The sequence below is a fragment of the Typopeltis vanoorti genome, unplaced genomic scaffold (assembly GCF_054136105.1).
Source record: "Typopeltis vanoorti isolate ZY-2024b unplaced genomic scaffold, IOZ_Tvanoo_1.0 HiC_scaffold_842, whole genome shotgun sequence".
NCBI classification, from domain to species: domain Eukaryota; kingdom Metazoa; phylum Arthropoda; class Arachnida; order Uropygi; family Thelyphonidae; genus Typopeltis; species Typopeltis vanoorti.
Genome location: NW_028328237.1, coordinates 6,953 through 79,041, shown reverse-complemented (window position 1 = coordinate 79,041; position 72,089 = coordinate 6,953). Strand labels below are relative to the sequence as shown.

General features: G+C 36.0%; 2 protein-coding genes across 2 annotated transcripts; both read left to right on the top strand.

Moving 5' to 3' along the window:
• The first annotated feature begins 16,016 nt into the window (after nt 1-16,016).
• LOC150092066 (proclotting enzyme-like) lies at nt 16,017-59,036 on the top strand. The gene is made up of 13 exons (XM_090415337.1): nt 16,017-16,058; nt 16,417-16,508; nt 19,711-19,961; nt 26,788-26,921; nt 32,032-32,233; nt 33,681-33,719; nt 33,937-34,016; nt 37,957-38,048; nt 43,015-43,280; nt 50,716-50,852; nt 55,715-55,922; nt 58,216-58,295; nt 58,926-59,036. The coding sequence occupies exons 1-13, from the start codon at nt 16,032-16,034 to the stop codon at nt 59,019-59,021; spliced, it is 1,704 nt and encodes a 567-aa protein (XP_090271463.1). The 5' UTR covers nt 16,017-16,031; the 3' UTR covers nt 59,022-59,036.
• Nucleotides 59,037-61,039: 2,003 nt separating this feature from the next.
• LOC150092065 (phenoloxidase-activating factor 3-like) lies at nt 61,040-70,626 on the top strand. The gene is made up of 4 exons (XM_090415338.1): nt 61,040-61,062; nt 61,204-61,475; nt 68,039-68,172; nt 70,337-70,626. The coding sequence occupies exons 1-4, from the start codon at nt 61,040-61,042 to the stop codon at nt 70,514-70,516; spliced, it is 609 nt and encodes a 202-aa protein (XP_090271464.1). The 3' UTR covers nt 70,517-70,626.
• Nucleotides 70,627-72,089: the final 1,463 nt, after the last annotated feature.

The window sequence follows — 72,089 nt, the reverse complement described above, 5'->3', positions numbered from 1 at the left end:
CTTATTCGGTTTTAAAACTATGTGGGATTTAATATCCCCTTAATTTAAGTAATGTTTTAATTGCCGAAATGAAGCTTATTAGCTCTTTATACTTAAGTTATGTTCATACTAGTATTTTTATCATTACTACCATAAAATATACACAGATCTAAAAATGTATCGAAACTTACGAAGAACACTTGGGGACCTTATCTGGCCATATGCAGTCGAGAGAAATATAAACAAACGTAAAGAAACAGTGTTAAATCCGAACTACATAAAAATGAACTGTTATTAATTAGATAAATAGTTAAATTAATTAATTAGCATAAAAATAAAAATTTTATAATGATTCATTCATTAGTGTGTAGGCTAGGCTAACACGAAATAATCGTACTGATTGCTCTAGGCTTGGTCAAGCAATCATATTGGTGCTGCTTCGTTATGAAAGCATGAATCGTTATACCTCTAAATAAATATTAATGATTTCTTTTTCACGTTATCTTTCATTTTTAATGTCTAGTGTTAGTAATGCGTATAACCTGTACAGTGTTCTCTGTCATATAAGACAATATTGATGAGCCCTTGGACTCCCTGGAGGTGTCACGTAATAATAATAATAATAATAATAATAATAATAATAATAATAATAATAATAATAATAATAATAATATTGATTAGGTGCTGACAGAAATATGATTTATCTTGTAAACACAGAAGGTAAATTTGCGATATCGATAAATGCAATACAGTACAGTATTCTAAATGTGTTTAACTTCCTTACGATTGTGTTTAATAACGTTTTCTTTTCTCTAGCTTACTTTATGATAAGAATGTAGTATATATACAGGGTGGCCATATATTAACCTCCTCTCTTTGCAGGAATCTGTAGCTAAAACTAATATACACGGGAATGAGACCACCTTTTATATTGATAGTTTCGAAGGCATGGGGGAGATGATTTCCGCGAAAAAAGATTTAGTTGTAAAAGTCTCAGATAGGGGAAATTTGGGCGCTGGCGGGGCCCGAAGCAATCAAATATTTGCAGTAAACGCAGGTAAAAAGGATTATGCAAATTTTACTGTGCGTTCGTGACAGCAACGCCACCAATTCCACTTAAAAAGGGATTGGGAACGTTCATGCAGTTATTCGAATGACTGACGAATTGTGCTCAATATGAGTCCTACCTTGCCCAAGTATGCTTTATTTGTTAAGTTGTTTTACCTTAAACAGTGCAATGCCGTAGAGGCCATTCGGGAATTTAGAGGGTTTCATAACCTGCGTAATAATCCTATGTCAAATGTAGCACTGAGAGCTACGAATAAGAAGTTTGAAGAAACTGGATCACTAGGAGTTAGACCTGGAAGAGGAGGGAAAGCAGTTCAAGAAGGGACAGTAACAGACGCTGCTACTGCGGTGTTCGACGACACAGAGCATGGAAGAACTCGTCCCATAGCTTGCAAATTGTGATTCTGATGAATAAAACATTATTTCCTGTGAGATCATTCACTACATTAATTTCTTTGTCTCTCGCAAGTTGTTGTTATAGTTTAATTATTATTATTATTATTATTATTGTAACGCGCCACATATCCAGCCGGAATGAGTGACGTGGCTGTCGCTTACACGGTCGAAATGTTATTATTCAATTTTATTGCCTTTAATGTAATTATCCGCTTGTTTTCGTCCACCAGCCCCAAAATTTCCCCTATCAGGGACTTTTGGTACTAAATCTTTTTTTTTTTTTTTTTCGAGAAAATCATCTCCCTATGCCTTCAAAAGACTCAATATAAATTTTGATCTCATTCCGATTATTGGTTTTAGCTACGGATGCAACCAAAGAGGGAAAGTTATTTTATGGCCACCTGGTACATACGATCATTTGCCAAGTTCCTTTAATCTTTAATTTGATCCCTTCGGGAGGATGAGATCACATGCTATTTTCTATGATAATGGAACTGACCTGCAAGAAGTTAACGAGGCAAGGGATTTGGGAGTTATTGTGGAGAGAGAACTTAAGTTTAAAGGGCATATTGCAAAGGTTTCCAAAACATCACATCAAAGTACATGGTTGTTGGAGAACACTCTGACAAGCAGGGATAAGGGAAGTTCTTGTTCCACTTTATAAGTCAATAATAAGACTTCATTCGGACTACCGCGCACAGATCTGGTCACCTGGGTTTCTTAGTGATGAAGAAATGGTGGTGAGGATTCAGAGGCGAGTTACAAATTTCTTGCAGATATGTGTTCCGTACAAGGATAGATTAAAGAGTTATGAGTTATTATTCCATTTCATCTGGCTTTAATGTAATAATCCACTTGTTTTAAGGGGAGCCTAATTTTATAAGGGGGGGGGTAGAATTTTGCAAGTTTGTCAATCCCTGGACATGAGTGATACTCTTAAAGATTTTCTCTTGTTGCATCCCTCAGCATTCATTCTGCTTTCAGATACACTCCCTCACAATCTGTACTACGCAGTTATTTGACCAGTTACAACACGCCTCGAACTTGTCAAATAACTGCGTAGTATTTGACAAGTTCAAGTTGTCAAATACTACTGATGTCCAGTGGCTGGAATACTAATTGTTTCCAGCCACAGGACAAGTTGTCCTGTGGCTGGAAACAATTGATTGATGCAGAGGCACACAAATGATCGATTTCCAGCCACAGGACACTTGTTGAATTGGTATTTTCTGTTTAATACCCCATTCTGAGTATAGTACTCAGGATAATATTGTACGTCGCTGTACTATTCGGGAAGCAGTTCCTGAGATGTTCTTATTGATCTCTCTGTTTACCATTGTCACTACTATTCGAAGTTACTTAGGTAAAAATGTGCCCACTTGATCGCAGATGCTGTATTAGAGAGGAGAAAATCTAGGTACATTAATAGTCCTTGGCCTCCACGTGTTCTAATAGCAATGAAACCATTTATGCAAATTTTAAAATCAAAATTAACTTCATTATTCTTATTATTAAATAGATAATATAATTCAGATATGGAATGAGGGTATGAAAGACTTTTTCATACTTAATTTTTATTCCGTCATAGTAAATTCTATTATGTCGTTATTTCTTATAAAAGTAGAGAATTCTTAATTTTCTTTACTTTAATCATAATTACCATCTAATATTTTTATTCCCGTTCAATATACTATAAATCATACATCTGATGGCAGATATTTAATGATATTTTTCTCACTTTGAACTCACTATTTTTCTCCTAGATAAAGTTGGCTGATCCTTTCAAACAGCTGAGTTCGAGAATACTCTTGACGTTCGAAATGTTTGCTTTAGAACTAGATGAATTGTGCGCAAAAGATAGGTTTCAAATAAATGGCCGTGAAGGAAAGGTGGAAACGTAAGTCAAGAAACTTTGCTTATGAAAAAGTAAACATTTCTGCAAACTATGACTGTGTTATTAAACTATTTAAAGTTCAGAATAAGGAATGTTGGAAGCAACAAATCAAATGCTCGCAGTACGATTTGGAGCTATGGACACAATAAAAGATATTAATCATAAATTTTTATAATTTCTCACAATATAATACTATAATTAACAACAAATACACTATCTAAATGGATATTAAAAAGCATTACCCTGTCTGCTAACATGCTATAAGTAGCAACTTTTCTTAGGCGTGAGACATAAAACAAACAAATAAACACAGCCGTTACTCGGTGTCATTCCATTTAATGTAATGCATTCTAAGTGTTTTACATTTGCACAATAGATTTTTTTTAAACTGTGTTATAATTGAAATATTATTATAGTGTATAACAGTGAAATCTCGTAGACTACCTTTGTAGTAATTTATACCAATGGAAAAAATTTATTTCCGGTCATTCATTGAAAGTATCATCATATATCCAAAAAATCTGCATATTTGAATTTTTTCTGTTTTTTTGTTAATTAGGTTTTGCGGAGTGCAAGATGGTAGAACCTTTCTATCCGAAGAGTCAACTCTGAACCTACGTTTCATCTCTAATTCAAAACATGGGGAACGTGGATTTAGAATTCGAGTTGAAATTCTTTATAGCCAATGTTATGAGATTGTCGAAGCATCCACACGATTAGGATTTATTACTAGCCCACACTATCCTGCATCCTATCGTCAAAACGATGTCTGTGTTTGGAGGATTGTGGTGAGTTATGCATTTCCTTATCTTTAACGAAATTAAACAATGTGACGTCACTCAGGCACATTGAATAATAGCATGCAAATACGCATAATATACTATGTAACTATAATATGAAGTTATGTTCAACTTTAATGTTAAAACAGAGTGAAATTTATTACCATGCGTGTTCACTGATATTTCATCGCAGACATCTGATAAATCATTTGGCCAAATATCAGAGATCAGTTGTACATTATCCAGATAGAAGCACGTCTGCTCAGTCCCTTGCAAAAGAACAGAGATTCAAAAGGTACTAATTTAGTAAAAAATGTTAGGAGAGCATTTGGCTATTTTTAAACCTAATCTCTCTTTCTCTGTCTCTCTTTATAATTTGAAACATGATCGCAAATTGAACTATTTGATTTCTAATACTTTTGAAAGTTATAGCTAAAGATGCTTTTCCTGCAATGTAACATTTCCCGAATATTTGTTAACCAACATCTAGTTTTTATAATGCATAATGAAATTTGCTGTTTTAGAATATAGACTGCGTGTGTGTGCCAACAAATTTGGCATAAAATAATTTTATTTTTAATCAATAATTAACATCATTACAATATTAATCCATATGTGAGTATTAGCTGTAAAACCAAATTCAAATTTGATTCTGCAAATAAGACTAAATAAGTCACGATATTTTAAAAATTGCAATTAAAGTAATTATTGTTGGTTAGAAATTATAGAGAGAGAGAGAGAGAGAGAACTGAGGATGTTCTGTAATATTCGAGAGCAATGCAATACCGTTTAAAATCGCGGCTAAGAAATTTTTGGATTTGCTTGTGGCTTGATTTACAACTAGAGAAGTTACAACGAATATATTTCTAAAAATTACTACTGGATCGAAAGTGAGCAAAAGATTTTTTTTTCTTTTTTCTTTTTGTTTATGTCTTTCCTTTGAATCTTTTTGTTTATGTCTTTCCTTTGAATATTTTATCATTATGCATATTTTGTATTTTCTCTGATTATGCATCAATAGAAATACATTTCTCGCTAGTGAGGAAAGAACAGAGGGAGGAGTGTCCCTTATTTCTCACAGTGCGTTATGTTGAATTTGATCAAGATAAGTAAATTTAAAGTGAATTGTATTGTTTCTTAATAGACGATGGGATATTATCATTAGGAAAAGAAGAAGCTTTATTTATAGAGAGAGAGAGAAAGGGTAACTACAAAAATCATTCAATATAAAGTTTCATGTATGTGGTTCGGTTATGGCAGTTCTGTAGGCACCACAGTTTGAATTATTTTCTACACTCTTTTCTTTATTAATCAGCACATAAAAGGTAATTTTGTTTTCCCATACACGATCATTGAAGAATGACCGCCTTTGCCCATCTAGCCAATCAGTAGGTTTTGAAATTTTAATCAAAAACCAGCCCTTGTGGTGACCTCCCTCAATGCTCTGTCCAAATCTCATTATTGCTGTCGCTTCTTAACATCACTGCTGCACAACACAACTCAATTTTACAATTACTCCAGTAATATTAGCAGTTAGCAACAGCAGATACTGAATCATTGAAATAAGAACTTATATCTTTTACTATTTCTTCTATAGGCTCCTCAAGGAAAGCGGTTAAAGCTAGAATTTGATAAATATTTTCGAATAGCAGCAGAGAATATCACTGAATGCATTGGGGATTTTCTAATGATCACTGGAGACAGGGAATTTAAACAAGATGAAGTAAGGTAATATAATATATATTATTATTATTATTATTACTTAGCATTACTTGAAAATAGATTGCAAAACCTAAAAGAAATTCACCCAATATGAGAAATTTATTAACTTTAATAATAAATCGGTAGAAGATGTATTACAGACCGTTAGAGAAATGAAAAACTCCGTTAAAGAGCTAACGGAAAGACAACATAATTTAATTAAAGAGACAACGGAACTACGACAAGAAGTAAACTCTTTCAAGCAACAGTACGAACTCTTAAACCAACAGCAGTACAAAAATGATCTCTTCATAGATGGTCTCCCGAAATTGCTACGGAACATCTAAGAGACACTGTAATACAACTAAACCAAAAAATTGGTGCTCCCATTGAATCAAAAGATATCCAGTCAGTACATTGATTACCACAAAAATGGAAAAGAGAAAATAATTCCTGTCCTCCTCACGTCGTGGTGCGACTCACCAACAGCCCGAAAAAACTACGCTTATAAAAGCAAGCAGGATTAAAATAACAGTAGTTAAGGATCTGAAAGGAGACCACGACAATATCCCAATATACTTGTCCGAATACCTAACGCCATATTAACAGAAAATATTATACCAAGCAAAGAAGGTAAAAACAGAAAACAATTACCAGTTTATATGGATAAGAGACAGCAAAATATTCCTTAGAAAGACACAAGACTCAAAACCAATCGAAATAAAATCCGTAAAAGACCTCATCAGGCTGCCACATTGAAAGTAATATTGATAACTCGTAAAGAAGGAACAGCACACTGACCAACATGAATGCAGACCATCAAACAGACGTAATCACCCAGGAACATGATAATTGCCACATTCTGAAATCAATATCAGAATGGAAACAAATGACAATCCCCAAAAAAGGACTATCTGTTCTCCACATCAACATCAGAAGCTTTCAAAAATACTGGCTAACCCTGCAAGCTTATCTGAAGGAAGATATAGACAACATAAACATTTTAATACTGACTAAAGTATCTACGACGAACGAAGAGGCATCCACCTACCAAATGCCACACTTCCAACAACACGAACACTGCAGACAAACAAAACGTGGCGGTGGTATAATAATATTTACCGAACATAAACTAGAAGTAACAGAAATAAACTATAAATTAGAATACGCAGAAAACATATGCATCCAAATTAAAAACATGAAATATGAAAACCCCCTTGATATTAAACGCAGTATGCAGACCACCCAACTTAAGCACCACAAAATTCCTAGAAGAACTGAACAGATGGCTTTCAGCCACGGACGTAGGCGCCTCAGAATACTTGATAATAATAGGAGACATTAATATAAACATTAGGAAAATAAATAACAACACAGAACAATACCTAGACCTATTTTCGGCATATAACATAACCCCATCCATACAGTCGTATACACAAGAAGAGATAGTTTGAAACAGAACAACCTCATCCTGCATTGATCATATAAATATAAGGGCCCCTCCAAACAGCCACACAGCAGCCGTCATAACATGCAAACTGGCAGACCATTATTTCACAGCATTGCAGTTACACACTGAACCAGAACCCATAATGCTCACTGAGACTACAATACAGTATTATAGCATTCTAAACGAAACAATAGTAAACGATGAAATCAGAAAAAACAGACTGGATGCAGATAGCATCTTTAGCCTCTACTGAAGCTGTACATAATAATCTTAAACTTGCATTTTACAATATATATAAAAAGCATTAACAAAAATAAAAATACGGCCCCAAACGAAACAAAATCCATGGATAACAGACAACATATTAACAGACATACAAAGAAAAGATGCCTTATGGAAACAACTGAAGAAGTGGCCGAACAATATCGCTTTAAAAGCTGAATACAAAAGAAAACGGAATCTCCTAACAACACAGATTACAACGGCAAAAAGAAACTATTATAGCAACAAATTAACAACAGCTCAGAATGACATAAATGAAATCTGGCACCTGATTAATGAAATGCTGGACAATATACACAGAACCACTGCTCAGAAACTCATAAACTCAGAAACAGTACAACGCAGCTTTGTCTGCGACCCCGAATCCCTCAAACAGTTGGCAAACAATTTTAATCAATACTTCGTGAACTCTGTTCAAAAACTACAAGAAACAACATTTCCTCCCAGAAACGAACATTCTCCATTAGTTCCACGAGCAACCCAGTCGATGTGGTTCCCCACAGTAACAAAAGAAGAACTATCACTGGCAATTCAACAAATTAACCCTAAAAAAGGACCGGGGATAGACGGAATCAGACCAAAAGACATCAAGAAATACTCAACCAACCTACTTCCAGTTATACAAAAACTGTCAAATAAAATCTTCGAAACGGGACACATACCTGAAACACTGAAGACTGCATTAATCACACTCATACATAAAACAGGGAAAAAGAAACATTATAAATAATTACAGACCCATCGCCACGTTGTCTGTAATCAACCAAATCATGGAGCGCATCGTGCATCAGAAACTCTCTACATACGTTGAAAAATTTCAAATCCTACCCAAAACACAATATGGTTTTCAAAAAAACTAAGGGAACAGCAACACTCCTGGAAGATTTCACAGATTTAATAAACGCTGCATTGGATAAAAACAGAATAACATTAGTGGTATTCATTGACCTAACAAAAGCATTTCACACACTAACACAAAAAACCTTGTTAACGAAACTAAACCATTTCGGAATTGGAGGTCGTCTACTCCAGTGGTTAAAAGCATACACGAAAAACAGAAAGCACACCACTCGCATAGGATCTTACAGCAAAGAGGTACATGTAACTTGTAGTGTACCACAAGGAGCTGTCCTATCTCCCATTCTATTTAACATATACTTACACGACATAAGCTAGCTTCCCCTAAAACGTAAAATCTTCCAATGCGCAGACGACACGGCCATAGTATCCATTCAAAACAACAACGCAAATATCGCTTACACAAATATGCAACACGACATCAATCAAATCACTAACTGGTTAAACGAAAACGGCATACATATAAACCCTGGAAAAACAAAGGTAATGATATTCAAAAACCCCAAACCCTGCCCATAGAAACTAAATATCTCACTATCCGACATTCGTCCTCCTATACACAAAGCGCAGAACCTAAAATCACAACCATCACACAGGGTGAAAACAACACGCTATCTCGAACTTCACTTAAATGCTGATCAAAGTAGGAATAGCCATACAAACTACATACATACCAAGCTTAGGATATTAGCAAGCAAACTATACAGATTAAAAGACATTGGCCCAAACCACATAAAAATACTAATCTATAAAGCATTATGTGAAAACATTTTAAGATATGCAATCACATCATACGCATTCTGTGCAGACTACAGACTTAACAGGCTACAATGGTTGCAAGATAAAATGTAAAACTGATATTCTGGGAACAACTCACACTTAAGCAGGAAGCACGGACAAAACACAAAATATTTAAGGTGAAACAGTTATGCCACTACACGGTCATATTAAGGCATTACTACAGCCCAACATATAGAGTAACCAGAACAACATATCAAATAACAAGACCACAGTCAACAAACTGCATAACATATAAGTACAACAATCACAATTACAAAGCCACCCGAAACTTCTACGTACCTGACATGATAAACAAACTGCCGTTCGACAACAGAAACAGGAACATACAGAGAGCTGAGACAGGCGCTATATAAATATTATAGCGAGAATGAAAATTAGAGCAATTTCTGTTTCTCTCCCTTCCCGCGCACGCACGCACGCACACACACACACACACAAACCTATGACACCCCCCCCCCCCTCTCAAAAACCATCACTACAAGATCACAAAGAAACAAACACACCATGTCTAAATCCAACCCTATTTCCAAAAAAAAAAAAGAAAAAAAAAGTGAAACTGAAATAGCAGTTGAAGTCTTCCAAGAAGTACCAAGAAACAGTAAAATCAACACCTGGTTTGCAACCAGTATAGGAACATATCCATGAAACCACCACCCTCTATCATCTATTATCTTCCTCAGATAACCTCTGCTAAGCTTCGAGGAAGAAAATTATTAACTTGCAAGTATTTGTTATTCACAATTGCAAAGTGTTATAAATATTATATATATATATATATTTATAACAAGACAAAAAACAAACAAAAATATTATTATTATATATGATATAATAATTTATATACGTTTATATATTTATACTTAATCTGAATTATATATTTGTAAATACTCTATATATGTATAAATGAATGACAATAAACTTATTCTATTCTAAAAAAATTATTATGACGAGCGACTCCAAGGTGTCCTTACACTCATTGAGTGAGACCCTAAACATCATTTCCATCACAACTATTCGACAATCACACAGTATCTATCATACTTTGTCTCGAACTCATTCACTCTCATAGCACCGATAACAGACTCTGGAAGTTTTTTCCACTCATTCACCACTCAAAAAGTAAAAAACCCAGCTCTAACACCCTTACAAACCACACTCTTAACCAGATTCCATGGATGTGCCCTAGTCCTCCCACCACCAGTCCTGTTCTCAAAAATATCCTCTGAATTAATCCTATAGAAACCCTTCAGCAATTTGAATGTCTCAATCATATCACCCCTTTTCTGTGTCTCAACCAATTTCTGTAACCCACAAATCTTTAACCTCTTTTCATAAGGTTTTAAATAGTCCTGCTATCATCTTGGTCACTCGCCTCTGGATCCTCTCAACCTTCTTCCTCAAGAAGAAACGTAGGTGACCAAATCTGGGCACAGTAGTTGAGATTGGGGTCTTATCAAGGCTCGATACAGAGGAACAATAACTTGCTTCTCTCTGCTCGTTAAAGTATTCTTCAGCATCCAAGTGATTTGATGAGTTGATTTAGCCACTTTTGCCATGTGCCCCTAAACTTTAACTCCCTATCCACCAACACTCCCAAGTCCCTGGCCTCATCAATCTCCTGGAGTACAGTTCCACCAATGTGATATACTGCTGCTAGTCGTTTCACCCCAAAATGCATAACCTTACATTTTGCCACATTAAATTGACAACCATTCTCCTTAGCCCAGACCTCCAATCTATTCAAATCATCCTGCAAAATTTTGATATCCTCTGTATTCACTCTTACCCTACCCAACTTTGCATCATCAGTGAAGAAATGAACTGTTCCTCTTAGATCCTTTCCTATATCGTTAATGAACAAATTGAACAGTAGTGGTTCAAGAACAGAACCCTGTGCCACACCACTTGTCACAGGCCGTCTTTTGGACTCTACTCCTGAATAAACTACTCTCTGATATCTATCCATCAACCACCCTCATATCCATCTCAGCAACCCTATATCCATTCCCTTAAGTTGCAGTTTTGTATTAGAATTCCAAGTGGTATCCTGTCAAAGGCCTTAGTCAGGTGCAGCAGTATCACTCTAAACTCATTAACCTTATCCAGTTCAGCGGTCACTGTGTTATAAAACCTGAGAAATTTACTGAGGCATGACCTATCTTCACAAAACCATGCTGTCCCCAATATAGTATCTCATTTTAATCAATCCATTCCTGTATTTCTCCCTTGACTAAATCTCCAATACCTTGACAACAACTCCTGATGTGCTGATCGGCCGGCAATTTGCAACAGTAGTCTTGATTCCTCCTTTAGGCAGTGGAACTATTTTCCCCTCTTTCCACCCCCTCAGGACTAACCCAGACCAGAGATTCAAATTAAACAAAATTGTCAAGGACACTGACAATTCTTTATCTGCTTCACGTAAGACCCGTGCTGTGGTATACCATCCAATCCGACAGATGTATTCATATTAAGATCTCTAATAGACTATTCACCTCCACTTCATTCACCACAATTTCCGTATAAACTAATGGTTCCTTTATTCCTTCAATGTCACTATAAATATATATTGGAGATTGAATCCCCACTCATTCCTCAAAACCTATATTTGGTATAATGGCCTCTCCTATTTCACGTAAGGGTATTAAAGGCGTTAGTTGATTTATTTAATTTTTTTTTAAATAGGCTTGTGTAGCTCAGTGGTAGTGGCTCTTGGTCACTCGAAGTCAGGCTAATAGTTCAAGTCTACTCGTGTCTTCGAATGGAGGAACTATTTCTAAGCCTTTCTTCGACCGATTCCCGAGTTAGTCGATATCTGGCACGGCCAAGCAAGTTTTTTCTCCCGGAAACTGGTGTTTTTTATCCCGTAAACTCAAGAAAATTTACCATAGTATCCACATTATTTCAGACAGTAACATATCTTGTTAGGGTTAGGCACCAAGCGATGGCAGCACTTGTTTTTCAGCCTCTTCATCGGTGGCTGTTATTAATTAGTGATAGACACGGGCCAGCTGTCTCTGATTGGCTACCGGTGGAGATTGAACTGTGCACTCCGTCTCCACAAGCTAAATGGCGTAAAATGGCTTCGCCTTCTCCCCATAAGGGAATAAAAGGCGTTAGTTGCTTTATATATATATATAAGGGGCTCCGCCACCTCTGGAGCCTACGTGTTACGGGCTGGTAAGCCTGAGACAAAAAACGTGACTTAAAAACGCTTTAAATTTCGCTTATCTTTATCTATCTATATCTTTATATATCTATCTTTCTATCTTTATATATATAAATATATATAATATAATATAAAAAGGAATATTTTCGAATTTCAGGTATTGTGGAATGACACCTCCGCCCTCTATAATATCTGTTGGCAATGAACTTCTGCTAATGTTTCGATCAGATTCTGTAACTAATGGCACTGGTTTTAAAGCGACATTTAACATTATCGATGAAGGTAAGTTTACTGTGTTATTTTTTGAAGTTGCAAACCGATATGCGAATGAAAGTTTAATAATTCCACTTAATTATATCCCTTGTGATCAAAATTTATTATTTTAAAGTTAGCTTGCATAAAGAATTTCCAATTATTCCTTAAAATTACTGATAAATTAGTAATTTATATGAACATCACATTTCTTATCGATTAGGAATAAGGATAGACAGAGCGATTAGTTACATAGTGATGAAATAATTTAAATTTCGATAATGCATTTAAACGTAACTGAAGATGCGCATCACATTCTAACTGAACCCACTTTATTTGTATTCTTTATGCTGAACGCAAACTTCCATTAAGGAATTCCTACAGCTTCACTTAATACTTCGCTATCCTTTAAGGTTTTCACAGTCAACCGAAGTTATGTCTGAAATGTTCAAAAGCTTATTTGTGATCTTCAGGAATTGAATCTCTGATGGTTATCAAAGATCCAATTACTAAGATTACATCTTCTTAAATTTAAAAATTTTGCAACAGTTAAAATCAGTTACCATAAAAAATACTACTAAAGTTTGAGAAAGAATCAATTCCTGATTTCAGTTTGCACATAGATATAGCCAGTGGCGCACCCAGAGAGGAGAACAAGGAGCCCTCCGGCCCCCCAATAAAAGAAAAAACATTAGAAAAATTTCAAAATATCTTCTCCTAAATAACATTATTTTTATTTTTAATTTATATTGTGTCGTGTCTTTTATTTCTATACTATTTATGAATTAGCAGTCACATAAGATGAGAATACTCTATTGCTCTGGGGAATCACGACCACTGTTGAACACGAGGCAAACCAAGTATTGCTCTGTCGGATCGAGCGCTACATCGTTTACCCGAGCCGGATCAAAGAAGATCATGGGTATCATGTATTGGCGATCACTGCACTCAGTCATAGGTCTTATGCAATGCATAGTGTGTATTCTCAAATCGTATACTTAATTCAGGCCCCCACCCAAGAATAAATCCTGGCTGCCCCCCTGGACATAGCACACATACACTTGGTTATTTCTTAGCATAATAATTCAGTATAATATTTTACTTCGTTTTCTTTTAATTGCAGAAGTGACTGCCCCACCGAACCCTTACTGCGGTAAGTACACGAATATATTTTTAAACTTGCAATTATTTTTTTCCTTCATGCGCCATAATTATTTTAGCAATTAAAGAGCTACAAATTTTTTTATTTATATTAAGAGACTAAATAAGTATCTTAATGTAAATTAAGAGTTCTTAAATAAACAATTTATTTGTGTTAACGTCAACACATGAATATGTAAAATATTTTAGCCATATTTTATCTGTTGTCTGCTGAAAATATTTCAAATTTTATGTATATATTAGACTGTGGAATAGAAAATGTAGATGAAGACAGAATTCTCGGAGGCAAAGAAGTCATTCCAGACCACAGATATCCCTGGATGGTAAGGAAAGATTATTTATATTACTATTATTATTAATAATTTTATTATTACAGAAATTTTTCTAATTACTCTGTTACTATGCTTATGATATGAGTAGTTGATAAGAAATTCTTCTAAACCATTTCCAGTTCTTAACAGACCTAAATTAAAATCAGTTTATTACGAGACACCGCCACTAATTTCTCGTTTTATTGTGGGTAGACAATATTCGCATAACCCACCGACTATACTTTTTAATTCTCCTATCCGCATTCTCCTATTCTCCAAAATATCATGGGGGGGGGATTGGAGACAACATCACCAATCTTTACCCATGATAATTTGTCTGCAAATTATTCTATGCCGATTTTCTTGTATGTGGGATGTAAAATCCGAGTTTTGGGGACTAAAAATCATGCTTCCTCAGTATGAGATCTGCTAACTCTCCCTGAATTGAATCTGTCGGTATAAAATTTCCTCTCATCACAATCAGAACCCAAATCAGGACTTTTTCAACGGAACGGCACACTGTTCCATCGTTTTTGCAGTTGCACCTTTTCTGTGGAGGGGCTTTAACAAATTTCAAAGCTAAACAGCATGTGTATATTTAAGCAAACTATACCACTGTGATCATTTCTGTCGCTAACTTTTCGAAAATAAACCTATTTTTTTCCAAGTAAGTTTCTTCATAACTAAAGGCATTTAACAAGTCGCGTTTCCATTGTGCTAGGCTTTGGAAGAAGGACGGTTTCAAGATTGATTCTAGTTATGAGAACAGAATTTTTTTTCCAGTTTTCTTCTAGGAAATTCGAGTTTTAAACTCCGCAAATTTTATATATATATATATATATATAAATGGAGGGGTGGAGGGAGATTGGTGACTACATCACCAATCTTTCCCCATTATATTTTTCTGCAAATTATACTTTGTCCGATTTGCTTGAATGTGGGAGGAAAAATCCTCGTTTTTGGGACTAAAAATCATATATATAACTATTTAACTATTTCAGACAATAATGTGTAGTGTTTGGGTTAGTGACTGCGCACTTTGCACTTCCTGGATATCTTTGGATCTTGATATTCTGGGAACAGCTATCAGTGCCTGCAAAGGGTGAAGATTAACTGACCATCGATTGTCAAAAAAATTGGTTCTGCAATGGCCTCAATTACTCCATATATGAAAGAGCAGAGAAACCTTACAACAGAAGATTTTTTTTGAAAAAATTCATAATCCTTATTAGCTTTAAAATGTTTTGGATAATATTATTTTTATGTTACATGAAAAATATTTTTCGCTTTTAAATGTTGAAATATAAATCATTAAAAACGATATTCATGTTATTCCTTTACAAAGGCTATACAAAATCATAATGCTTTTGTTCTTTTCGAAGTATTTTTACGCAAACAACGTGTCTCAAAACAACACGAGAAACATCGACACTTTAAGAAAAGATTTCATGTGTGAGAATGAGAAGCAACCGCAGGTGAAGGTGTGTGTAGGGGGGTGTTCATTCTGTGTACGGAGGTTATCGACTATATGAATTAAATCACAGCTCATTTTTTCATTCTTTCCGCTTTCTCCTCTGTGGTTATAGAGTTCGGTACGGAAAGTGTGATGATACGCTTGCCTTAAGGAGGGAGAGAGAGATAGAGAGAGAGAAATAAATAAAGAAAGAAACACTTTGAGACGTAGGAAAACATGTCTTGTCCTTGTATGATTGCCTTCTTTAAATACCGAAGGTGAGCTAGCCTGTCTGTTTCCAGAAATGGGAAGGCGCTTTTCTCTGAAGGATAGTCTTTTTTTTTCTCTCTCGCAGACCAACCAGGGGCAAAAGAAGAATTCACACAGTTAACAAACACAATACAATGGCTTCGCAACTGTTTCTTCGGCTGTAGTTCCAAACAAAATTTTTTAAAGCATTATGAAAAAAAAAAAAAGAGAATGGGATCTACTAAAGTAAATCCCACTGTACATTTTTGTTGATAATATATACGAAAAGGTAATAACTCGTTGACTTTTGATGTTCAGATAATTTTTCCGTAACTGTAACAAATATTGGGCCAAATAAAAGCAAGTTTTCACATTTCCTGGAGAAAAAATCAGTCTATGAAAATTTTCGGTAGGCTCACTCCAGTGTCTCCTGGTAAAATCCTACCTCCTACTGATAGACTGATTACCTGTATAACGTTTATGAAGTTATTATAGTAACATTACAAGAATTTGTTTATCGATAACAAAAGCAGCATAAATAACAGTTTACTCACATGTGTAATATTTTGTTATTGTTTTAAGAGCTGTTTTCACGTGTATTATTCGAATTCTTTAGGCAGGTGTGCTGATTTGTGAAAACAAATGGCATTGTGGAGCAGCTCTTATTAGCAGACAATCTGTCCTTACTGCAAGACACTGCGTGGAAGGGTAAGAAAATGTTCTGTTTTCCGAGAAAATACACTGCATTTCATTTAATTATCTACTATTTCATATTGGATAATTATATTTATATAATTATCTAAAATATATATATATATAACTGTGAACCGCATTTAGTAAACAAAAATTATTGTAATGTGTGTCTGATAATAAATTCCAAAATCACAATATTTATTTCCTTGTAATAGCAAGTTACGTCGAACTAAAATAAATGTGGACTTCATTGTACTTGAGATTAAAACTGAAAGAAGGCAACTGTTATATTTCAGTGCATCTAAGGTCATCTTAATTTAATTCTGGAATATTATTCCCCACACCTTCCTTTATTTCTCAGTTATAATGGATATTATGAACAAGATATCCTATCTTTCGTGATTTCTGTTAATATAGTATATTCAAATGCAAGCACATTAACTAAAGCCAGAAATGAAAACTAATTACATAACAAATCATTTGTACATTTTTTTTTTATGTTGAGCCCATACACGAGAGGTTGGTTGATTCAGCTATAATACCGTATATGGGTAGCGGGTTTGAAAAGGAGAAACTTGTTTACCTTTGATTTAAAAGCCTGCATATTCTATTCCTTGGAAAATACATCAGGGGAAAGACTGTTCCACAGTACAGCAGTAGTAGGGAAGGAGGAAGAAAAGAAACTTTTAGTGTGTGTTTCTAGTTGGCGGTAGCTGTAAGTGTGCATGTTTAGTTCGGAATGGGGCAATTTTTTATGCTATTTCAGAAGAACAATTGCCATGGAAATATTTACTGAATAAACAAATTGCAGAAACCAAACATCTCTGTGAACGTGGAGGAGAGTCGGTTGGTAATAGATGAGTTCTTATTCAATCTAATTAACCTCCTCTGTAGTGAGGCAATCATTTTGAAGGAGCTTTTAGGAGCCAACTCCAAATTTGAGTGCATTATTCGATTGTTGTACAGATTTGTGGTTTGTATAAGGTTAACAGCTGTCAGAGGTAAAGTAACGTGTGGAATGAAACAGAAATCGTAGTTTTTTTAGAAGCTGAAATGCAATGGTTGTTATGTGTTTATGCCAAGAGAGGATTGATGTTGAGAAGAAAAATCTCATCTTGTCTGGAAATTTGAGTGGTATAAAAATATTACTTGAGGAAAATGGTCCTTTCTTGTGAGAAATAAGACTGAACTGGGTTTCACTACTATTGAAATTGACGAGGTTATTGGAAACCAATGGATGATCGCTTGGAGATCAGAATCTTCTATAGGTTGAAGAGTTGTTTAGAGTTGGGTTTGTCAAGTGAAAGGGAGGCGTGCAATGTGCTGTCATCTGCAAAACAGTGTAATGGACTGGAGATCAACTGAAGTAGGTCATTGATATACAGAAGGAAGACGATATTAGTTGAGAGAACGGGACCTTGTGGATCTCCAGCATTAGTTGGATGGTGAAAGGATAAGGACCCATCTACATAGTGTGCGTCCAGAAAGAAAGCTGGAAATTTACCTGCTGAAGTCCTGAGAGAGTCCAAATAATGGGAGTTTGCTTACCTAATGGTTTGTGCCAGACCCAGTCAAAATCTTTGGAGATATCAAGAGCAACCACTTCAGGTTCACCATATTTCTCCATGGCATTTGTCCAGAGATGGTCGAAATATGACAGTAGATCTCCTGTTGATAAGCTGCGAGGGGATCCATACCGTTCGTCGTTTAATAGCTAGGTGCCTTCATTGTAGTGTAGGAGTTGGGGATTGATGCATTTCTCCATTACTTTAGATAGGATTGAGATGAGTAAGATTGGGTGGTGTGGAGGTTAGATATCAGGGAAGTTTTCGCTCTTCTTGGAAATGAGGTGATTGTAGGCCAATTTACAAGGTGTGGGAGAGATACCATTGAACTAAGATAGCATGTACAGGAGGAGTCGGTTCTGGTACCCAAACTTTCAGGACAATTGGAGGAATGCTATTGTGGCCAGGAAAACATTTATGTGTCAAATTTAGACAATTGGTTTCTGATTTCTTTCTGGCAAAAGGATATAGGGAGTATTTTATGTTGTGCAGCTGGAATGGTTGGGAGGCATTTAACATTACACATATTTTAGAGATTACATATATTTACTTTACATTACAGATATTTCGCATTATGAGTCATATCGTATCTTCAGTAACTAGAAAAACAAGTATTTAAGAGTAATTCACTGCACAGGAGTTCAGCGATCCTCTGCTATCATGTTCACGGTTAGTTGATGAATTCCAGAATGATAAAAACATACACTAAAACCTTTGGAGAACAATCAGACATCGTCCTCATTCGCAATAGTGGGATAAAAAAGAAATTTCTAACCTGGCTGTTTGAGTGGTTAGCGTAACTGCTTTCTTACAGCCAAAAGGCTGTGGGTTCGAATCCCGCCGTCGGCATGGATGTTTGTGATTGTCTGTGGAAATACTAGTATTGGGAATCGGCTGAAGATGGCGCTGGTGTTGTGGTAGATTGATGTTGTGGTCAGTTGGTTGACTGAGTGGCAGTGACAGAGTTGTAGAGCAGGTACCCTCCCTGAGTGAGTCCTTGTACTCCCTGGAGGTGTCTAATAATAATATGAAATTGAGACCGAGCGTTAGTTCTGACGTGAAGCACTTTTCGTGTGAAAGATATCATGAGTGTGACAAACCTAGCGCACTCAAGATATCATTTGGATATATATATAAAACAAAAGTTGTTCCAATAATAATAGATGCTTTAGGCGCCATCCCTAAAACATTGAAAAAACATCTAGAAGCACTCGAGTTAGATGGATCAAAGATTGGGCAGCTGCAAAAGGCCGCTTTGTTTGGCACAGCTTTCATTTTCAGAACGTATTTCCACAACTCATAGGCCCTTGGGTAGGGCCCGAATTAGTGGAATATAATCAGCCTTTTCTTAAGACTGAGGAAGTAAATCAAGCATTGATGAATATTGTATATATATATATATATATATATATATATATATATATATATATATATATCCGAATGTTAAAAATGAATTATTTGAGATTTATTAATATGATCTCTAAATGTGATATCCCGTTTTATATTTTCTTGGCTTATCCTGGTAACACAATAGCTGTTAAGTATCAAATCGGAATAAAAAAAATAAATAAAATCTTACAAATTGTGAGATGATAAATTAACGTTTTCTGAATGGTTTCTTTTCTAGATTAATATTCTTTTAATAATTTCAGATTACAGCCATCTGCTTTGCGAGTTGTGCTTGGTGTGCATAATATATCAGATTTCAGGTATATCGAACCGGTGTCCAAAATAATCACCAACGAGACCACAGAAATTGACAACAGCAGCGACATTGCCATTCTTAAGTTGACTAATCCAGTTGAGTTCACTCGTATTGTGAAAGCGGTCTGTGTGTTCCAACCAAACATTAAAACAGATGGACTAAAAGGTCTCTTATTAGTTTGGAATCGATCACCATCTGGTAAATATACATTTTCTATGTACGAAACTGAGTAAATAAATAAATAAATAATGAAATACATTAATTTTTTATAGTATGGAATTAATTGTAGCCCAATCACAGCGTGTGTTCAATCGTTTTACATCATTTGATCATAGTTAGTATAAAGAGGAGGAAAATAATTTTCATATTGAATTAGAGGAAGATTTTATTAACAGAAATGTACTGCAGTTTTATGATTTCCTTACGGATCTTCCTTGCAGTTCAATTAAGCAACTAGTCAATGTTAATCTCATTGACATATCGATCTAATCATTCGATATGTATACATATCGAATGATTAACCATTCGATATGTACAGCAGATTATACTTGAAAAGAATTGATGTTCAAGTTTTCATCCTTATTTTCCCAATCGTTATATAACAAAGGACCGAATAAATATCTTCAAGACTCGGTTGCTTATGTGGTACTAAGAGATTTCATTAAGTTGTTCTAGTAATAACCCATAATGCACTACAAAATTTCTTCTCTGGAGTGTGTAATACCATGATTTATCAAAGAGTTACTACTCAGGCCACTTTCTACATTTATAGAATCTCGTCATATCACATGACCTGGAGATACTGAGAGATAATGGTAGAATTGGAGGATCTGAGAATAAGATATACGAAAACTGAATGGCTGGCGTTACGCTGCAAATTTTATGTAGATATAATTATGTTAAATTCTTAGATGGATGGACTAAATCCTTGACTCTTAATCCTTTTATCTGCATTAGCGGTTGAGAGGGGAAGGTATTTTGGGTGGGAATGCGCAGCTTCTTCCTTGTGAGTCTTTAACGGGGAATTTAGTTTGAATTATTTATAACGTCTTAATATTGGTCTTGGTAGTGGCCCTTGCCTTTAATGTATAGCATCATACATCTCTACAAGGAGATGTGCTTTGCATTATGGGTAGATACTGGGATAGTGATCAAAGCTTATTCCACATTTACCACGAGTTGCTTCGAACTTGCACTACTTGCGGGGTCGCCCTGACTTGCGCAACGTTCAGGCGCAAACTTTATTTACTTGTCTGTTTGCTTACTTGGGAAATAGGATTAAAACCAAAATTAATATAAAATTACTTGGTATCTTTAATTCTTAATATTCCAGTCATTAGTGTGTCGCTAGCTTAGTGAGGCTTATGTTCAGAGAGGTCTTTCAACTGTTTTGTAAATTAGAATCATGTCGCTTAAGAGAAGTTCAGTTGGGCAATAGTCCAGTTGCGTTTTGCGGTGCTGAAATCTGTTGCATCCTGAACTACTAACCTTTATTTAGTTGTTCTCCTAGATATTTTCCTGGATACATGTTTTTCGAACATGTACAACTGATATCAGGTTTGCTCGTCTTCTAGTGAAGAGTCCTGGAGAGATTTCTTCTGGACTGAAGGAGACTTGTCGCCGGGGAATCAATTTTCGAGTTTGTCGTATGCTATGATGATTGTAGCATGGACATAAAAGCGGTGATACTAGGAAATATAATAGCCAGGGCCATAGTTTTGTGGCAACGGCGAGTTGGGTTTTCTCCCAGATGAGCTCGTTTATTTCTTAGAAATGTCAATTAGTTGGTGTACGATTGATAGCGGTAACTGAATTTAGTTCTGCTGGTACTTGTGTTTATAAAGAACTTGTTCCATTCTCTTCTTCAATTGTAGTTATGAACAGGACTGATCCGAGATTTGTTGAAGAGCTGCAGGAAGCTGATTCCAGTTGATAGCCATAGTATTGTCTACTTTAAATTATGTGCAGTGCCTTGGTAGAGTATAATGGAGTTATGGTGAAAATTGAGGTCTTTGACTATTTGTAATGGTATGTGATAAATTTTTCAGTTTTGCTACATCTAGAGCATCTGCACAGTAGCGTGACTGATAACTACTATTCCTCATGATGGCGAATGTGTTGAGGATTTTCCCGTTATTGTTGGAGAAACCAATCTTCAAGTTTTTGTGCAAGGCACGATCAGAGGCAATTATTATAGTTGTGTTTATTGAAAACGGATTTGAGTTAGAGGGAAAATGTATTAAGATTTTCAGGATGCCTGAATTTGCATTTTATGAATTTCTATCCCGGCGGTTTTGAAGATTTTGGGGAGAGGAACGGCAATTGTATTTTGGTTTATATCTTTTCTGATAAATATGACAGTGGCTCCGCATCGCGAATTCAGTCTGTCCTTAAGGAAATGGATGTAGTGACTGATTCTGAGTTTGTTGGCTGAGCGGAGATGAATTTCTTTGATGAGGATGATGTCTACCTGATTTTGTGTGGTGTATTCCTTTAGTTCTAATATTTTATTGTTCAATCCGCTGGCATTCAAGCTGATAATCTGTATTGATGTGGGTCTTGTGCTGTGGCTAGTCATAGGGAAATTCCGAGAGCATTATCCGAGTGAGCATCAGAATAATAAACCAACTTCTCCCCCATCAGCTTGATGGCAGAGCACTTGTGTCCCGTGGTGGATTATTTTGTTGAGTAATTCTTATTGCACGTAGATAGAGATCTCTGGCTAAGTGTGAAATATGAACAGCCTCTAGTTAGTGGGCGTGGTATTCCACAAGTAGCACATTTCGCTGTTGGGTTTTTGGGTTTTTTGCAAGAGACGGTCGCCTGCTTGACTCAGCATTTCATGCATTGATAATCCACTTTGCAACAACGCTGAACGTGACCCAATCGTTTGCATCTTGTGGCGAAGGTTATATGTTTCAGGATTTCTGTTTTTATAACCACGTGTCACAGGCTGTTTGTAGATCATATATACGTCGTTGCACCTTACTGATTTCAAATAATATTAGGGGATATAGAATTTTGTTTGCTCTATTCATACTGCTAACTTTATCTGGGTTCAAGTCTTTGTTTTGAAGACAGGTTGAAATTTCTTCTGTGGAAATAGACTCTATATCTCCACGAAGTACAGCTAACAGATTCCTCTACCTTGCCAAGCAGACACACTATTTAGAGCAAATGTATTATAATTTAGTAAGTTGCTATTGTCAAGAAATTTTGTAAGCTCCCGATAGTCAAATAACTGTTTTGGGTAGAATATGCATTCTTTTATTCGACAGATGGATCTGAAAACATCTTCCAGTTATCAGCTGATGAAAATGATTAGTAACTGTTGTAGTCTGAGGTATCTTCTTTGGCATCAAAAGGTGGTGGTTGTAGAGGGGAGGGATTTTCCATAAAGTTTGACCTGAATGCAGTTGGTGTCTAAGAATTTTCCGAGTCGCGCGAATTGATTAAACACTTGGACGAAATCCATCTCGTTTGTTTGATTTTGTACTGGTATTACATAATAATACTACTTTAAGCAAATAAACTGACTTACTTCTGAATTATTCTCACTATAAACTGAAAACGAAATGCACACAAATATGAAATCAGGATTCATGATGACGTAACACTAAAATATGAATATGTCTAAAGTTTGAGTATCAGATAGCAATATTTATTCGAATTTCAAATTTTGTGCTTTCTTATGTAAATAAATAAATTCTTTTAGAATATTAAAGAATTATTTCATAATCAAGAAAATTTTCACTATTGCCATGTAAATTATACTTGACATCATGTTTTATCGTAGTTTTAACAAAAATGAGAAAACAAAAGCAGTGATTCATGGGTGTAGCAACTTTTTTTTGCTTTCAAAAAAAGCAAATCACAGTGTATTACATCGTACAAACTCATGTTCGATCTCACTCTGATTTAAATAAGGATGCGTATACTGTATAGGCCGCCTTTAAAATGTTGCCGGTTAGGATTTATCGTATTTCTCTTTTATGAGTAATCACTGTGATGCGTTGAAATTCTTGCTATGATACAGCATCAATGAAAATATGAATACACGTTTTGCAGTTACGACAGTATTATATTATGAATCAATAAAATCTTTTTTTACTGCCCTCTATCTCTCTCTCTCTCTCTCTCACTCTCTCTCTCTGTTGAAAAATTAACCTGAAACGTGAAAGAAAATATTTTTTATTACATAAACTATCTACAAAGAAATGTGTAGTTAATCTAAAAAATACCGCATTTTCCGTGTATAAGACTCCCCAGTGTGTTCGACTAACGATAATTTTTCGAATCCAAAATTAAGAAATCAATATTTTAATCATAAAACAGAACCCAGTTGACATTTTTTTAATATTCAGATCATATTTAGTAATTTGGCAATATTTCTAAGATACATACTAAGAAATTATGAATCAATCTCAGTTCCGGACATATCACTTTTTTTCATCACTATCAGTTCCTGCCATTTTCTGCTCTAATCTGGTTTGTGTTGTCATGGCCAACCCTTTCCTCCTCATGAAGCTTAAGCACCATATTCCATCCTGTGAAATCAATAATGTTCAATTCTCTTGCAAACCTTTTTACCTCATATTCAATATGCTTGTGGAGTATTGACACACATATCGCCCTTTGGCACTGCTCTATAATCCAAGTCTTAAGCCTCTGCTCCAACTTTGGCCATTTTGCTGGTCTCCTCTTAAGGCTCTCTTCTTTTTTTGCATCTTGAGTAGTTGTTCTTCGTGTTTGTTCCACTGTTTAATCATAAACTCAGTAGGAGGAGGTCCAAACTGTCTCTCTGAAGCTTTATTTTCATATTCTTTTGTGTAATTGATGACTTTTAACTTTAATTTTGAAGAATATGACAATAGTTTTTTTCGGTCTTTTTATGAGCTAGTGCTCAAAATACATTTTTAATGCACTAACTTTTGGATCGACACATGGAGACTGTTCGGGGAGTATTAATTCTGTGCAATAACACCAAAACGCTAACACGGCCAACGAGTTGCACACATATGAATGCTTTCAGAGTTCTGATTGGTTTTTTCAGAATAAGCCATTAATGACATCATTCCACATAGTTAATGAAGGCTAGTCATTGGCAGAAGCCTGTTCGCGGAGACAAGGTAACGGCAGTTTCGCCACGGCAAACTCAGCTCTCTCAACCGGTTACCCCCTTGTGCATAAGAAGACCCCAATTTTTGTTCTAAAAATTTTAGAAAAAATTATCGTCTTATGCACGGAAAAACACGGCACATCTCATTAATCCATCTGATTCCTAATTCCGAAGCCGTAGAAAGAAATGCAATTCCCTGAGAACTACCTCCTCATCAGCCTAGTTTATTGCATAGACAGAGTCGCAGAACGCTCAGTCCTCTCGCAGCTTCAAGAAGCAGCAGAAAATGCAGAAATTATTCCAGATAACACTTCCAATTCAGGAAAGGCCATTCTATAACACATCAGATTTACCGAATTGTTGAAACACTTCAACAAAGGATTCGAAGCGACGTCACCAAAGAATTCGACAAGATCTGGCAATACCGTCTAATTTACAAACTTTTCCAAGCGAAATTTCCTACACATCTCATTCTACTCATCAAATCCATTCTCAACAAATGCAAATTCTGAGTAAAAATGAATGAAATCAGATTTTGAGTAAGAAGAATCACAGTAGGATTTATTAATATTATTTGTGACCTCCAGGGAGTCCAAAGACTCATCGAGGGAGGGCTTTTCACCAGAAGACGAGGAAACACCATAGAGCTCTACAGATGTTCGGAAAATCTACACCATGGTAAACCGCTGCCAAATATTTAAGAGATAAACTATATAAATCCTGCACTTCAGGATGCACACAGATTTCTTCATCACCAAAGCTACCCAACTCCATTCTTTCTTAAACAAAAATAGTCACCTAAACATGAACAACAATATTCTACTTTTACAAAACATTGGTAAGACCTCCCCTACCCTACGCCTCACCAGCCTGGGGGAATACCACTGTAAACAATATCAAGAAGCTATAAATAATCCAAAATAAATACCTCAAGGATGCCGCTGAACACTCCCTGGTTCGTCACGAATAGCCGGTTGCATCGCCATGCGAAGATATCAGACATAGCATCCTTCCAAAAAGCAACTGCTTCTGAAAAGTTTATCATGACTACCGACAATCACTGGAACCAACTAATCCATTAGACTGCCGACTACACTCCTGGATACTACATTAAATACAGAAGAATCGAAATCCATTCTAGCAGCGACATCATCAGCAACCGTTAAAAGCTCACAAGGAAATGGGCCGAGCGCCCTCTATCCGTCACTCTTAACATCTAGTTATGTTGATACATCACAACTATATTTTTTATGTAAAAAATACAAAGCAAGATTGCTGTCAGAATTAATAACAAAAAAGATTTTTTGGTGTTAATGTTAATAATAACTACGAATAAAGATATCAGAGATAGTTAATATATTATCTACAAAGAAAGATATCAGTTAATATGCTCCCGTTATTTACAAAATTAAGTTGGGTATAACTTATTCTAATTTTCATTTTAAGTGTGTTTCTAATTACCAATTACCCTAGAGTGATATATTTAATCTGTGTGGCCAGTGGTTTATCTACTTGTTCGGTGTCGGCTTGATAATTATTCCAAAAATAATAGAAATAGATATATATATATATATTTTTGCAGAAATAGTTGTAAATGGGTTATTTAGGAAGGCAATTTACTAAGTGGTCCGACAAAATTTTGTATGGGTAGACATGTTACAAAGTTAAGAACTGAACTCCAAATTCTTGTGGAGATTGCTAGTCAACCAACATTAGCATTAGCAGTTGAAAACCTCTGGGTTATCAGTTAAAAAGTGGTGGACGCTAGAGTTTCTCACACCGATAATGGAAATTAACATTCCACAGTCTACATTTATTTAGTCCACCTCGTTTAACCGTATGTTTAAAATAAACAACAAAATTATATGTGTCTGTTTTCCTGAAAAATCGTACCTTTTATTTTAGATCTTAATAGCCCGATTCTCCAAGAAGTCGATTTACCAGTACTTCCGAACGCCGAGTGTGAGAAAAGATATGGCACGTATATGACTGAAAGTAGAATGTGTGCAGGAGGAGATTGGCGTAAAGGTGATTGTCAGGTAAGGGGAAAAAATTAAATATTTAATTAGCTGAAAGAATTTTTAAGAAAAACATAGATGCAGAAGTATTTAATTTAGTGGGGAATTTTGTGAAACGAAATGATAAACTTTTAGAAATTTGGCACGAGGTGATTCATCTCATCAAATTATAGAATGATTCAAAATACAACTAGCTAAAACGTGAATGATGTGGGAGGTTCATTTGCCACAGTAAGGGACAGGAGAAAAATTTACTGTATCATTTTTTTTAGTCATGCAGCATTCTAAAACAAAATGATTCTTCACAAAAAGTATTTATTTTTAATTTTATTTCGCGCATCGCACGATCTAAATGTATAGATGATTGCTAATGTAGTAACACTACTATTTCTTCCACAGTACCTTCTAACAATAAAGGTACTGTGCAAGAAATATTATCAAAGGAATATATATGGAACTACAGATGGCACATGAAGTGCAATGAAGAGGAGGATTATTTTGCACACGAGCGAAGAGCACACACACACACACACACACACACACACACACACACACCCTTGAAAACATTACCAAGTTAGAGTACGGAAGATAACTCCTTGCCTGTTCTTTCATTTCGCATTCTAGTTCATCGCATGATTATTCTATATGGAGTTCGTTGTTTCTTTGGAATTACAGCCGAATTAGTTTAGGCTTCTGGGACAGTGCATTATGGCTTTTTTAACTGCTCGCGTTCTTCTAGCTGGTATGGTTGTTTTGATAGTTTAAAATTTCGACATTGTTGGCTAGATTTTCCGGCAGGAAATCCCCTGCCACCTCTACATGATTATTATATCAGGTTTAGAACAATTTTGATGATGCCAGTCATTTCGATATCAAATGTGATATCGAAATGACTGGCAATGGCAGTGGAATGTTGCCGAGTTGAAAGCCCAAGTTTAAATACCCCTTAAGATATTTTCAATGTATGTCAGCCAGTTGTCCAGAGCATTCGTCTAGGATCTAGTCGTCATGATTCCATACATTTCCATTAGCGAATCTAATCAAGACCACTATTAGTAGTCCTATATGGGGAGTGGAAAGAAGGAAAAGTCAATCCTTTGCATAAACGTGACTCTAAAACTACGGTAGTTCATTACAGACGAATCACCATCTCGCGAGTGATGGTAAGAGTATTTGAAAAGTTGGTTAGAAACAGAATTCAAGAATGGGTGGATCAATATGATACTCCATAGGGGCCAACATGGTTTTGTCAAAGGCCGATCCTGTCTTAGCAATTTATTAACTTTTTATAATAGAATGACATCTGAGTTGGGCAAATGCCTGCACAGGGTACTTCTGAATATTGCTATGGCTTTTCACTGGAAACCCCATGGAATACTGTTGCGCAAATTGGAGTACATATGGACGAATACTAAACTGGTGATATTAGTACGAGAATGGCTCAGGGGAGATAACAGAAAGTGGTGTATGGAGTAGCAGAGTCCAGGATGGGGCAGGTATTTAGTGATGTGCTTCAGGCTCTGTTCTTGGGCCATTATTGTTTAATTTTTACACAAATGATATAGGAAATGGCTTAGAGGGACATATTCAGTTGTTAGCTGATTATGCAAAGTTGGGTAGCGCAATAAAACATCAACCTGATGTTAACAGTTTGCAGGATGATATAAATAAGCTCGCAAAATGGGCAAAAGATAATGGATGTCAAGTCATTGTGGAAAAGTGAAACGTTATGCACAGTGCCGTAACGAGGGAGTGGAGAAAGAGGCTCCGCCAGGGGAGCAATTAAGTTTGCGGCTCAAAACAAAAAATGTAAAAATTTAAAATAAATAAATAGATATAAAAGTCAGCTATTTTATATTGTATTTTTAAATTTCGGCAAGACCCCGCTTTAGACCGACAAATTCTACAACACACTGCAACTCATGTTGATGGAATTGATAGCAAGTATTTAACAAATTTCATTTAGAAAAATTTGACTTGTTATATTTAAATTTTTCAAAATTTTTGTCATTTGTCAATTTTGGTTAGGGAGTGCAAGTTAGACACTTCCCACAGGCGTTTTATAACCTCGTTTCTGTACTGGTTATGCATTTTAGGATTAAATGATTACTAGCTGTGTACTACACTGATGGAACGGTACTCCATGAGATTGAGTAGGTTACGTATTTGGGTTGTTGGTGGATAGGGAGATGTAGATCAGAGGACACATTACTAAGGTGTCCAAAATTGCACATTGGATTACTTGGTTATTGAGGAACACACAAACATCCAGAGATAAAGAGGTTATTATTCCCCTTTATAAGGCATTGATACTTCCACATTTGGATTACTGTGCAAAAGTCTGGTCACCTGGATTCCTTGGAGACAATGAAGTGATGGAGATTATTCACGGGAGAGTTCCTAAGTTGGATAGTGATGTAAAAAATGCTCCCTACATTCATAGATTGAGAACTTGTGGACTGAAGAGGTTGATTGAAAGGCAGAGAAGAGAGGATATGATAGAAACATTTAAATTACTGAAAGATGTTTATAAGATTGCTGTAAGGAAAATATTTCAACTGTGTCATAGTGATGGAAGAACAAGAGGTCATCCCTCGAAATTAAGGAAAAGTGTGTTTAACAAGGATGTGAGAACGAGGTGTTTCTCTTGGAGGGTGGTGAGTAAGTGAAATGCATTCCCTGACTCGGTTGTGAGTTCTTCATCTGTAAATGAATTCAAGAAGAGATATGATAGATATTGTTTTGAGAGTTCGGGACTCCCGCGATGAGTCCACTGACTCCATGAAAATACCCATCATAATAATATATACCAAGCTGGGCAGGCTGAGTGGGCACACCTACTCTTCAATCAACAGGTTTGGACACCTCAGAGAACAGAAATGGATACATTTCTCTTCTCTTCTTAGGAAAAGAAGAGAAATGAAATACATCGAAGTTGATGACAGGAAAATCATCTCTGGCATTCATTTTCTCTAAATGCATATCTGTTACCTAACCATCGTAATTCATAATTGTAGTGGGTTATCACTCTACACTATTTACCGATATCTGTCCGAACACTTTAGTGATTTACAACTGATACCTGCAGGCTAACGCAAATATCGGGTATCTCCACCATTGGCCTCAGCTACCTTTGAAGGAGGCTTTTCACCAATGTGTGGCAGGAATCAGGTGGAATATTTCTCCATTCCTCCATTAAAACAGCACTGAGTTCAACGACACATCGAGAACTTGCTGCTCTGGACCTCAATCACCGCTCAAATTTGTTCCATAGGTATTCGATTGGGTTGAGGTCAGGACTGTGCGCATGCAAGGCAATCGTTTAACATCCATCTCTTCATACCATTCCATAACAGCTGCAGCTTTATGGAATGGGACATTGTCGTCCTGACAATAACATGTGCCCATTCCATAAAACCTACACAGTGTAGGCAGCACTTATTATCCAGAATGTCAAGGCACTGAGTTGCTTTCATGAAACTATGGACAACGATCAGTAGTCCCACTTCAATCCAGCTGAATACACTCCACACCAATAAACCTCATAAGCAAACTCTACTGTGGGTACAATACATTGTGGTAAAGAGTGCCCATCAGCTGCGTCTGCACCCACATCCTGCCATCAGACTGGAAACTGGCGAATCTTGATTAATCGATCCAGAGCAGGGAGTTCCACTGAATGACATATTTGTGAACTGGTCAACTGTCCCGGTCACACGGTCTTTGCAGTAGGCCAGACGAGAAGCCTTGTTTTTTTGTTTAGATGTCCGGCTTATGTGCTGCTGCTCGTCCGTGGAAACTAAATCGAAGTTCTTTTGTACAGTATCAGTGCTTTCGTGGTTTTACTCGCGCTCTGGAACTCATCACGGATGATCTGCGTCAACTGTAGCCAGTTTTTGCTTGCAACCCCCGTTTTAACGCTATTCTGTCCTAATCAGTCATTTTCCGCGGCTGCCCAGGATATTTTCCTGCAGTAGTGATGAACGTCTCGATTTGTTGATCATATTGCCTTCCGTTGATTTTGGATGCTCCAGTTGAGCAGCAATGGCGCGTATGGACATGCCACCAATGTGACATCCCACGATGACACCTGTCTCTCTTGAAATCACTTAGTTCACGTCCCGTTTCCCATCAACCTGCATTTAACTGCTACGATGAAATTTTGCTTCCTGCTATCTTCACATCTGTTTATGTTTTATTAACAAATCTGGAATGTTCCATAACTTCAAATAACAGGGGTGGCCGTACAATTATTGGTAGATATGTACATTTTTTCTACATCACTAAATATGCAGCAACGAACATTGTAGTTCGCAAAAAAAAAACCTTCCTTTCTTATTCTCCTGCTTCCTTCTCTCAACGCTCCTGATGGTGCTGCAGTTCTTTTTTTGAGAAATAATGTTTTGTATTTTTACCAGAAAAAGAGCAATCCAAGTGATATATTTCTTCTCTTCCTCTATCCTGGAGCATTTATGATAGTGGAATACTGTATGTTGATTATTCGTTTGTATTTAAGATCACTGTGAATATTATGGGAAGAACAACGAGACCAAACCATCGTTATTATCAGCAAAATTTTGCGTTTAAATTAAAGTGTGATAATTCCGAACTATTTTTACTCGCTGAATGAGAAATGTGATTTGTTAAAAACCACTTTTTTTCACATTTTGTTTATTACCCACCTATGAATGTTGGCGACTTATGGCATATTAGTACAACGTGCGCATTAGTCAGTGAACAGATAAACTAGAAATCCTGCTATGGAGAGAAAAGATCATTTGCTTTTCTTGTGTAGTAAGCAAGGCAACAGTTCAACATTTGAAGATAAAATCATCTTCAGATTATAGTTTTCTATCTATTTGCAAGTTTCAAGCATCTGTAAGATACTCTGATTTCAAAGAGTATCTTACAGTCTCTTTACAGAAATTACTCCAATTGCTGTAAAGAAATTGGCGTAATTTGTGCATTACTGTCTTTTTAACACTAAAAACTCTGATTTCATCTAGATTATACTCTTGTATGAAATTGGATATTTGTCATATGCTAATATTTTAATATTGGCACTATCATCAGAACTGCTGTTCACTTTGAAAATTAATCCTAATTGTGACCTTTTCATCCATGAATTTAGGTAGAATATGGTCAACCACTGATAATTAAGAGTGCAGAAAAATGGTACCTTGCTGGAATACTAATCAGGGGAAAAAGCTGTTTAAAAGAAGGCTACACAGGATACCCAGGAGTGTATAGTAGAGTTTCCATGTACTATTCATGGATTAAACAACATACCGAAAATGACCCTCCCTGCAACAACATTCCACCTAATATAGCAGGTAAATAATTAGTAAATGGAAGAGAGAGAGAGAGAGATTTCTTTATCTTTGATAAGCTTGATGTCAATTTACAATGTTCTTGAATACAGAAGGTAATTATTTAAAGCATTTACTTTTTCTCATCTAATTATAGTTGCAATTCTTTAAATAATTTCCATGGTTTCAGTGGATGTTCCTGAATAACGATAAAATTTGTACCAACGAAATGGCCGTGTTGAATTGCGTATGAATGGAGGACTGTACACAGAGAGGGACATGTGCATGCAGGGTGATGTTGAGCTCGGTGAGGCCTTGAACTTTCCTGATGGTATGGTGGAGCAAATCATTCCATCACAAAAGTTTGAGGATTCACTGAACGCCTCACTGATGAGAAACTTTTTTATGTCATTCACAAGGATAAAAAAATAAAACTATTGCTACAGAATGGATGGTATTTGGATGATTAAAATGACCATTTGATTTTGGAGTGGGTGATTTTCAAAAGAAGTATGGATCAAAAGTTGGCATTTATGCATCTCAAATAATCGGAACACAATTTCAATCCTGACTGCCGAAAATGGCAAAGCAATTCGATATGGGAGAAAACGCCTCCGCCCCCCCCTCAATTTTCTTTATGAAGATTTTGAACTCATTTCCATTTTCAATGTGTAAAAACAGTGATAAAGACTTAATATTCCTGATGTGCTATGCACATGTCACTAGTTAGCCTTTAATAAGTAAACAATAGTCTTTATGTATGAAATTTTCAGAAACTTCGCCATTAATTTTTTTTTTATTTTATTCATTGCGTTATTCGTGATGTTGACGATATTCGCTTTTGGGGTTAAAAACATATAACTAATTGCAGTAATCTGAGACAACTGCTGTTAAGGAGTTCTAACCTATATGCATAAAAAGTGTGTGTACGTGTGTGAGAGAGAGAGAGAGAGAGGGACGAAAGCAATTATGAAGCAAAACATCAAGCAATTTCCAGTAAAAATGGCATTTTTACTGGAAGTTGCATAGAGAAATAAGCTAAATTAATTCCGAAAATGTCTTCCTAAATAAAATTATTTTTTTGAAATTTATATTTTGTCGTGTCTTTTATTTCTACACTATTTATGAATTAGCAGTCATAACATGGAAATACCCATTAGCTCTCTGGAATCACGACCACTGTTGAACTCGAGGCGAACGAAGTATTGCTCTGTCGGACCGAGCGCTACTTCGTTTGCCCGTGCGAGAATAAAGGAGATCATGGGTATCATGGATTGGCGATCACTGTAGATGGTCAGTCATAGGTCTTATGCAATGCATAGTGTGTATTCTCAAATCGTATACTTAACTCAGCCCCCCCCCCCCAAGATTAAATCCTGAGTCCGTTCCTGGACGTAGCACATATGCACTTGATTATTTCTAAACATAATACTTCAGTATAATATTTTACTTGGTTTTCTTTCAATTACAGAAGAGACTCCCCCAGTTGCACCACCGATTCCTTATTGCGGTAAGTACAGGAATATATTTTTATACTTGTAATTATTTTTTTCCTTCATGCGTCATAATTACTTAAAAAACCTTAAATTTATTCATTTAAAACAAGAGACTAAATTACTAGACAAACAGTTTATTGGTGTTAACGTGAACACATGAATATTAAAATATTTTAGTCACATTTTGTCTGTTGTCTGCTGAAATTATTTCAAATTTTATGTATACATTAGAATGCGGAATGGAAATTGCAGATGAAGACACAAATCCCAGACACAAATATTTTAATCCACTCCACAGATATCCATGGATGGTAAGGAAAGATTATTGTTATTATTATTATTATTATTATTAATTTTATTATTAGAAAAATGGTTCTAATCACTCTGTTACTATTCTTATGGTATGAGTAATTGATAAGAAATTCTTCTAAACCATTTCCAGTTCTTAACAGACCTTAATTAACATCAGTTTATTACGAGAAACCTCCACTGATTCTATCGATTTATTGTGGGAAGACAACATTCGCATAAAACACGGACTATATTACTCAAATCTACTATCTGCATTCTCTTATTCTGTAAAATATCATGGGGAGGGGAAGATTGGTGATGTCAAATTATATTATGTCCGATTTGCTTGAATGTGGGATGAAAAATCCGAATTTTTGGGACAAAAATCATTCTTCCTCATTATGAGATCAACTAACTCACCTTCTATTGAAGTAGTAGGTATAAAGTTTCCTCTCGTCACGATCAGAATCCAAATCAGGACTTTTTCAACGGAACGGCACACTGTTCCATCGTTCTTCCGGTTGTAATTTTTCAGTGCAGGTGCTTAAACAAATTTCAAAGCTAAACAGCATGTGTATATTTAAGCAACTATATCGCTGTGATCATTTCTGTCCCTAACTTTTCGAAATTAACCGAGTTCTTTCTACTAAGTTTATTCATCACTGAGGGCTCTTAAACAAGTCCTGTTACCATTGTGCTAGGCTTTGGAAGAAAAACCCTTTCAAGATCGATTCTAGTTATGAGTACAGAATTTTTTTTGGTTTAGTTTTCTTCTAGGAAATTCGAGTTTTAAACTTCGAAAGTTATTTATATATATATATAAATATAATCAATTTTTTACCTTGGGGAGATTTTATATTAGAATAACCAAGTTATTTTATAAACTTAACTTTGCGCCTGAAACATAGTTTAAGTCTAAAGATGGTACAACACCAGGGCAACTCATTGTAAAGGTGGGTAAAGCTCTGATCACTATTTTTAGTATTTTCCCATAATGTAAAGCACATCTCACTAGAAGATGTATACTGCAATGCATTATGGGTGGGGTCACTACCCAGACCGGTTTCAACCTTTTTTGAGGTATCTTCAGTGAGTAGCTAGACCCTAAATACCAAGGTTATAGTAATACGGAGCCTTATCAACTTTACCTTTAGGGTCTAGCTACTCACTGAGGACACCTCAAAAAAGGTTGAAACCGGTCTGGGTAGTGATCCCACCCATAATGCATTGCAGAACACATCTTCTAGTGAGATGTGCTTTATATTATGGGAAAATACTAAGAATAGTGATCAGAGTTTACCCACCTTTACAATGGGTTGCCCTGGTGTTGTACCATCTTTAGACTTGAACGTTGTTTCAGGCGCAAACTTAATTGTTTGCATACTTGGGATTAGGAGTTAAAATAACCAAGTTTATAAAATAACTTGGTTATCCTAATATATATATATATATATATATATATATATATATATATATATATATATATTTATATCCAAAAGTAACAGAAAAAGTAAAAATTCAATAATTCGAAAAGTATAGACAGTATAACGATGCGGTTTTCATAAAAATGCACAGAATGCATGGGATTTTTTTTAATAACGAAAAAATTTATTACAAGAATAGTTACATTTGCCACCTATCGGTGGCAAATGTAACTTCAGTATTCACTACATCTGAAATTTACGTACCTTACGGTTTAAGTAGTGACATGTAGCAGCTCCGGGACCGCTACAGTGCCACCTGTCGGTGATAAATGTAACTATTCTGGCAATAAAATTTTTCGTTATTAAAAAAAAAATCCCATGTCTTTCTGTGCATTTATGTGTAAACCGCATCGTGCTATTGTCTATACTTTTCGAATTATTGAATTTTTACTTTTTCTGTGACTTTTGGCTCACCCGGTACATATATACTTATTTCGGAAAACAATATACAGTGTTAGGGTTAGCGACGGCGACATGATGGAAGATGTCTGACGCACTTTGCACTTCCCGGATATCTTTGGATCTTGATATTTTTGGAACAGCTATCAGTGGCTGCTAAGGGTGAATATTAAAATGGGCCATCGATTGTCAAAAAAGTTGGAGCTGAAGTGGCCTCCATTAAACCTTATTGGAAAGAGGAGAGAAACCTTACAACAGAAGTATTTTTTTTGAAAAAAAAAATAATAATCCTTATTACCTTAAAAATGTTTTGGAAAATATTATTTTTATAATACAAGAAAACTATTTTTGGCTTTTAAATGTTGAAATATTATAAATCAACAAACAATGTTCATGTTACTCCTTTAAAAATACCATTCAAAATGTCATAATCGGTTTGTTCTATTCAGGGTATTTTTTACACAAACGTGTCTCACAACTATATGAGAAACATCGACACTTTAAGAAAAGATTTCATGTGTGAGAATAAGAATCAGCCGCAGGTGAAGGTTAGAGAGAGAGAGAGCCGTAGGTTTTGGTGAGGGGGAGGCCTGAAATAATGAAAACAAATTTAAAATCTTTTAAGAACTAAGTAGATTTTTTTGTCTTAAAAGAAACGTATTTAATTTTTATTATTTCTTTTTTGTTATTTTTTTATATTTTAAGGAACAAAATCACACATTGGTTCACAAATTTTGTTTCCTGCGTATTACGCCCTTAATGAATATCAGTAAATATATGCTTATTCATATAAGTTTCATTTCAAAGCAGAAATCTAAGAATTGCAGTTTCAAATATTGCACCTGATATTGGTGTAGCAGAATTGAAACACATCCATCACATTAAACTGTTATTAAAGTTCTTTTTTTGTTTTTAATTCTTTCTTTATTACTAATCGTCTTACGTTTCATGTGCTTGTACCGCCAATGTACAATAACAATATATCTATCTATATAAAAATATGAGATAATGTGCCTTGTGAAATGTGTATGTAAGATGTTTAAAATGTAATATTTGCATCTGATATTTGCAATATTCGCTGTGTATGTTTTGTATTGAATATAAATACAATAAATATTATAATAATGTATATCTATATTACGATTTTCTTTCGAGGGGGCCGTGAAATATTTTAATTTTTCCAAAGGGGGCCCTGGTGGAGTGGCGGACACTAAAAGATTTAGAGTAGGTGCCCTCCCTTGATGAGTCATTGGACTCCCTGGAAGTATTATGTAATAATAATGAACTGGTAAAATACATTAACTGGTTACTTCTAGTTAAACGTTGATCATGAATCAGCGTTGAAAATTTCAACACACACACACACACACACACACACCCGTTAAAGGAATGGAAAGAAAAGAAGAAAAGAAAGAAAGAGCGAGAGAGAGAGAGAGAGACAAAAGAAAAACTTTGAGACGTAGTAAAACATGTCCTGTCCTGGTATGGTTGCCTTCTTTACCAAATCGAAGGTGAGTTAGTCTGTCTGTTTCTAGAAATGGGAAGGCGCTTTTCTCTGGAAGAATAGTCTTTTTTCTCGCAAACAAACCAGGCAAAAGAAGAATTCACACAATTAACCAACACAATACAATGGCTTTGCAGCTGTTCCTTCGGCTATAGTTCCAAACAACAACGTTTTAAACCATTATGAAAAAAGAAAAGAATGGGATCTGCTAAAGTAAATTCCATTGTACATTTTTTTATGATAATATATACGAAAACGTAATAACTCGTCTAGTTTTGATGTTCAATTTTTCCGTAACTATAATAAATATTAGCAAAACCAAAGCACGTTATTCACATTTCCGGGAGAAAAAATAAGTCTATGAAAATTTCGGTAGGCTCATTCCAATGTCTCCTCGTAAAATCCTACCTCCCACTTAATTACCTGTATAACGTTTTTGAAGTTATTATAGCAGCATTAGTAGAAATTGTCTATCGATAACAAATACAGCACACATTACAATTTACGAATTATGTGCAATGTTTTGTTATTGTTTTTAGAGATATTTTCATTTGTATTATTCGTATTATTTAGGCTGATGTGAAGAATGGTCAGGAGAGACTGCTTTGTGGAGGAGCTCTGATTAGCACAAAACATGTCCTTACTGCAGGTCACTGCGTGGTAGAGTAAGAAATTTTTTTATTTTAGTGGAAAATACGCTGCATTTTATTTTATTTATCTACTGTTTCATATTAGATAATTATATGCATATAGTTATCTGAATATAAATGTATAACCAATTTAGTAAAGAAAAATTATTCCGATATTCTGGTAATAAATTATATAATCACAATATTTATTTCCTTGCCATAGCAAGTTACGTCCAATTAAAATAAATGTGGACTTCATTCTACTTGAGATTAAAACTGAAAGAAAGCAACTGTTATATTTCAGTGCTTCTAAGGTGATCTTAATTTAATTGTGGAACATTAGACCAGACAGGTTTCCTGTATTTCTCAATTATAATGGACATTATTAACAAGATATCCTATCTTTCGTGATTTCTGTTAATATAGTATATTCAAATGAAAGCACATTAACTAAAGCGAGAAAAGAAAACTAATTACATAACAAATCATTTGTGCTTTTTTTTTATGTTGAGCTACATGATAGGTTGGTTGATTCACCTATAATACCGTAATGGGTAGCTTGTTTTTGAAAAGGAGAAACTTGTTTACATTTGATTTAAATGCCTGCATATTGTATTCCTTGGGAAACACATCAGGGGAAAGATGGTTCCACAGTACAGCAGACGCAGGGAGGGAGGAAAAAGGAAACTTGTTCTGTGGGTTTCAAGTTGTACTGTGAAAGGATGTTCGGTGATAACTGTAAGTGGGCTTAGTACGGAGTGGGGCAATTTTTGATGCTATTTCAGATGAATATTTGCCATTGAAATATTTATAGAATACACATATTGCAGAGACTAAACATCTCTGTTAAAGTGGGGGAGAGTGGGTTGGTAAAAGATGAGTTCTTATTCAATCTAATTAACCTCCTCTGTAGTGAGGCAATCATTTTGATGGAGCTTTCAGGAGCCCACTCTAAATTTGAGAGCAGTATTCGATAGTTGTGGAGATTTGTGGTTTGCGTAAGGTTAACAGCTGTTCAGAGGTGAAGTAACGTCTCGAAAGAAAGAGAAATCCTAGTTTTTTAGAAGCTGAGATGCAATTGGTGTAAACACTGGCATAAACACATAGTGTTTATGCCAGGAGAGGATATTGAGAAGAAAAATCACATCTTGTATGGACATTTGAGTGTTATCAAAAATAATACTGGAGAAAATGGTCATTTTTTTGAGAAATAAGACAGAACTGGGTTTTATTATTATTGAAATCGACGAGGTTATCGGAGACCAGTTCGACGATCGCTTGGATATCAGAATTCAGAGCAGCGGTGGTTGATGTTCTATAGGTTGAAGAATTGTGTAGAGTAGGGTTTGTCAAATGAAAGAGAGACATGCAATATTCTGTAATCTGCAAAACTCTGTATTGGGTTGGAAGTCAACTGAAGTAGTTCATTGATATACAGAAGGAAGACGATATTAGTTGAGAGAACGGGACCTTGTGGAACGATCAGCATTAGTCGGATCTTGAGAGGATAAGGAACCATCTACATAGTGTGCGTCCAGAAAGAAAGCTGGAAATCCACCTGAAGAAGTCCTGAGACAGTCCAAATGATAGGAGTTTGCTTAGTAAGCCTTTGTGCCAGACCCAGTCAAAAGCCTTGGACATATCAAGTGCATCCACTTGAAATTCAATATATTTCTCCATGGCATTTGTCCAGAGATGGGCGAAATATGAGTGTAAATCTCATGATGATTAGCAGCAAAGGGATCCATACTGGTGGTCGCTTAATAGCTGGGTCCCTTCCTGGTAGTGTAGAAGTTGGAAATTGAAGGGTTTCTCCTTTACTTTAGATAGGGTTGAGATGAGTAAGATTGGGTGGTGGTTAGATACAGTGAATTTTTCGCTCTTCTTAGAAATGAGGCGAATGTATGCCAAGGTGTGGGATAGACATCATTGGACTAAGATGGTATGTATAGGAAGAGTCGGTACTGCTACACAAACTTTCAGGACAATTGGAGGAATGCTATTGGGACCAGGAAACCTTTTGTTTGTCAGATTTAGACAATAGGTTTCTGAGCTCCTTCTGGCAAAAGGATATAGGGAGGACTGTATGTTGGGCAGCTGGGTCGGGGAGGTTAGCCAAGGGTCTTTGCGCTTCGCAACCTTATGCCTGGGGAAGTAGTTTCCCAGGTTCTACTCCCGTCGAAGATGTGAGGAACTTTGATGATCTTCCTCTGGCATAGCTAAGTTAGCCGGTCATGGGCGCGGGCAGTAGTGTTTTTTCCGCCAGTATATCAGCCGTATTTTTATCCCGCAAACAGGCAAAACGGCCCCGTGAACATACGCTTCTACAGTGATAAATATATCCCCCCCGCAGCGGCAGACTAGGCAACCGGTCAATTGGGAGTGTATTAGCAAGTCGTCGCATCTAAGTAACACGCGGATCCAGCATAGGACGAGAGAATAACGCGTAGTGAAATAAAGAAATATGATGAGCAGCTGGAATAGTTGAGTGCATTTACCATTACAGATATTTTACAGATTACATATATTTACTTTATATTACAGATATTTCGCGGTAGGAATCACATCATATCTTCAGTAACTAGAAAAACAAGTATTTAAATGCAACCCACTGCACAGGAGTTCAGTGATTCTCTGCTGTCATGTCCATGGTAGCTGCTGAATTCCAGAATGATAAAAGCATACACTAAACGCTCTGGACACCAATCCGACATCGTCCTAATTCGCAATGATGGGGTATAAAATAATTTTCTAACTTTAGGAATACTTACATCTCCTTGCGATTTAGGACAATATACAAGTAATTGGACAAATCTTTCCTCAAACAAAAGGTCATGTATGAATTTCTACGTAGTACGGTTTTATATTGATTCAAAAGATACGATGTTGTGTTAGTCGTAGCCTCTGAAGTTTAATAAATTTGACATAGTTTTATTATACTGTGATTCATTCACTTCTCCAAGTAATGTCCAATTTGACAGAAATGTAACAGATTACAGAAAGAGGAAGATAGAGATAAGGAAGATGGTCTATCCTTAACCGAAGATGAATTTTTTTTTCAGCATATTCGCAGCACATTCCGTCAGTCAGCAATATATAGGATATATATATATATATATATATATATAGAAAATATTTTACCTTGGTATAATAAATGTTAAAAGATACCAAGTAGTTTTAAACCTGGTTTTACTCCATTTCCCAAGTAAGCAAACAGACAAACAAGTCATGTTTGCACCTGCAAGTGATGCAAGTCTAGCTGATCCTACAGGTAGTGAAAGACCAAGGCAACCCGTGGTAAAGGTGGCATAAGCATAAAGGTGGCATAAGGCATAAGTTACCATAAGGTGTTTTAACCTTATTAAATAAAAATCTCTGGAGGAGATATAAATGTAGAAAAGATTTTACCTTGGGTATAATAAATGTTAAAAGTTACCATAAGGTTAAAACACCTTATGGTAACTTAATATATTTCTTATGGTAACTTGTTCTGGTAAAATACTTATAAGCTCTGTATTACTAAATCTTGGTATTTCTAGCCTGGCTCCCACTGATGAGACCTCAATAAAGGTCGAAACCGGTCTGGGAAGTGGCCCCCTTTCCTTTAATACAAAACAGCATACATTCCCTCCTTGGAGATGTGTTTTGGCATTAAGGGTAAATATTAAGATTAGTGATCAGAGCTTATGCCACCTTTACCACGAGTTGCCTTGATCTTGCACTACCTGTAGGATCAACTAGACTTGCATCACTTGCAGGCGCCAATATGACTTGTTTATCTGTTTCTGTTTGCTTACTTGGGAAATGGAGTAAAACCAGGTTTAAAACTACTTGGTATTTTTAACATATATACAGGGTGTTCGGGATAAATTTGACATATTTATAATTAATTATATTTTTCCGTAAGTTACATGTATTAACACACACTTCTCTTCATTTAAAAGTTTGGACCCTACTTCATTCATATACAAGATGTCAGAAAGGATGGATAGCTGGAACCCACCTGAATCATGGAAGAGAATAACTTGTATCATGATGATTCGTGCCCGCCATCAAATTAAGGATATTACGACTGCTGCCCAATGCTCCCTGAATACAGTAAAAACAATCAGGCATGAACTAGAGACTTGCAATGGTGACTACGAGGATGTAGCAAGAAGAAAGATCCCTAGCAGACGATCTGATTGCGTTCGTACAGCAGAATTCCTCGCAAATCTGCAGGAACAGGTGTTGAAGAACCCTGGCATTGGAATTCGGGCTTTGTTCGTGGAGTTGCTAACTGTAGTCAAGCCCTGGATAACAAGGGTAGCCAATGGTAGGCCGTATGTATGGCAGCAGGATTCAGCCCCTTGCCACACCTCTGGGAAAAGTCAAAAATGGTTGTCTGAAAATTTCTACGACTTCACCAGTCCAAATGTTTGGCCTCCAAACTCCCCAGACCTTAACCCCATGGATTATTTTGTATGGGGCGCAGTTGAAAAAGACACCAATCGCACTTCCAGTAATACAAAAGCCCAGTTAATGGATAAAATTAAAACAGTTTTTGCGGCCCTTCCCAGGGAGACTGTAGCATCAGCTTGTTCGAGGTTCCGAAGCAGAATTGAAGCTGTGATCGATGCTAATGGTGGTTATTTTGAGTAAATCTTGTTGATAGTATTGTAATTAACTCTGCCTGTAATGTTTTTTTGTCAATTCATTAAATTTAATAGATACAAAGAAGATTTTCTTTTTCCTTACGAAACTGTCAAATTTATCCCGAACACCCTGTATATATATATATATATGTCCGAATGTTAAAAATTTATTATTTTAGATTTATTAGTGTGTGATCTGTAAATGTGATATCCCGTTTTATATTTTCTTGAATTATCCTGGTAACACAATAATAGCTGTTAAAGATCAAATCGGAATAAAAAATAAATAAAATATTATTACAAAATATGAGTTGATATATTAACGTTTTCTAAATGGTTTCTTTTCTAGATTAATATTCTTTTAATAGTTTCAGATCACAGCCGTCTGAATTGAGAGTTAGGTTTGTTACGCCTTACTTGCATAGTGGTAAGTTTAGCGAACTGGTGTCCAATATCATAATACATCCCAACTACAAAAAGGAATCTCGTGTACACACCAACGACATTGCTATTCTTAAGTTGACTAAACCAGTTCGTCTCTCTCATAATATGCATCCGATCTGTGTTGCCCCACCAAACCTGAGAATAGATGGCTTAAATGGTCGATTATTAGGTTGGGTTCGATCACTATTTGGTAAATATACATTTTCTATGTAAACAACTAAAAAATAATTAAATAATGAAATACATTAATTTTTTATAGCTTGGAATTAATTGAAGCGCGATAATCAGATGTGTACTTGAGGTAAACAGCAAGTTATGCTTGATAAGAAATGACTTGATAAGAAATTCACGTTTTCATCCTTATTTTCCCAATCGTTTTATAACAAAAGATCGAATAAATATCTTCACGACTCGGTTGCTTATATGGTACTGAGAGATTTCATTAAGTTGTTCTAGTAACCCATAATGCACTACATAATTCCTTCTCTGGAGTGTGTAATACCATGACTTATCAAAGAGTTACTACTCAGACCACTTTCTACCTTTATAGAATCTCGTCATATCACTTGACCTGGAGATACGGAGAGGTAATGGTAGATATCGGAGTATCTGAGAATAAGATATACGAAAACTGATGCCGATAAGCTGCAAATTTTAAATAGATATCATTATCTTAAATTCTTCGACGGATGGACTAAATACTTGATTCTTAATCCCTTTATCTGCATTACCGGTTGAGAGTGGAGATGTTTTGGGTGGGGACCCTCGTCTTCCTCCTTGTGAGCTTTTAACTGGGAATTTATTTTGAATTATTTATAGATTCTTGATATTCCATTCAGTGGTGTGTCGCTAGGCTAGTGAGGCGTATGTTAGGAGAGATCTTATCAGTGTTTTGTAAATTAGAATCTTGCTGCTTAAGAGAAGTACAGTTGGGCAACAGTCCACTTGGCTTTTGTGGTATTGAAATGTGTTGCATCCTGAACTGCAAACCTTTGTTTAGTTGTTCTCCTAGATATTTGCCTGGATACACGTTTTCCGTACATAAGTACAGATAATATCAGGTTTGTTCGTCTTCTGGTGAAGAGTACTGGAGAGCTTTCTTCTGGACTGATGAAAACTTGTCTCTGCGCCAAACACTTTTCGAGTATTTCGGATGCTATGATGATTGTATCATGGGCATAAAATCGGTGATATTAGGAAATATTATAGGCAGGGCCATAGTTTTGTCGCAACGACAATTTGGTTTTTCTCCCAGATGAGCTAGTTTATTTCTTCGAGAAGTCAATTAGTTGGTGTGCGTGTGATAGCGGTGGTGACTGAATTTAGTTCTGTTATTACTTTTGTTTATAATGAACTTGTTCCATTCTCTTATTCAATTGTAGCTATTAAAGGGACTAATCCGAGATTTTCTTGAAGAGCTGCAGGAAGTTGATTACAGTTGATAGCGATAGTGCTGTTTACGGCTAAATTATGTGCAGTGCATAGATACAGTATAATGGAGTTACGGTGACAATTGAGGTCAATGACTATTTGTAATGGTATGTGATATATTTTTCAGCATATAGAGCATCTGCGGAGTAGAGTGACCGCTAACTACCATTTCTCATGATGGCGAATGTGTTGAGTATTTTGCCGTTAATTTTAGAGAAACCAATCTTACATATTTTGTGCATGGCATTGAGATCATCGGCAATTATTACTGTTGTGTATAGTCAAGAAGTTTTTTGTTTGGAGGGATATGTACTAATATTTCAAACTGCCTGAATTTGCAATTTATGAATTTCTATCCCGGCAGTTATGAGATTTCTGGTGAGAGGAACAACTGCAGTTTGGTTTATATCTTTTCTGATAAATATAGCAGTGGCCTCGCATCAAGAATCCGGTCTGTCCTTAATTAAAGGGACATAGTGTATGATTCTGATTTTGTCGGCTGGGCGGAGATGAGTTTCTTTGATAACGATGATGTCTAGCTGATTTTGTGTGGCATTTTCCTGTAGTTCTAAAATTTTATTGTTCAAACCGTTGTCATTCCAGCTGATAACCTGTGCTGATGTGGGTCTTCTGTTGTGGCTAGTCATAGAGAAATGCCGAGAGCATTACCTGAGTTTGTTTCAGAATAATAAAACAACTACTCTGCCATTAGTTTGATGGGAGAGCACTTGTTTCCCGTGGTGGATTTTTTTGTTGAGTAATTCTTATTACAAGTAGAATGTAATCTCTGGCTAAGTGTGAAATAAGAACAGCTCTTAGTTAGTGGGTGTGGTCTCCAGCAATTAGCATATTTCGCTGTTGCATTTTTAGATTGTTACAGGAAACGGTTGCCTGCTGGTCCCAGCATTCCATGCATTGATAATCCGCTTCGTAACAATGTGAACGTGGCCCAACCGTTGGCATCGTGTGGTGAAGGCTTTATGTTTCAGGAATTCTGTTTTTATAACCACGTGTCACAGGCTGTTTGCAGATCATATATATGTCATTGTTCCTTACAGATTTCAACTAATATTAAGGGATATAGAATTTTGTTTGCTCTATTCATACTGTTAACTTTAACTGGGTTCAAGCCTTGGTTTTGAAAACAGGTTGCACTTTCTTCTGTGGAAATAGACTCTATTACTCCGCGAAGTACAACTAACAGATCCCGCACCCTCTACTATTGAGAGCAAATGTATTATAATTTAGCAAGTCGCTGTTGTCAAGAAATTTTGTAAGCTTCCGATAGTCTGTAACTGTTTTGGGTAGAATACGCATTCTTTTATTCGGCAGATGGATCTGAAAACATCTTCCAGTTATCAGCTGATGTATTTGATTGATAACTGTGGTAGTCTGAAGTATCTTCTTTGGCATCAGAAGGTGGTGGTTGGTAGGGGGGGGTTTCTAAAAAGTTTGACCCGAATGCAGTTGGTGTCTAAGAATTTTCCAAGTCGCGCGAATTGATTATACACTTGGACGAAGTCCGTCTTGTCTGTTTGAATTTGTACTGGTATTACATAATAATACTACTTTAAGCAAATAAACTGACTTACTTCTGAATTATTCTCACTATAAACTGAAAACGAAATGCACCAAATATGAAATCAGGATTCATGATGACGTAACACTGAAATATGAATATGACTAAAGTTTGAGTATCAGATGTCAATATTTTTCCGAATGTCAACATCTGTGTTTTCTTATGCAAGTAAATAAATTGTTTTACAATATGAAAGAATTATTTCATAATCAAGAAAATTTTCACTGTTGCCATGTAAATTATACTTGACTTTATGTTTTATCGTAGTTTTAACAAAAATGAGAAAACAAAAGCAGTCATTCATGGGTGCAGCAACTTTTTTTTTCGTCACTTTGAAGAAAAGCAAATCATAGTGTACTACATTGTACAAGCTCGCGTTCGCTCGCACAATGAGTTAAATAAGGATGCGTATACTGTACATGACGCCTTTAAAATGTGCCCGTTATAATTTATATCATTCATTTTTTATGAGTAAATGTTATCACTGTGATGCATTGAAATTCTTATTATGATACAGCATCAGTGAAAATATGAATACACTTTTGCAGTTACTTCAGTATATTCTATTATGAATCAATACAATCATTTTTACTACTGTCTCTCTCGCTCTCTCTGCTGAAAAATTAACCTGAAACATGAAAGAAACTCTTTTTTATTACATAAACTGTCTGCAAAGAAATGTTGTAGTTAATCTAACAAATACTGTATTTTTCCGTGTATAAGATGCCCCAGGGAATAACACTAACCCTACTTTTTCAAACCCAAAACTACGAAATCAATATTTCAATCATAAAACAGAACCCAGTTGATATTTGTTTAATATTCAGAGCATATTTAGTAATTTGGTAATATTTCTAAGATACATACTAAGAAATTATGAATCACTCTCAGTTTCGGCATATTTCTTTTTTCATCACTAATAGTTCCTTGCATTTTCTGGTCTAATCTGGTTCGTGTTGTCATGGCCAACCCTTCTCTCATCAGGAAGCTGAAGCAGCATTTTCCTTCCTGTGAAATCTATAATGTTCTTTTCTATTGCAAACCTTTTTACCTCATATTCAATATGCTTGGGGAGTATTGACACACATATTCCACTCTGGCACTGCTCCATAATCCAAGTCTTAAGCCTTTGCTCCAACTTTGGCCATTTTTCTGGTCTCCTCTTAAGGCCCTTTTATTTTTTGGCCTTTTGAGTAGTTGCTCTTCCTGTTTTGTCCACTGTCTAAGCATACAATCAGTGGGAGGAGGTCCAAACTCTCTCTCTCTGAAGATTTATTTCCATGTTCTTTTGTGTAATTGATGACTTTGAACTTTAAATTTGGAGAATATGACAATATTTTTTCGGTCTTTTTATGCGCTAGTGCTCAAAATATTGTTAATGCATTAATTTTTGGATCGACACACGGACTGTTCGGGGAGTATTAATCCAGCGCAATAACACCAAAACGCTACCCCGTCAACGAGTTGCACACGCATGAATGCTTTCAGAATACTGACTGGTTTATTCAGAATCCGGCATTAAGACGTCAATCGGCAGAGTTATGAAGGCTAGTCATTGGCAGAAGCATGCTGACGGAGACAAGGTACCGGCAATTTCGCCATGGCAACCGCAGGTCTCTCAACCGGTTACCCCCTTGTGTATAAGAAGACCCCAATTTTGGGTCTAAAAATTTTAGAAAAAGTGTCGTTTTATACACGGAAAAATACGGCACATCTGATTAATCCATCTAATTCCTAATTCCCAAGACGGAGAAAGAAATGCAATTCCCTGAGAACTACCTCCTCATCAGCCTAGTTTCTTGCATAGACAGAGTTGCAGAACGCACAGTCTTCTCGCAGCTTCAAGAAGCAGCAGAATATGCACAAATTATTCCAGATAACACTTCGGATTCAGGAAACGCCAGTGTATAACACATCAAATTTACCGAATTGTTGAAACACATCAACAAAGGATTCGAAGTGACGTCGCCAAAGAATTTGACAACATCTGGCACTACCGTCTAATTTGCAAACTTTTCAAAGCGAAATTTCCTACACATCTCATCCTACTCATCAAATACTATCTCAACAAATGAAAATTCTGAATAAAATTAAATGTAATCAGATTTAGAGTTAGAAGAATCATAGCAGGAGTTACTATTATTATTTCTGACCTACAGGGAGTCCAAAAACTCATCGAGGGAGGGCTTTACATTAATCAATCCACCAACTGTCTGCAACTACTCCAACTATTCCATCTACCGCCGACCACCGCCATTAGTATTTCCACAGACAATCAGAAATCATGTCAAGGCTCGCTTCAGCATAGCAATTATCCTCTGAGTTGTATTTGCAACCTTTTGATATGTGACCTGTGAACTTTAAATTCTTATTCACCAAATACACCAAGATCCCTTTCCTCTTCAGTTTCTTGTAGCATAACTCCGCTAATATAATATGCCGCTGGAACTCTAATCAGCCCAAAGTGCATAACTTTACACTTACTAACATTAAACTGAGAGACATTTTCATTTGCCCAGATTTCAAGTCTATTCAAATCATTCTTTAATTGCTGAATATCGGTAGCATCCCGGATTGTTCTGCCTATCTTCCCATCATCAGCAAACAATTGCAAATCTGATGATAGACGCTGCTTGATATCATTAATGTATAGATTGAACAATAATGGCCCATTGACTGAACCCTGAGGTACCCCACTGGTTACTTTAAATCTAGCAGATTCACACCCACTGTATACCACTGTTAGATATCTGTCTGTCAACCATTCCCTGATCCAAGTCAATAGATTATGTTCCAATCCCATATTCTCTAGTTTACACAACAGCCTATCGTGTGGTATCCTATCAAATGCCTTAGAAAAATCCAACAGTATCATAACGTATCCATTCCCTTTATCCAACTTGGCAGTAACATTGTTATCAAATATGAGCAAATTGCTAAAATATGAAATTCCTTCAGTAAACCCATGCTGTTCCCTGCAGAGTATAGAATTCTTGACTACCTATTTCTCTATGCGATTTCTTACCAACTTCTCTAAAATCTTCACTACCACACCAGAGTTACTAACAGGTCGGTAGTTAGACACATCAATTTCTGCAACACCCTTGTGCAATTGAACTATCACACATTCTTTCCATTCCTGTGGTGTCATTCCTGAGCTGAGACTCAAGTTACACAAATGTGTGAAAGGCCTGGCCAATTCAGCTGAACATTCCTTTATCAAACGGGCAGATATTCCATCAGTCCCTATTGACAAATTCTTATCCAGGTTATGCAAGAGCTCTTCAACCTCATTTTCATGAACCTCGAACTCTTCATCCAACGTAGCAGTAGCACCATGCACCATGCTACATACACCTGGTTGATATATCTTAGCAAAGTGAGCACTCCTTAACTTCCAACACTCGTGTACCATCTACATTCAATAATGTTATTCTTCCACATTCATTCTTTCTTTTACTTGCGGTATAAGTAAAAATTCTTTTGGATTGCCTTTAGCTTGCATGGCCAATTTCTTTTCATACTCCGTTTTCGCTTTTCTCACAATACTCGTTATATTTCTGGCCTCAGCATTATATATTTCACAACCCCTCTCTCTCTCTTATTCTCACGATATTCTTTCGACATCATCTTCTTGTGGATCTCTAGCTTAATAAGACTGCACATCCATTTCATTCCCAACCTGTTTATTCTTCGAACACTAGGGATACATTCAAATACCGCTTCATTCAAGCACCTTTTCAAAGATTCCAATGCATTTCTGACATTCTTTCCGTTCAATAACTGATACCATGGGACCAAAGATAGTATTCTTCTAAGTTGATCATAATTTCCAGCTTTGTAATTCAGCATGTAGCCTGATTTAATCGGAGCTTCAATACAAGTAGATACTTGCCAGGAATGAACAGCATGATCGCTGTCACCAATTGGTGGTAAAATAGCCATATTCTTGACAGAGATCCCTTCTGACGCTATGAGCAAATCCAACACTCTTTAACCTCGAGTTCCTTATTTCACATGCTGCTTGAGAAAGTTATCTCGCAACATTTCAATAAATTCCTGTTCTTTCTGTTCATGAGATTTTTCTTCTACCCAATCAATATTTGGAAAATTAAATGCACCTATAATGACCATCGGCTTGGAATCCATAAAGATAAATAGGCGAAGCATTTTTCGTCCCCTACAACTTAACTACCAGATCTGTAGCAACACTTGTATTTGTATTTTGATCTTGTATTTCTATCCTCACTGGACACAAGTCATCTGATGTTATTAGCAGCACTCCTCCTTCTACTCTCGTATCTCTTCTGTCATTCCTAAAAATAGTGTATCCATTACACTCGATCCCACTTACCATATCTGATTCAGATAGCGAGATTTCATTAATGCCAACAATCGTATTCAATAAAGCAACAAACTGAACCTCTTTGTTTCTAATGCTCCTGGCATTTGTGTATAGACATAATAAATTACGACCTAGCCTATTCTCATAATTAAATATGCAATGTATTTGGTCTTGTTCTAGATTTTTTTATTTTACCTCCCAGAGACATACTTAATTTCTTAATTACTTCATTCTTGTATGTTTTCCTAAAAAATCGTACGTTTTTTTTAGGAAAAGGTAAAAGAGAGGATCTCCAAGAAGTCGATGTACCAATATTTCCCGACGAACGCTGTCGGAATATATATAAGATGCATTTAAATAAAAGTATAATGTGTACACGAGGAAACATGTTAACCAGGGAATGTCGAGTAAGCGAAAAATTTTAAATATTTAATTAGCAGAAAGAATTCCTAAGAAAAACATAGATGCAGATGTATTTAATGTAGTGGGGAATTTTGTGAAACAAAATGATAAACGTTTAGAAAATGGGCACGAGGTGATCATCATCTCATAAAAATACAGAATGATTCAAAATTCAACTAGCTAAAACGTGAATGATGTGGGATGTTCATTTGCCACAGTAAGGGACAGCAGAAAAATTTACTGTATCATTTTTTGTTTCAGTCTTCACTGCATGTCTATTAATTAGTGATAGCCTTGGGCCAGCTATTCCTGATTGGCTACCAGTGGAGATTGAACTGCCCACTCAGTCTCCAAAAGTTAGATAGGGCTTAAAAACGGCCTCGCCTCATCCGTATGCGGAACAAAAAGGCATTAGCTGATTTTTTATTATTTTTTATTTTTTACAGTCATGCAGAATTCTAAAACAAAGTGATTAATCACAAAAATTATATATTTTTTATTTTATTTCGCGCATCGCTCGATCTAAAGGTATAGATAATTGCTAATGTAGCAACAATATAATTTCTTCCACAGTTCCTTTTAACAATAAAGGTGCTGTGGGAGAAATTGTATCAATGAAATAAATGGGAAGCTACAGATGCCACATGAAGAGGAGGATTATTTAATATAAGAGCACACGCACTCTTGAAAACATTTCCAAGTTAGAGTAACGAAGATACCGTCTTGCCTGTTCCCTCATTTCGTATTCTTGTTCATCGCATGATTATTATATATGGAGTTTGTTTCTTTGTAATTAGAGCCGAATTAATTTAGGCTTCTGGGACAGTGCATTATGCCTTTTTAAAGTGCATGCGTTCTTCTAGCTGGTATAGTTGTTTGACTCTTTAAAATCCCGACATTGTTAGCTGGGATTTTCCGGCAGGAAAGATCCTGCCACCTCGACATGATTATTATATCAGGTTTAGAAAATTTTGATGATGCAGTCATTTCGATATCACGGGGAATGTTGAAAGCCCCAGTATTAATATCTTAAAATTTTTTCAATGTATGACAGCCAATTTTCCAGAACATTCGTCTAAGGTCTTGTAGTCATGACTCCATGCATTTCCATTAGTGAGTCTAATCAAGACCACTATTAGTCCTATATGGGGAGTGGAATGAAGGAAAAGTCGTTTATTTGCATAAAGGTAGCTCTAAAACTACGCTAGTTAATTACAGACCAATCACTATCTCGGGAGTAATGGTAAAAGTATTGGAAAAGTTGGTTAAAGACAGAATTCAAGAATGGGTGGATCAGAATATAATACTCAATAGAGGAAAACCCTGCCTTAGCAATTTATTAACTTTTTATAATAGAATGACATTTCAGTTGGACAAATGCCTACACAGGGTAATTCTGGATATTGCTAAGACATTTCACTGGATACCCCATGGAATACTGTTGCGCAAATTGGAGTAGATGTGGACGAATACTAAACTTGTGATATTGGTAAGAGAATGACTCAGGGGAGATACCAGAAAGTGGTGTATGGAGGAGCAGAGACCAGAGGTGTGCCTCAGGCTCTGTGCTTGGGCCGATATTCTTTAATTTGTACACAAATAATGTAGGAAATGGCTTAAAGGGAGATATTCAGATGTTTGCTGATGATGCAAAGATCGGTAGCACATAAAAATTCAAGCTGATGTTAGGAGTTTGCAGGATGATTTAAATAAGCTGAAAAATGGGCAAAAGGTAATGGATGTCAGTTCAATGTGGAAAAGTGTAAAGTTATGCACAGTGCCGTAACGAGGGAGTGAAGACAGAGCCGCCTGCCACGGGCTTAATTAGGTTTGGGGAGCAAAAGGTAAAAAGCGCCGTATTGCCGATATAAAAGTACGCTATTTTTTGTTGTATTTTTAAATTTCGGCAATACGCCTCTTTAGGCACACAAATTCTACAACAGGCTGCAACTCATTTTGATGGGGTTAATAGTAAGTATTTAACATATTGCATTTAGTAAAATTTGACTTTTTACGTTTAAAAATTTCAAACTGTTTTGTCATTTTTCAGTTGGGTGGAGCAAGTTAAACACTTGCCGCAGACGCTTAATATCCATGTTACTGTACTGGTTATGCATTTTGGGATTAAAAGATTACCAGCTGTGTACTACATTAATGAAACGGTTCTCCAAGAGATTGACGAGGCTAGGTATTTGGGTGGGTTGGTGGATAGGGAGATGAAGTTCAGAGGACACATTGCTAACGTGTCCAAGATTGCACATTGAATGATAGAAACATTTAAATTAAATGTTTCTATCTTATCCCTTGGAAATTAAGGAAAAGTGTTGTTAACAAGGATGCGAAAACGAAATTTTCCGCATGGAGGGCGGTGAATAAGTGAAATGCATTGCCTGACTCGGTTGTGAGTTCTCCGTTTGTAAATGAACTGAAGAAGAGTTTATGATAGATATTGTTTTGATAGTTTGGGTCTCCAGCAATGAGTCCATTGACCCCATGAAAACACCCATAATAATAATATACGCCAAGCTGGGTAGGCTGAGGGGTAGCACACCTCTTCATCAATCAATAGGTCGTGGATACATTTCTCTTCTCTTCTTAGGAAAAGAAGAGAAATGAAATACATCGAAGTTGATGACAGGAAAATCATCGCAGGCATTCATTTTCTCTAAATACATATCTGTTTAGTAACCATCGTGATTCATAATTGTAATGGGTAGGCACTGTACACTATTTACCGATATCTGTCCGAACCACTTTAGCGATTTACAACTGATACCAGCAGGCGAACCCACATATCGGGTATGTCCACCTTTGGCCTCAGCTACCTCTGAAGGATTCTTTTCACTAATGTGTGGCAGGCATCAGGTGGAATATTTCTCCGTTCCTCCATTAAAGCAGCACTGAGTTCAACGACACATCGAGGACTTGCTGCTCTAGTCCTCAATCATCGCTCAAATGAGTTCCATAGGTATTCAGTGAGGTTGAGGTCAAGACTGTGCGCAGCAAGGCAATCGTTTAACATCCCTCTCTTCATACCATATTTCCATAACAGCTGCCGCTTTGTGAAATGGGACATTGTCATCCTAGAACATGAGCCCATTCCATAAAACCTAGACAGTGTAGGCAGCACCTTATTATCTAGAATATAAAGGCACCGAGCTGCCTTCATGAAACCAAGGACAATGATCAGTAGTCCCACTTCAAACCACATGAATACACCCCACACCAACACTCCTCATAACCAAACTTTACTTTGGGAACAATACACTGTGGTAACGAGAGTTTACCAGGCTGCGTCAGCACCCACACCCTGCCATCTGACTGGAAACAAGTGAATCTTGATTAATCGCTCCAGAGCACAGTTTTCCACTGAATGACATATTTGTGAACTGGCAACTCTCCAGGTCACAAGGTTTTTGCACTAGGCCAGACGAGCAGCCTTGTTTATTGTTTAGATGTTCGGCTTGTGTGCCGCTGCTCTTCTGTGGAAACTGAGTAAATCGAAGTACTTTTATACAGTATCAGTGCTCTCGTGGTCTTACTCGCGCTCTGGAACTCATCACGGATGATTTGTGTCAACTGTGGCCAGATTTTGCGTGCCACCCGCTTTAACACCATTCTGTCCTTATCAGTCATTTTCGGCGAGCGCCCAGGACTTTTTCCTGCTATAATGATGAACGTCACAATTTGTTGATAAAATCGCCAACCGTTGATTTTGGATGCTCCAGTTGAGCGGCAATGGCGCGTATGGACATGCCACCAATGTGACATCCCACGATGACCCCTCTCTCTTGAAGTCACTGAGTTCACGTGTCGTGTTTCCTTACCACCTGTATTCAACTGCTCCGATGAAATACTGCTTCCTACTGTCTTCACCTGTTTTTGTTTTATTAACAAACCTGGAATGTTCCATAACTTCAAACAACAGGTGTGTCCGTACAATTATTGGTAGATAGTGTACTTTTTTTTCCTACATCACTAAATATGCAGCAACCCACCATCGTAGTTAGAAACCAAACAATCCTTCTTTTCTTATACTACGTCTTCCTCTCCCCACTCTGGCTGGTGCTGCATTTTTTTTTCGACGAATAATATTTTGTGTTTTTACCAGAAAAAGAGCAATCAAACTGATATATTTCTTCTCTTCCTCTTGCCTGGAGCATTTATGATATTGCGGTACTGTATGTTGAATATCCTTTTGTATTTAAAATCACTATAAATATTATGGGAAGAACACCGATACCAAAATGTCGTTAGTATCAAAATTATGCATCTAAATTAGAGTGACATAAGTCCGCGCTATGTTTACTCGCTAAATCAGAAATATGATTTGTTAAAAACTTCCAATTTTTTTAACATTTTGTTTATTTATTTTTACCCACCTACGAATTTTGGCGACTTATACCATATTGGTACAACGTGTGCACGGGTCAGTGAGCAGATAAACTAGAAATCCTGGTTATGGAGAGGAAAGATCACTTGGTTTCCTTTTGCAATAAGCAAGGTAACAGTGCAACATTTGAAGATAAAATCACCTTCAGATTATTGTTTTCTATTCCTGTGCAGGTTTCAAGCATCTCTGATTTCAAAGAGTATCTTACAGTCTCTTTACAGAAATTACTCCAATTGCTGTAAAGAAATTGGAGTAATTTGTGCATTACTGTCTTTTCAACAATAAAAACTGTGATTTCATCTATATTATACTGGTATATAAAAGATAAAACATTGTGGGTGGGTATAAATAAATAAACAAAATGTGAAAAAAATCATCAGAATTTTTTCACATTTCGTTTTTTCACACTTTCATCAGAATTTCGTTCACTTTAAAAATTAATCCTCATTGTGACCTTTTCATTCATGAATTTAGGGAGATTCCGGTCACCCATTGATGATCAAGAGTGAAAAAAGATGGTACCTTGCTGGAATACTTAACTGGGGAAAAGGATGTGGAACGGATTACTATCTTCCAGGACTGTATACTAGAGTTTCCATGTACTACTCATGGATTAAACAACATAGCGACGATGACCCTCCCTGCTACAACATTCCACCTCCCGTGTTACCTAATATAGCAGGTAAATAATTAGTAAATGGAAGAGAGAGAGAGAGAGAGAGAGAGAGAGAGAGAGAGAGAGAGAGAGAGAGAGATTTCTTTATCTTTGATAAGCGCGATGTCAATTTACAATGTTCTTGAATATAAAAGCTAATTATTTAAAGTATTTACTTTTTCTCATCTAGTTATAATTGCAATTCTTAAAAGAATTTCCATGTTTTCAGTGGATATTCCTGAATAACGATAAAATTTGTACCAACGAAATGGCCGTGTTGAATTACGTATGAATGGAAGACTGTACACAGAGAGGGATATGTGCATGCAGTGTGATGTTGAGCTCGGTGAGGCCTTGAACTTTTCTGATGGGATGGTGGAGCAGATCATTCTATTAGAAAAGTTCGAGGTTTCACTGAACACCTCACTGATGAGAATTTTTTTTATGTCATTCACAAGGATAAAACAACTAACGTTAAGACTACAGAATGGATGTTGGAAACACTCACATGACCTGCCAGCCCAGGATTTGGATGATTAAAATGACCATTTGAGTTTGGGGTTGATGATTTGCAAAAGAAGTGCGGACCGACAATTGGCATTTTTGTATCTCAAATAATCGGAAAAAAATTTGAATCCTGACGGCAGAAAATGGAAAAGGAATTCGACATGGGAGAAACCCCCCCCCACCCCACAATTTATTTATGAAAATTTCCAACTCATTTCCATTTTCAATGTGTAAAAGCAGTGAATAAAGACTTAATAGTCCTAATATGCTATGCACATGTCACCAGTTAGCCTTTAATATGTAAACAGTAATCAGTATGTTTGAAATTTTCAGAAATTTCGCCATTTAATATTTTTTAAATTTATTCATTGCGTGATTCGTGATATTGACAATATTCGCTTCTGGGGTTAACTACATATAAATAATTGCAGTAATTTTAGATAACCGCAGTTAAGGAGTTCTAATCTATATGCATGAACTGTGTGTGTGTGTGTGTGTGTGTGTGTGTGTGTGTGTGTGTGTGTGTGTGTGTGTGTGTGTGTGTGTGTGTGTGTGGTTTGTGTGCGCGCGCGCGCGCGCGTGCGTGCGTGCGTGCTCACGGTCACGTACACACTATGGTACATTCCTCTTACTAAATTAAAGATCATGGTTATTCATGTAGAGTAAAAAAGAATGACTCATCGTAGACAGGTAGAGAACAAGAAGCAAAGTAATTTTAATCTTTAATTCCCTTTAATTCCTTTTAATTTAATTGAACAGTATTCTTACATTTGAGGTAGAAATCCGAAGCATACTTATTCACTTCGGTTTTTTTCAAAGACGTTCAGCTTCTACAGCTTGGTTTGTCTGCAGATATTTCTAGGGTCACTTTTCTCATCACTGGTACTGGCATTGGTAATCTCTCACTCTCCTCGAATCTGTTAAGACACACCAGCATCATCATCATCATTTCGTAAGCGTACTCAGAAAACATATTTTTCTTCCTGTCCCTTTATCGATATCCTTTGCAAAATCCTTCACCCCCGTATGTATTTCCTAAAGAGTGCAAATGGATTTTCGAAATCTAAATTTAACAAATTTCCTCTTTCTTATCAACTTTCTGTCCATGTAAAGTACTATATACATGTTGAACATCCTTTCTGGGATGAGATTACCGTAAAGTATAATTTGTCTACAGCTGAACCTTGATGTTCGAACTAACTCATCTTCCTTGGAAAAAGCTCCACAAGTATTTGAATTACTTTCTGAACTGGATTCGATCCAATGTTTTGTTCCAACACAAAAGCTGTCCAGTTGTTCCTCTGGTTGCAGAAGCTTTATAGTTATTAAATTGCCTAACATCAAATAAAATCTTTGTCTGGCTAATAATGGTAGATGATTGTGCAACACATAACACAACTGACTTCAAAGAAACGCATATTTTGATAAAACTGGGAAATGTGCTGTTCAAATGAGAATTCTCTACTCTTAGGCCGAATAAATAAGTTATATTTTGATTTCTTTTCTAAAATTCATCATATTATATGCAGCTATATTCTGAATGTTATGCTTTACAAAAAAAAAAAAAAAGTAAGGTGGTAAATAAAAAAAAAAAAAATAAAAAAAAATAGGATTTATTTGCAGTTGTCTTCAGGACAAAAATGTTAATATTAAATCGGGTCTTTGGTAGAATTTAGAAAGATATCAAAATCAATCGCTTGAAAGAAATTTTGGTAGAGGAACTTTATTAAAATTCGTACTCACAACTTATGAAATGCTAAATAAAATGTTTGTCTTGTTTTACATGCCATCAAAGAACTTTACTTTTTTTCAGACTGTGGATTGCCAAACAGGCTGCCAGAAGCGCGAGTTTTTGGTGGGATAAAAACCGAACTATTTGAATATCCTTGGATGGTAACATTTCTTTTATTTTCTTTTGTTTTTTCTTAAATTTAAAGAATCATGAAAAGGATGTAAAAAGTAATATATTAAAATATTTATAATAAACATCATATTTAAGTAATAATTAAGTACATATAATGTTCTGTATATAAAAAATAAAAAAATAATACTACAAAGCCTATATCACTTCCTTTTTTTCCCTTCCTTTACTTACCTTTTTTTTTTTTTTTTGAAAACAACTAGTAGGGAATTACCACTGATCTGCAGGAAATTTCTAAACTTTCCACAACTTACAAAGGAATTTCTTTATTTCTATTTTTTTCCTGACTGTCTGGAGAAAATACAATTCTATTTGTCTGCTCCGGAGATTGATTAATCCTGACATTGGCAGGAAAAAAAGGGTGATTGAAACTGATAGCTCATTTGTCTTTTATAATTAGTCCAATTTATAATGAGATTCACAAATTTTCTGTGCGGTTCAGAGTTAATTAATCTCAGACTAAGATTGCAAAGCTCCCTTTTATTTTCTTCTCACCGAAAATTTCAATTAAACTGAAGGCCTTTATTTGCTTTGTATTTACTATTCCCGAAACTTTCTTTACGATATATTTGGAACAATATTTAAATATTCTTCTGTTATAGGCTCTTATCCTATACAAACGGAAAATTCTCGGTGGAGGAACATTGATTAGCAGACGACACGTCCTTACAGCAGCGAGCATATTTCCGGAAAGGTGAGTTGTAGAAACCAGTATTGAAATTATGACACATTTCTCTTGCATGTTATAATTTTATAACATATCGTAAAATGATGTAAGTTAGCTCAATGGCAGTGGCGACTTCACCCTCTGCGCTTGGCTGCAGGAAGTTAGACTACACGTCGAGTCTAGTCACTGAATGGAGAAACATTTTCTAAGCCTTTCTTCAACCGGTTCCCGAGTTAGTCGATCTCAGGCACGTGCAAGTGGGTTTTTCTTCTCATAAACTCAAGAAAATCGACCGTAGAACCCACATTAATTCAGACAGCATCACATCCTGTTAGACTAAGGTACCAAGAGACGGCAGCACTTGTTTGCCGGTCTGATAATCGGTGGCTGCCTATAATTAGTGATAGACATGGGCAAGCTATCTCTGATTGGCTGCAGGTGGAGATTGAACTGTCCACTGCGTGTCCACAAGCTAAATGGGGTTAAATGGCTTCGCCGCCTCCCTATAAAGGGAATAAAAGGCGCTAGATTATTATTATTTTTTTATTATTTTATTAAATTATGTAATAATTTTATCCATCCATCCAACCCTTCATCTTTTCTTTCTGTCGGAATGCTGTCATGGTCAACCTATTCAGCTGCATATGAATCTGCTTACTGCTTATAATAATATTAATACTATTTGCATTGTCTGGCATGTCGATAAATTGCATGCGCCCTTTTAGCAAGTTTGATGTGATAAAGAAGCCTGATAGAAAATGTGATCATTCTCCGAAAAAGTCTATTGAAATTGAGTGAGGAATCCGAAACATCATAAAAAGTGCACGAACAAAACATATGACTGGCACCAACAGAAAAGGATCAAAATAATCCACTTTTCTTGAGGTTATAGTAGAAAAACACATTGACCTATTTTTCAATGACTTCATAACCTTTATGCCTCTTCGAAATTCTGTAGAGATTATTCGTGCATTGAAATTCTGATGCTGTGTGCGTTGACAGGAGAAATGTCACTTCACCGTAATATCCCAACCACTTAATCCTCCCCAGTTTCATCCATGTTATCCAATAATTCGTTGTGTGAATATCGGGCTACGAGGTTTTTTGCCATTTATGGATTTCAGATATTGAAATGCGTCTACGGTATGCAAACATGCTGAATTCGAAATATCGATATACCATGTTTTTGTTTTAAATTTCATTAAGCATGAAAACAAGTCAAACTTTAAACAAGTCAACCAAACAAAACTATTCTTTTGAATATCTTCAAGACTGCGCACTTGTGTATATAGAGTGCAACTGATTTCTTTCTTCAAGTTGGGGTATGATTAGAGATTTCTTCTTCTACGTTCTTTGTGAATAGACCATAATGGACTGAATGAATGCAGAGATATAGCGTCAATAGCAATTTGCGAAGAACATCTTAATATATATTGTTCGAATAAATTATTCTAAATCGCTGCTTCACGTGGTTTTCCATGTATTACATAATAAGGTTGAAAATAAAATTATTAATAACCATATATTATTATTTATGAAAATCGCCACTTTGTTTTAGTTGGAAGATTTTCAAAATTATTCTCAAAATTTGTTTCTAAGCGATATGCTACTTTCGAAATGGTTATCCCAATGAATTTATTTATATCTTATTTGTATCATTTCTTTTGTATACGTAACCATAGATTTATTATTACTGATAATCAAATTTGATTATTCGCTGTTGTATATACATTCAGTAACTCTTAATTCAGAAAACCCAACCAATATTTTATAGTACTTTTTTTTTAGTTTTCAAATCCATTGTACTTTTCTTGGGTTCTGTTCCTTTGGTAAACAAAAGCATTTCCAGGTATTGCCAGCCCATGATGACAAAATCTTTCACTTGCAGAATCACTTGCAAAGAAAATCCTTTTGTTATTTGTTCTGAGTAGTTCTGAAATGTCCTACTAGTCCATTGAATCACGAAAATCACAAAACTCAATTCCAGCCGTGTTTCTGAAATCCTTCTGCACGATATCAGTGTTGTGACTGGTCGCATTATTGTCGAAAATGGGTTTCAAATTAATTCCAATGTAATTTGTCTAATTGAAGCATTTTTTTCATTTACAATTTTCAAACTTTTTTGATTTTCACTTAATTAGAAACTGACATCACGTTTTTTATTTCAAAATAACAACGTTCAGCACCGAGTACTGTTTTTGTTTCATTTTCAGGAAGAACAATATCTGGTTTCCTGATGACTTCGATGTGTTCTTCGAAACGCCCAATATCTCATTGAAAGGAGAGTACTTTAAACCAAAACGTATTGACTTACATAAACGTTTTGGTAAATCTTCTCCTTATAACAATGATTTGGCTGTAATAGAATTACTTGTTCCAGCTAATGGAATGGAAGATATATATAAGCCAATTTGTTTACCTCGGTCAACAGATCAATATCCTGCTGGTGATAACGTCATTCGAGCAGGCTGGAGAACGACAGCGAGTAAGTTTAATCTCTATATCAATAATTATTAGTCATTTGAATGTACGTTTCCAGAAAGAATTTCTAATATATTTCATTAATAAGAGTTACATAAAACCTTAAATTCAATTTCATAAACAAATTTTCATTTAGGTACTTGAAACACTTTCAGATTAATTTTTTAAATATTTAACACAATATACTGTTTCAAGATATTTGTGAGTTACGTTACTTCATCAATATCGATAAAATGTATTTCCAGTATAATAGGCCACCAGCCGATTACAGAATCATTAGATGAACATTTCCTTCATTAGTTAATTGGTCTTCGTGGACAAGTTGAGTTCTCTGCCCGATCACGTGATCTTACTCCACTGGATTTCTTTCCTCAGGTCCCCAATAGGAAAAAATATGGTGAAGTAAGATCCAGAAGCTTGTGTGAACGGACTATTGAGCAACTTAACACACACACACACACACACACACACACACACACATATATATATATGGAGAGAGAGAGAGAGTTTTTTTTATTCTAAACATGAGACTCTTATGTACAGGATTAACCGGTGTTTGGTTGTCTGCAGTCAGGCAGAGAGGTTACATGCTCATAATCTTCTTGAGGTATGTTACATCCAAATAACAGTTATAAGCTGAACGACATTTTTTTTCTTTTAAATTAAAGCAATAAATATTTATTTCAACATAATATATCCTATATATATAAAATGATAAGCTTTTTTATGTAACGTTTTTGTGTCACGTTTTTTGTCAAGTTATTTGAAACGTTTTGAAAATCAGGGACTATCCTGTGTCGAGTATTCAAAATTCGCTTCATCAGAATTCAAGGAGAACCGGCCTACCAATCTGGAACACGGGGGGGGGGGAGGCTAGTACTGTATAAAAACATAAACTCTGATAGGTATGTGGAAGGACATAACAGTTACTATAGGATAATATTATCTATTTACATGAGGGTGGGAGCTGATTAATATTCGCACTGTTCAGCACAAAACAACTTTCTTTCCACTTTCTTTTTTTGGGGGGGGGGAGGTGGAATGATGTCACTTTTATGCTGGAAAGTGGACTATGATACAATCGCCCTGCTCAGCAAGGATTTGATTCCGTGGATTCAACTCCCTGCTGGTGATGCTCGTTTAGGATCCGACTTCTCACCTTTTGTTTGAAGGTTGCAAGTAGTTGGTTAGCTACCTCTCTCTGAGAAGTTGCTGTGCTGTCTGATGTTGTATGTTTGAGGCAGAAGCTATATATTTACGCTTTCTCAGTGATGAAGAGGTAATTGAAGAATGAATGATTATTTGACTCTGCATGGACGAGATTGAAATACTCCTCTTCTGCATGAAGACTACCACAGGTGAGCGCTGCCTTTTCCCGAGACATATTGATTAATTGGGTGTTGACTGGCATTCCAAGTAGATATTTCGGACTGTTCCTGATTGGTAGCAGAACGGACACTTATATGAGACATCTGAGTTAAATTTTCGTAATATAGTTGCAATGTGTAATGCATTGTGCCACATTCTCGTTGGCATTTTTCCAATGAGAAGTACTTTGTGGGTGCATCTACGAAGTTAATGTGTTTGCGTAGTGCTGTAATTAGTGCTCCTCTAGCAGAGTGCTATAGGTGTCAGCGTATGGTGACTTCTAAGGACTGGTATTCATGAGTCCCCGATGATGCAATTGCTGTTGTTATTATTGCAGATTTTTAAGAACTGAATGCTTAATCAAATTCCTCTGGTGGATATATTTTTGGGTAAATACCCTAACTTTGGATTTAAAGAGTGACTACCATTCGTAAATTGATTGGGAAGTAGGTATATCTCTGATGACACTTTCAATATAGCCTTTAGAAGTTCTGAGATATTCTGTATCCTGTAGTAGGCTGTTTTAATATATCCAGTATGCTCCTCCTTTTTTCCGCTCGAGCCGTGCCTGGTATAGGACACTGGTAGGACCATCTGTGGTCCTCCAAGAGAACATGTTCTCATGTGGGTGCAAGTTTCTGAAGGTATCAGCCAGCTGGTGGTCATTTACCTTGCTTAGTTGTTTTTGGACGAACTCTATTACCTGCACTGCAAGTTGTTCGCTTTGTGGAATGTATATATTAATATGTATTTTCTTTCCCGTCCGAGTTGTAATGAATGCGTATATTGCACACCCAGGAAAGGTATCGATCATTCCAATGCTGTCTCCTGATCCACGAAGTTGTATGGCAGGACAATGGAATATGGTGAGATCTTCCAGTGCTGATCTGAAACTTTGTTGGAATGGAGGTTATTCTCGTGCAGCATAAATATTTCTGGCCGGTGCGCAAGGACATGCTGCAGGACGGGCCTGTTTCGCAGTGATGTGGCACATCCTCTAGAATTTAGTGACAGTAAGTTTACTGACTGCTGCATATTTTATGCTTGATTTTGTTTGGTGGAGTAATCCTCACTTGCTTTAGGGATAAACACGTTGTCGATGGGATTCAACCCCATTGATCTGGTAGTATATTCTTTTCCTGAGAGTGCTTGTATTTCTTCCCCTTTTCCTGCCAGAAAGTTTCTTAATTCTTCCATCTGGGTGATTAGGCCACTGATATTGGCGATGTAGTCTTATGCTGTGAGCAGTTTTTGCGAAGAGCCTCGAAATTTTTTTAAGAAAACTCTGAAGCTGTTCATTTGTTAGTGGGCTTTTAGTGTGGGGAAGACCTGCATTTTCAATGTTGCAAGCAGGATGCAATTAGCTGTACTCAAGAAAGGTCAGCACATTGAAAATCGTGGATGTGGTCCAGGGGACCCTGATCTTGATGAATAAAACATTATTTTCTGTGAGTTCAATCACAACATTAATTCTTGGTCTCTCGCAAGGTGTTGTTTTAGTTTAATTATTATTACTCTTATTATCATAAGAGTAATATTATGCCCCACATATCCAGCTGGAATGAGTGACGCTGCTGTTGCTTATACAGTCGAAATGTTATTATTCCATTTTATCTGCCTTTAATGTAATAATCCGCTTGTTTTCGGCTCCCTAGCGCCAAAATGTACCCTATCGGCAACTTTTGGTACTAAACCTTTTTTTTTTTTGGGAAATCACCTTCCGGTGCCTTCAAAAGTTTCAATATAAAATTTGGTCTCATTGCGTTTATTGGTTTTAGTTACAGATGCCTCCAAAGAGGGAGAGTTATTTTATGGCCACCCTGTATATTCACGTCCGAGCTACTTGTATATAGTCTAATGAATTTATATCACTTGCCTTAATATGTATCCATAATACATAATAATGCAAAGCACCCCCCCTTTCGGGAGTGTATAATGATGCATAATGGGATGGGTCACAACCCAATCTGGTTTCGAATTTTATTGAGGTCTTATCAGTGGGAGCCAGACCCCTGAGAGATACCAAAGTTGAAGTAATGCAGAAGTCATATCTCATATAAAAGATGACAAAATGTGCTTGACCTTCTTAATAAAAATCTCTAGATGAGAGAAAAATGGAGAAAGAAAGAAGGTAAAAAAATTCTACTCACACACACACGTCTTGCTGATAAAGTATATGACTTAAATGGGGATCTCTGACTGCCTGATAATACTTTTTCTCCTTTTCGTGACTGCGCAGTGAATATCAGCATAAACAAAATCTTATCCGCAGATTTAACAAACATAATATTTAAAAAGAAAAGCCGTTTTTCCTATGGAAAATAGGGTTACACCGGCCCTGGTCATTATCATTTATTTATAATGCTCCCGCTCCTGAATGGTAATTGTTTCTGATCTATTACAAGTGCGCAGCTTATGCAACTATTCGAAAACGGGATGAAAACTGAAATGAAACGTTCAAGCTCACAAGTAGTTCCTATTTTGGGATATGATTTTTTTTCCCCATTCTTGGCAGATTTGTTCATTTCTATTTGTTTCTATAAATTGAGTTTTAACGTTCTCTTTAAGATATCGCAGTTCATCGATTCTTGTAATGAAGAAATGCATCGCTAAATTACCATGATGGGTATTAAGCAAGTAAATATGAGTATTATGGGGGACTTAAGTGATCGTATTGTTGATTGGGTAGCAGAAAATCTGATGATAAGAACGAAGGAGACTTTATTGAACTGTTAAACAACTTTCTCAAGCAAATGAAAAAAACAAAAAGGAGCAATTAGAGTTACATTTCTTAATAGCATTAGAAGGTTTATCAGTTGAAGATATGACTGTTTTGTTGACAGCGTTCAGGTCGCTAACTTGGAAAGCTATCAACTATATGGATGTTGCAGTCAAGACAGGTTATAAACTAAACTATAAAACTGATAATTATGACAAACATCAGAAGATTCCGAGTTCCATGATAACAGTTTTTAAATTAGGAAAGCTTTTAAAAGGTGCTTAAATGAGGCAGTATCTGAATGGGTTCCTAGAGTTCTAAAAATAAATAGGGTGGAAGTGAAATGGATGTGCACCCTGATTAAGTCCTTAAGAAGAAGTGGAAGGAATACTGTGAGAGTGAGTGGAGTTAGGAAATATATATAACATGGACTAGAAAACTTACGAGAATTGTGCAGAGAACTAAATTGGATTACGAAAGGAAATTGGATGCAGATACTAAAGATATTCCAAAAGAATTTTATAATTATTCAGGTAGTAAACAAGGTGTGACTGCAAGAATAACTAATAAATGCAGATGATACACTTCTGTCAGAAGCTGACGCGATTGTTCATGTGATGAGTGCTCGCTTCGCCAAGATCTATCATGCTGACATATGTAACATGGTGCACAATGTCGCCACTATATTGGATGAAGAGATAGAAGCACATAAGGAGGTTCTTGAGCTGTTGCATACTCCAGAGAAGAATTCAGAAATTAGGACAGATGGGATGTCATCATGTATGCTAAAGAAATGTTCATCCGAACTGGCTACACTATTGACATGTTTCTATAATATGCTTTGGCTCAGGTAGGCTCCATCAGGAAGAAAGAATGCATGACAATCCCATTGCAGAAAGGTGGTTTAAAGACTGCTGTTTCTATTTACCAACCAGTATCTCTTGAGTAACTCGAAAGATTTTTAAAGAAATTGGTAAGAACTAGCTTAGAGAAAATGGGTGGACAAACAAAATATACTTTGCAGGGAACAGCGTGGGTTTACTAAAGGAGATCTTGTTTGAGCAATTATGTTTTATAATAAAGTTAGGACTGAATCGGATAAAGGGAGTGGAATATTGTGACACTGTTAAATATTGTTAACACATTTTATAGATACCACATGAAAGGCTGTTGCATAAACTGGAGAATATCGAACTGAAATGCAAACTATCGACCTGAATAATTGGGCGGTTGTTGGATAGGAATCAGAAAGCGGTGTGTGTGTGGTTCTGGGTTCACTGTTGCTTAATTTGTTAATTTATAATATTTGAAAGCGCCTGAGAAGAGATCTTGAGTTGTTTACAGATGCATAAGTAAGCAGGGTAATCAGAATGCTACTGATAGTCGTCATTTACAAGGCGATTTGAGTAGGCTTCAAGCGGGGCAAACGATGATGGTTATCAATTCAATGTTAGAAAGTATAAATTATGCCCTTTGACGTGACTCGATATTCAACAGCATTTTATATTGATGGGATTTTGCTTGGAGTAACTGACGAGGCTAGTGATCTTGAACATACCATGGACTGCAATTTTAACTTTGAAGGTCATATTGTAAAATTTGCAAATACAGCTCAGAGGATAATTGAAATATTGAAACGAACATTGGTATGTAAGGATATGGAAATCATTTTACCTCTTTACACGGACCTTGATTCGACCACACGTGCACTATTTGCACAGATTTGGTCTCCTTGATTCCGAAGGGATAAAAATGTGGAAAGGCTGCAAATAAGAAGAGTTACAAGGATGAAATCGAGGTTGTGAAACGAAGTTTACGAGGATAGATTGAAGTATATATCGTAGAGTATAAAAATTGGTAGCAGGAGAAAGATGGTTGTTATGATAGAGGTGCATAAACTTTTGAGAACGTGTTATAGGATATTAGTTGATGAAAGTTTTCATTATACGATAGAATGGTAATTGAACATTAGGGGAATCCGTGGAAGTAAAGTTTCTTTGTGGTAAAGAAAGGGGATGAGAATTAAATGTTTTCCCTCAGAAATCTGTGAGTGAGTGGAACAATTTGCCTTTGAATTAGTGAGTGTATCTAGCGTGAAGTAGTCTACGAGAGGGTATTACAGCTGTGTGGGCTGTTATGTCCTCCCTCGATGAGTCGTTGACTCTCTGGAGGTCTCTGAAGCCATACAAAACCGCAATAAAGAATACCGACATGTGCCAGTGCAGTATGTATATGAACTATGCCATCAAGTTTTGATATATATGAATATATAGAGCCAAGATAAAAACAAATATGTAATTTGTTTTATCTCACTTCTGTAATGTACTACGGCAAAGTAACATTCTAAGTATTGTCAGTGCTTGTGAATCATGAAAAAATATTTACCCACTAATATAATTATTATCACTAATTGTTATTATCACTACTTACACTTTATTTACATGTATTTCATATTTCTCTTGTATATATTTTTAAAACAGCTGTAGAAAAAATTGAGGCTATTCTATATACAACACTGAACATTGTGGACCACAAAATATGCAACAAAACGTACGAGGGCAAAGTGACGAATAAGATGATCTGTGCAGATAGTTATACCACAGACGTGTGTTGGGTAAGCGCAAAATATTTAATTCAAAATTATACATATTGATATTTTCGGTAAATACATGCATCATATTTACAAAATATACAGTTTTTATGCTGCCATCGCGAAGTAAATAAATTTGGATTTTTATATACGTCACTTTATACTTCTCATCCACCACTGACGAGTTTCTGCAAACATAAAGCTACTTGACTCGTTCAGAATCCAACGAACACAACCGAAGAGTTGGGAATAGAGGTAAAGTCGAATGTAGCATAAGTACTTTGGATGTCGTCAATGTGGCAGCATTGGATGAGATTGACCACGTTTTAAGGGAACTTTCTAAGAAAGTGGCAGGGGGACTGAGCTGTTTATTATTATTATTATTATTATTATTATTATTATTATTATTATTATTATTATTATTATTATTATTATTATTATTTTAACGAAAGACTTGGAAACTGGAAAAGTCCCTAAGGAGCAGACAGAAAAGTTTTAAAAAATCCTTTGCATAAGAGGAATAGTAGAATGAAGGCATCAAATAAAAAACCAGTTGGTTGCATAGACTGTGTAGTGGTTAAAATTTTGGAGAAACTGGTCAGAGCTCGTATACAGTTTTGGTAAGATGAGAGTAATATTTTCTGTGCAGGTAAGCATGGATTTATCAGGGGGCGCTCTTTTTTTTGCAGTTCCAGTTATTTCAGCAAAATGTCCGGTTGCTTTTTATAATAAAATAATAACAGTGATCGATAAGCGAAATGCATTGATTATCTGAATATCGTAACGGCATCTGACAGGTTGCCTCACTGCTATGTATTGCTTTAGATATTCGACTTGTACATGGGAAGCAAGGACAGGAAAGATACCACTGGGTATGACAAGATTCTGTACTGAAACCATTAATGTTCAACCTTTATATCAATGATATTATAATCAGACTGCAGAGAGATATTCAACTGTTTGCGTGTGGTGTGAAGCTAAGAAGAATTACTGTTTAATGACATAATGGATATACAGGAAGATCGGAATAAGCCGGAAAGCTGAGCAAAATGTGGGGAAAGCAGTATAAACTCGCTAAGTGTAAGGTTTTGAAATTTGGGATCCACTAATGGGAGTCAATAATATTCTATTTGTAGAACTACACTGAAGGAAGTGGAAGAGGAAGATATGAGATCTTGGGGTGATGATCCATGGAAATTTGAAATTCAGGGTAAATGTTACAAAGGTGGCATTTTACAGAAACCCTCTGAGTTACAACAGTTAACTCAGAGGGTTTCTTCAATGATGAGGCAAACGGTGATCGGGATGAATAAAATGCTAGTAGCACAGTATTAGGCTCCGATCAGACCACCACATGTCAGAATTATTATTTCAGAAATGGTTACCAGAATTCGGAAGGGAAGAAGCGAATTTTGAGAGGATGCAATGCCGGGTAACAAAATAATTTCCGTACTGCGGAAGGTTAGCAATATCGATTGGTTGAAGTCTTGTAATCTACAGCGTTTGGTAAATAAAATACGAAGAGGTGATCCGATCATATGCAGTAAGTTAGTGGCATGGAATTGCTGAAGGGATATTGGGAAAATATTTAAACCAATTTACATTTTCTCAAATTTATATTTAAGTAAATTTATGTTTGCTTAAATATAAATTTTGTGTTTCTCGAAAAGAGTGGGGAAAGCACTATTATAAATTCAATCCCTTTGGGTAATAAAAGGCATTAGGAGTTGTATTTATTTATCTATAAATACAACTCCAAAATATCGAAAATTAAGAAGAAAGATAATGTAAACACTTTCATCCCTGAATGTTTTTTCTTAACAGTTTTTATGTCAGACCTAAAAACAATTCAAAATGGTGTGGTAAACAAAACATTTACATTGCATTTATATTATGAATTTATAAATATTATTGTTGCTTTCAGTAAAGGGAAAAGGAAATTGTTGCAATGTTAGTTAAACCTTCGATCAAATACGAGAGTTAAGTGAGCGGACTAGTCATTCAGGACATTTGACTATAACAGATCGTAATCTGTGGCAGTCCACGACTATTTATTCATAATTTAACACATATAATAACAATAATTAATTCATTTGTTATATTATTTCGAAATATTTATATTTTCTACTACTGCTTACTTAAGGGTGAGGGGACTGTGAATAATATCTAAATTTTGTCATTTAAATAGGGTCATTTTGGCGCTCCTTTGATGAAAGATACAGGAGATAGATTCTATCTAGTTGGAGTAACTTCTCGGGGAGATGCAGATCGCTGTGATCTTTCTCGCAAGCCTCGTGTATTTGCAGCAGTCAATAGGAACCTCAAGTGGATCGCCAAAGTAGCCCGTTTAGATGTAGCCTGGAAATAATGACATTTTACTAACAATTATAACTTCTAAATTTAATAATTAGATAATGTGTTGATAGAAATAACATGGCTTTATTGATAATACTATCTGAATAAAGAATTCGTGAAATATGTGTAACTTTCCAATACAACAAAGAAATATGACCAACTGTTTTTGGAACTATTGTTTTGTAGTTTATAATCTTTTAAAATTAAAAAAAAAAAAAAGAACGAAAATTGTCTAATGAAGTTTTGCTGAACTGCCTCATACTAGGCCTTTCACACACTGAAATTTTATGTCCTGTTCTTCGATAATACAAAAATCTAGTAATAATCATCTACTCAAGAAAAAAAAAATGCAGAAAATAAATCAACTGCTGTAACAGCGCCATGATTAAAAATATGCCAATTGATATCTATCTATTACCACATTAAGAAGCATTGACTTAAAATTAGTCAAATACTATAGAGAATATCTGAGTACTTTTAGCAAGAAACATTAACACACTCAAACCTCACAACCTGCTGTAACTTTGGTTGTGAGGTGAAAATTATCGATTCCTTTACTTTTGTTCAGCATAGGTATTCAACAGCACACAGCCTTCCAAATTTAAACAGTTAAATACTGCTTTAATAAAATGTAATCAAGTAAACGAAATAAAAACAGCTAAATAAAAACGACTCAAAATTTTCGAGTCGTTTTTCAAATTTTTCAACGCGGTGAAGAATTTCATGATAAACTATCTAATCAGAAATATACGGACACCACTTTGTAATAGTGGTTATGGCTGTATATTGTACATCATAACCACGACTCATACAGGTTTTTGGAAGCAAAAAGTCTTGCAATTTTCATAGAGAATTATTAACAGTAAAAAGGACAGTGCTGGAGAGCTCAATCACTTTCGATGTGTCACTAACAGTGTACTTTTTTGCGGGGGTGGAGGAATGCAACAATACGACGTACCAGCATATTTATTACTTGTGACACGTGATATGCGGATGAGGTATGGTTTTCAACTTTCCTGGAAGCAAAGAATTCCTACAGACACCCGTTCTTTTGTAATATTTAGAAAAACAAAAATAAAAAGTTCTGGAAATTTTTGTCCTGCTGCGGCTACCCCGATCGACTGTAAATAAGTGATGTTATTGTAAAGTGGAAACGCCCAGGAGCAACAAGGACATAATCGCAATCTAGTAGGCTACGTATTGTCACAAAGCGGGATCGCCGAGTGATGAAGCGCTTGGTGTGAATAAGTCGCTTGTTCTCCAATGAAGCATTCGCTACCGAGTTCTGAATGCCCCTGCAAGTAACACTAGTACCACACCAGTTTGTATAGTCTTGAAGACCAGGACGTTCTACGGCTGCATAACCGCACACACGACCTAACATCAGGGAGAGCAACGCTAAACGTTGGATGCTGTTGAGCTTGCCACCATTGGAATCTGGAGCAGTAGAAACGCGTTCTCTGAAGGGATGAATCACGTCTCACTAGTTAGCAGTTCGACGGAACGAGCCTTGGTTTGAAAAAGGCCAGAAAAATGCAACCTCCGCAAATGTGTTATTCCAATTGTGAAATTTGGAAGATTAGACA

Excerpts from the sequence above, each read along its gene's own strand:
- LOC150092066 (XM_090415337.1), top strand. The coding sequence starts at position 16,032 with ATGGGATCTACTAAAGTAAATCCCACT. Across the intron at positions 19,962-26,787 it reads TTGGAATCGATCACCATCTG|ATCTTAATAGCCCGATTCTC; the intron begins GTAAATATACAT and ends CTTTTATTTTAG. Across the intron at positions 32,234-33,680 it reads CATTCCACCTAATATAGCAG|AAGAGACTCCCCCAGTTGCA; the intron begins GTAAATAATTAG and ends TTTCAATTACAG.
- LOC150092065 (XM_090415338.1), top strand. The coding sequence starts at position 61,040 with ATGGGTTTCAAATTAATTCCAAT. Across the intron at positions 61,063-61,203 it reads GGTTTCAAATTAATTCCAAT|GAAGAACAATATCTGGTTTC; the intron begins GTAATTTGTCTA and ends TTTCATTTTCAG. Across the intron at positions 61,476-68,038 it reads AGGCTGGAGAACGACAGCGA|CTGTAGAAAAAATTGAGGCT; the intron begins GTAAGTTTAATC and ends TTTTTAAAACAG.